At 46.6% G+C, this 57,504-nt stretch overlaps 1 protein-coding gene across 2 annotated transcripts; it reads right to left on the reverse strand.

Moving 5' to 3' along the window:
- Positions 1-695: 695 nt before the first annotated feature.
- Positions 696-45,070, reverse strand: TMEM184B (transmembrane protein 184B). 2 transcript variants are annotated; one of them, XM_030546250.1, is made up of 10 exons: positions 44,903-45,070; positions 23,785-24,044; positions 16,850-17,015; positions 12,360-12,450; positions 11,657-11,732; positions 7,956-8,047; positions 7,422-7,591; positions 6,349-6,543; positions 5,411-5,434; positions 696-4,160 (listed from the first exon to the last, which is right to left on the reverse strand). In XM_030546250.1, the coding sequence occupies exons 2-10, from the start codon at positions 23,983-23,985 to the stop codon at positions 3,919-3,921; spliced, it is 1,257 nt and encodes a 418-aa protein (XP_030402110.1). In that variant the 5' UTR covers positions 23,986-24,044; positions 44,903-45,070; the 3' UTR covers positions 696-3,918. The 2 variants fall into 2 exon arrangements, with proteins under 2 accessions (XP_030402110.1, XP_030402115.1); XM_030546255.1 differs by lacking the exon at positions 5,411-5,434 and having other exon boundaries at positions 44,903-45,061.
- Between the last annotated feature and the right edge of the window lie 12,434 nt (positions 45,071-57,504).

Genomic DNA, 57,504 nt, shown 5'->3' on the forward strand with positions numbered 1-57,504 from the left:
TGGGTGCTCAGGATCTCTGAAAATCAGATTCCATCTGTCTCACATTGGGAACCCAAAATTAGGGTCCATTTCTGTTCCAAACAATTTGCCCAAGGAACCATCAGTCTCAGTGGCAGAACCAGGAATAGAAAGCAGGTCTTCTGCCATCCAGCCCTGCGCTTAGCTTGCTGAGGTACCACTACTCTTCAGTGCTTGTGTTTAGACACATACACATCGCCATCACATCTGAGTGCTGCCAGGAGGAAGCGGAGATGGATGATACAGACAGTAGTGAAGAGCTTTTGTCTTGCAAAGAAGACTGACAGAATACGAACTACTGACTGAGGCCATGTCTACATCAGAGAGCTTACAGCTGTACCGATGCAGCTGCACTGCTGTAAGATCGCTTGTGTAGCCACTCTATGCCGGCGGGAGAGCGCTCTCCTGTCAACATAATAAAACTACCTCCACGAGTGGCGGTAGCTATGTCAGTGGGAGCAGCTCTCCTGTCGCCATAGCGCTGTCCACACCGGTGCGTCTATCAGTGTAACTTATGTCGCTCAGTGTGTGTTTTTTTCACAACCCCAGAGCGACAAGTTATATCAACAAAATCAGTAGCGTAGACATGGCCTGAGGGGCTCGATCTAAGAGAGGTCACAAAATCAGGCCAGGGGATGGGGGGGACCCCATATACCATGAGGCAGAGGCGGTTTAAGTACAATCTATATATTTTTATTTGTCATTGTATTTGCTTGTTTCTGCAGAGTATTATAACATCACAAAGACCAAAATAGAGAGCTGCTTGTTGCTGAGCTCACATCAGTTATACACGATAAGTACAAAACTAGGTGACTCTGTCTTATTTATCATACACTTTTTTCCAGTCATTTATATACAAAGAACTACTCTATATGGAAAATAATAAACAAATTCCATGGGTATGTTACATGGTAAAAAAGGGAAGGGGAGAGAGAGAGCAGGAGAGGGAGAGGATAGCATTGACGGCCTACTGGTGGGACTAGCCTGGGTGCTAGGGTTCTGGGCTACCATTAGCTAGGTACATGTGATCACTGGGCCAATTAGCCTAAACCTCCAGCACTGAGTTTTATTGTTTGTTTCTTATTAGCCAGCCAGTCATCGTCACCTTCCGGCACTTGTCCGTCCTGAAGGAGAGCAGCAAGCTTTGCAGAGAGGTTTTTGTATGGTGCTAAAAACAGGTATATGGCAGCTGGCTGTGACGCAGCTCTAGTGTCTATCATATTTCTTTGTTTTTCCAAAGGCAGCTAAGGCCAAAAGGGTTATACTTTAAACCACTAAGCACAGAAAACTTCAAGAATATCCAGATCCTACACACAGCATATGAAGCATCCGCTTTAAAATAAAACACAACCCATCCTCAAAGCTGGAACATCTCAGGGTCAAGGGCACTGCCCCAGGCCACTCCAAACTTCAGCCATCTCCCTTGACCCAAGGGAGGGACATCAAGAGACTCCCCACAAATAAATTAAAATGGGATGGGGGGTTGGGGACACATGGCAGCTGGAAATACTGGGACTGGACAGCCCCGCAGAAACAGAGATGGGGACATGTGCACCCAGAAAAAAAGAGTTAATATAAAATAAGTAATGAGAGAGAAGAGGGGTGGTTGTGAAATGAAGGTTGGTGGAAGGAAGGCCCATGTGAACTTCAGCCCTGCGTCACAGTAGGATTGCAGGTGGAGAAAGGCCTGATAATTAGTGGGTGTTTTGTTTCAGTTTAGCAACGACCGATTTAAAAAAAAAAAAAAAAGCAGCACGCTATATTGCATGGGACTAGAGGGTGAGGGGAACCCAGTATTTACAGAAGCCCATTTGCTTTTAGACGTCCTGCTCCCATCTCCCACCCCCCATTGTCCCCAGGCCCTTTGGCAGCTTTGAGGTAGGGGAGCAGGTGGTGTTGCACTGAACGGACCCACCTCTTCTCTAGTATATTCTCAATAGCAAAAAGTGAAGTGCAAAACACCCCGCACTGACATCCCAAGGAGAAACGGGCTCACCTCCAGCCCCCATCCATCCTCCCCCACCAGACAGGCCTCTGAATAGGTAATTTCTGAGGGTGCTGCTGGGATCTTTGCTTGTGAAAATTAAGGCACAGACGAGAAAGGGAAGCCACATGCAAAAGAAGTCAAGCCCTAGCTCCTCCCATCAGTCCTCTCCTGCTGAGGGGCTAGACACACTATGACAGAGTGGGTGCTTGCTGACCCCAACTAGCCAAGGGGCCTTAAGCCATAATAGCAGCTTAGAACTGGTCCTAGTGATGGGGGAAGGAATGAACAGACGCCCAACTGGGAGGAAAGCAGCAGCTTAATGTCAGCCTCCTGGTTTCCGTTCCCTTTTGGTGGCACATGTAACCACAGCAGCAGGGAAGTCCAGTAAGATGCATTTCTTGGTTCCTGGCAAGATTTTTGGCTCTTCTGGGAGCTTTTTTATCCTCACTCTGCTGGGCCTCTAAGGCCAGATGCACAGCCCACTGAAGTTAATGGAAAGAATCTCATTGACTTCAGTGTCCTTTGGCTCAAGACTTTACTGCATCAGTTACGACAGGGATTATAGCATGTGCAGTGGCAGCTCCACCCTGGGGGGGATCATGGGACAACCCAGATGCATGACAGACTGGCTGCAATGTGTAAACAACTCCAACCAGCCCAGTCAAGCCCTGAACAATAAAGAGGAAGATGAGGAGGGAGTATTTAACATCCCATCCTAGCAGCAACATGCCTTCAATTCACAAGGCAGATCAATGGACAAGATTGGCAGAAGGCTATCTGTAAGAAGAGTGGGGAAGGTGCATGTTCTGAAATGTAACTGGAAGATACCCCATCTATTCCTTCCAGAGCTGTTTCTAAGAGAGAGACTGTTCAGAGTTAAAATGTCCCCACTGCACAGAAATCCAAGAGGAGGAAATGAAGGGCCAGAATTCTGCAAATTAATATATATTAACTTCTAACCACAAGTATTTAACTTCACTAGTAGGGACAGCCAGACACTCCAAGGAGGAATCCTGCTTCTATAATGCAGGAGAGAGATGGGAAGCTGACCATCCAAGCGATTGTAAAACCCCTTACCCACAAAGAGAAAAAATGGTTCAAATCAGCCCACTCTGCAGGACTTTACTCGATCACCAGTGGAGGTCAGGAGGAAATCTCTCTCTCTCCACCCACACCTCTAAAAGTACAATATTGCATAATCAGGTGCACTAGGGGATAGGAGGGGTTCCCTTCTGAGGCCTCCAACTGTGGCCACAGAAAACAGAGAAGCAGATAGGACTGATGGTCTCATATGGTCATCAGGAATTCGTACAAGTGTGTCTCTATCGCACTGCCCAAAGGGTACAGAGAAATTAATATTGAGGAGCTGGTAGAGAGGGGAACAAAGGGGGCAGACTGTGTCCTCATCAACCACTACAGAAAAATGGAGCACAAAGTAATTTAGTTGTTCAGCTAGAACACAAGCTTTTTTGGCCACTTCTTATTCCAGCCAATCATGTTCCACAAAACTTGCCTGGTGGTGGGAGGATATGACCTCACACCCCTCCCCCCACTCCACAAAAAAGAAAACGAAAACAGCGTCCACACTTTCCCAGGGCTCCGCTTCCCCTTCACCACGTGTGTTTGATGCTTTTTAAACGGTTATTTGTGAAGGGGAAAAAACCTGGTCCAGTTGATCTTTGCTTTAGAAAATGGTTTGAGAAAATGAAATCCCAGCCAACTCCGCCCTCCCCCCCGCCCGAGTCATGACACTCACACCCACAAAAGCTACTTGGAAGTGCCCAATTCTGCACGGAGCACCAGTCAGGAAGTGACATGACTTCTGATTCAATAAATAAAAGGAAGGTTCCAGGCTGTGCTGGGGTTGTTCCAGCCAGTGCCCTCAGGCAGGAACTCTGGGGAGGGGGCCTCTATTAGAACTCGTCGTCGGAGCTCAGCAGAAGGGTCTTCTCATTGTCCCGGGCACCCGAGCAGCTGTGGGAGCGTGAAATGATGTGGCTGCCATTGCGCCAGGGTGGGCCATGCTCCAGCGTTGACTGTTGGGTGTACTGCTGGTAGGCGGGGGAGAAGTTGTGGATAGCGTCTTGGACAATGTCATGAGGGTTCATGGTCTCCTTGAGGCTGCTAGAGATGCTCTTCATGGGGGCGCAGCGACCTGCCAGGCAAGATGGGAGAGCGCACTGAGAAAGACAAAGCCTTAAAAATCAGAGAAGGGAATGTTCACACAGTGACCCACAGCCCTGGACACCCTAGCACCTTTTGCACAGGCTGCCTTCAAGTGTCTTCAAAAGAAGTGCCGTAAAAATGGTACAAGCTTTCAGGGGCACACTCCCAGCAGTTGGAAGAGGATTGGTCACAACTGGCCGAGCAATTGCACTTCAAAACAGCAGACTGGAGACATGCAGTAGGAATGGGCCACAAATAAATTGCTGACAATCCCACCCTGCATCCTCACCCTGGTTAGTAGAGGGGCGTGATCGCAAGGCACAGATTGAGAAGCATTTCTGTAAGGGATTTGGAGAAGGCACAAAAGAGCAAGAGGAAGGTTCTAGGTATTTAGGGAAAATACGGGGCTTGCATTCATTAGGAAGGACAGCGGCTGCAGACAGGACTGAGGGGTTCACCACTGTGATGGGCGGCAGAAAACGTTTACAAAGAGAAGGGAGATGGGAAGCTAGGAAGGGAGGGAGGGAGAAAGCAACAGAAAAGGGCCCTTTGCATGGGGCTAGGGATGTGTGCGTCTCACAGAGCAGCAATGAGGGAAGCTGTAGCTGGGCCAACTCCATATGGGAGTTAGTCAGGCCTGAGGGATGTGGGGAAATTACAGGGTGCCAGACAGAGAGGTACAAAGTTAAGGTGACTGCCTCCTATCTTGGAATGCTACGAATCCCATTCCTCTCTGAACTGCCAGGGGTATCAGTACCCACATGAGCTTCTGAATTTGCTCCCTGCCCCAAAGGATGAACTCCCCAAACCATCAAAGCATGCTGCTTATTTTTGGGGATAAAAGGGGGACTGTCTCACAGGTGAGGCTGATTGCTTCAATATACAGGGCCCCACTCCCACCCTTAGACCTGCGTACAGAGCGCGTGGCATTGTTCACACAGCCCATGGTTTTAGCTAGACCTAAAACAATTAAGTGTTTCAACGCAACTGATAAGACTCTCAACCTGCTAGCCCCATCAAAGGCACTCCAGGCTATGAAGTTATGCCACTGCCCTGTTAGGCGACCTGCGATACAGGAACTCTCAAGAAGCTGCATTGAGGAAGGCAAGTTCCACCCATGGGATGGCAGCAGGAATCTGCCAGCTAGTGCTTCATAGGGAAGGGTTAGGATATTGGTGGAGAGGGGTGGGAAACCAGTTTAAGAGCGACTGAAGAATACACAGAGAACACAGCACCTACCGTATGGCCCATACGATGGAACGGCTGCGTCAGAAACCAGTAGCCAAAGCAAGAGAGACAAAGAGAGAAAGGAGAGAGAGAGAGAGAGAGAGAAAGATGGGAAATAACAGGCTGAACAAGCAAGTTATTCTCAGACCCGCCACCAAAACATCCTCGCAGTGCTGGGTAGCAATTTAACCATCCATTTAACACATGCAGACTCTATGACTGAGAGTGGGCAGGACCCCTCTCATTTCCACCCTAAAGCCCCCTATTGTTGGAGTGACCTGTCCTTCCAGAGCCTCTAAGCTTTCTGGGATGGAGTGGTCATGCCATGACCTTCGCATGCCATCTGTGCATGATGCGGATCCCAGCTCTAAAGGGAAGGAAGCCACACTCCTTTATTTAGGGAAGGAGGGAAAAACACCATGACAAACTGATACAGGGATGGGCACAAGAACATCCTCTCTTCACTGGCCAGCTTCCAAGTCCCTCTTCTGATGCTTTTCCTTTTCCCAAGAGCAGAGTCTCTGACCCCCCTGTCCTCAGAATGCCTCTGCAGGAAGATCCCCCTCCCTCATGCCAAGGGCACACACTTCCATCTCCCTCAGTTTGAGGAAAACAGGAGCTTCCTCAGACCTCTTCCCCGACTCCCTTGTGTCTGATGCCCAATCTGAACATGTGGTGTTCCCCCATAGAGGAGCACAGGAAAGAGGCCATTATGCCATCCTCTGACAGGAGACTAATTCTTACAGGCCTGAAGTCTGTAGCGAGCTGTTCTGGGTGGAGTACTGGGAATTGAAAAGGAAACATTGAAAATCAAACTGTGTTCTGCTCTGTACAAACGTAACTGGAGAGAGAACACGCTTTCCTGAGTATCCAGCTTGGGAGCCTAGGACCCAATAAACCAGCTACACCAAAGCGTACGCATGTCCTCCCATGGAAGCTGGCTCCTTTACCTTGTGCATCAAGATGCTTGTCTGCATAGACCTTATAGGTGAAGGCATGGCGCAGGGCGAGGGCTGCAAAGAACATCTCCACGCAGATGATGAAGTCCTGGTAGCCGGCGGCCACAGTACCTTCGCCCACAGACACGTTGGCCGAATGGATCTTGGGAATGGCACCACACTTCTCAAGAATAGCCAACAGCATCCCTGAGCAGGGCAACAGATTCAAAACACAAGTGAGGGGGGAAAAAAGGCTGGCCTCATAACTCCCACAGAATGAGCATGGCCAATTGTCTGTGCACATGTCCAGGCAAACTCGTTTAACAAAATGACTGCTACAGGAAGTTAGCTGGATGCTCCCATTCATCCTGTTTTGTAGTACAAGGGAAAAGCAGCACCGTGTGAAATTAAATAGCAACAAATTTGAGCACAGATAGCACTTAAATAGGAACATTTTCCTAATCACAATGTATAAATGAATCGCACACGTATTGTGCAAGTACATGAAGTGAGTTTTCTACTCTCTCTGTAGCACGTGACAACGTTGCTAATGCCATAGCAATATAGTGGACTACGCAGACAATTAGTTTGTTCTGATGGAGTAGCTCCTTATTTCTATGTATCTTGCCCTGATCCATTGGGAGTTCTGCAGCTACCTGACACGTGTTTCAGTTGATGTGTCATTTAGTAAAAAGGGTATATGCGCCTGTGACTGAAGATTTGCTGATAATCTTTAAAAGAGACCCATGATTTCAGGTTTGTCACTTTAAACAATACAATTGCAGTATGCAAATAAACTCATGCCAGCTGCATCTTGCCACTGGTGGAGCTGCCCAAGGCCACCATGAAACAAGCAGCTGGTTTGTGAAACAAGCAGCTGGTTTGTGAGGCAGGTGTGTGTCAAAGACAGTGGGGGAGGAACAAAGATGACAAAGGGGGTGAGAGCTTCTCCTGGGACGAACAACCACGTACTAAAGGATCACAAGAGAGAGACTTGGTGGCTACGCAACACTTGTTCCATCAGCTTTTACTTCCCTGGAGCCTCTCCAAGGAGATCTGCAGGTTAGGGAGAGGAGGTGCCGCACCTTGCCAGAAGGACAGGAAGATGACGGACTTGACCATGAAGAACTTGAGAACAGGGCTGTAGGGGCTGAGCAGCTCGCGTGTGGCAAAGTAGAAGAGGAAGAGGGCGTAGAGCGCCAGGCTGACTGAAATATTGTAGATGATCGTCACATAGAGGTAGCCGCGGGTGACACTGAAATGAGAGGAAACACAAACCCTCTGCAGCTCACACATATCCTCCATCCCTCACCTCTTCGAGACAAGGGTACAGTGTTCCTTTCCCCTCTGACACCCCCACTCAACCCCTTCCCCGAGGTAACATGAAACCCATTGGCTCCACTCTCACATGCCTCCTTTCCCCGCCACAACTCCCTCTCTCTTCTCATGGACAGCCCAAGAGCCCCCTTTCTCCATATACCCCCTCTCCTCATCAGGACCCTGTGCAGTGACTCAGATCCCAGGCAGCCAGACCCTTTCCTTCACAAATGCATGGAACATCAGGCCTGTGAGAGGCCTGCCTGCTGGAGAAATCCCATGATGCTAAACAGTTTGCTTACTCGAAATCACCGTCCCGGTACTTGCCAAAGGCCTGGAGGATGACTGTGCTGATTGCCATAAGGGGCTTCACCACACAGAACTGCAGGGTGGCCTAAGGGAAAGAGGGAAAAGGAATGAGATGGAGAAGGAGAGAACAAGTGCCATATACATACACACAGGCTTTGATCCCGAGGCAACCAATACCATGCACCAGTCACCATCAGAGCAGTTCAACAGCATAGTGTGGTTCCAGTCCTAACAATTACACTGGTCCCACTGTTCTTTAACTGCAGTTCTCTGGGAGTAGAGGATGAGAAAGATTCAGATCGTGTGTGTCCATGTGGCTGCCCCTCCTCCATCACGAGAGGCAAAGCCCACTCCTGAGCTGGAGGTGGCAAGAGACTGCTCACTGACAGAGTCGGTTCAGAGGCTGGGTTGCAGTAGAGGTAGGGAGACCACCCATCCTGTATTTCAAGTGAAGGTCTTTAACTGGGGCCTAATGTTCTGTGTCCAAGTCCAGTGAGGAGCTACTGAGAAACGTTTGATCAGATAAAATGCACGTTTCTAGGCAATAACCACACATGATCCTACCCTGGGCCATGGTACACACATAATTCTGTAAACTGAACAAAACGTTATGAAATGGAGTCCTAGGATATGGGCGAGGAGGGGAAGAAAGGACTCTGGTCCATATTTTTCATCACCATATTCTCAGTCTGCTTGCAATGCAGGTGGTCACCTTACATGGGAGAAAAGAGGAAACAACTCCAGACTCTTCTTAGAAAGGGATATCTCGGCAAATGAAACCGTGTAAGCTGGTTTTAGATACCACAGTGACGAGTGCTGTCTAAATGCCTAGCTAGCTTAGAGCTGTTCTGCTTTCACTTGCATGAACTTAGAGTCAGTCTGGAAGGGAGAATTGCCCTGGAGGCTCTCTAGGACTTGAGAACAGTTCTGTCTGCTCCATCAAGTGTCCCAGCACTGAGCATGGCCTCTGAACCTCCACCCCCTCACAATTCCCTCCCACCCCAAACCTCAGCAGTAAGAAACATTTAACTTCCAGGAGAGAGAAGTTGAACTTCATAAAGGTCAGAGGGTGGGGAAGACCTTAAAATTGTCACTGGAGTCTCCCTAAAGCAGATGAAATAAGAGTTTTGCAAGGTGCTGAGGGGGGTAGAACAAAGGTAAAACCAAAGGGAAGGATGCTGTTGGTAAGACACAATTTGCTTGTGGTCATAAGATTTCAAGGAGATAAAAAACCCAACACAAGTCAGTGGGTGAGTCACCAAGATGAGAATTGAATAAGGTCAAGCTAATTGGTAAACAACAACTCTGAGCTTCGTCCCCCTCCAGTCCAGGGATTGTCTAACTATTTCCCTGCAATCCAAACCACACACTTTTGTTTTAGGCACTTCCTGGGGAAGAAAGCATAAGACATATGGGAAATGCACTGAGGGCTCATGACCCAGACATCATGAAGGTCACTGGGCACAAGTCGGGAAAGAACCTCTGCGTAATACCCTGCTGTGGAGATAAGTGCCTGCCCAGGCTTTTAAACCACACCCACCGCTGTGGCCTCTGAGGAGATCTACAATGCAACAGTAAATCCACAGCACCAAGTCTCAGAGGCCAAGTCAATTGACTTAGACTAACAGGACTCAGGCTGCGGCGCTAAAAACTGCAGTGTAGACATTTGGGCTCAGGCTGGAGCCCAGGCTCTGAAACTACACAAGGGGGGTGGGTCTCAGAGCCTGGGCTCCAGCCCAAATGACTACACTGCAGTTTTTAGCCTCACAGCCCAAGCCCCATGAACCCGAGTCAGTCGCATCTGTGCCACGGGTCTTTTATGGCCAATACAGATGGATACAGCAGATGCCTGTCTGAGAACAGCCCAGTTCAAGAGAGGGGAGGGGAAGAACAGTTGCGTGCTTAACAGGTCTTCAGCACTAACAAGGCTGACATGACCCGACAGAGTGACACCACTACCAAACAGGCTCAGAGTGGGGCCAAGAATGGCCAAGGTGTTCCTTTTGGGTTTCCCTCAGTGGGTCATCATGGAGATAAACTGGGCAGTCAGGTGGCCCTGGAAGCTTTCGTGTTCCCCAGTGCTGGAATCCCAAGAAGGTCCCAGAGGCTGGGCTTGGTGTCACTGATTGCCCATTGAACTGCTGTCAGCCCAACTTCCATGGAGTGAGAGGGAAGTGCCTCACATCCCTCTGGCAGGCTAGAAAGCGGTGCCAGCAGTTTGCAAAGTGCAGTCACATCTGGAAGAACTGCTACCACGATGTAGGGAAGCAAGGGAGCCTAGAAAAAAATATCCATCTAAGACAGAATAGCCTCAGCCCGCTTGATTGATTTGTAGAACCTGCACAACATACTGAGAGTTCACAGAATTTCAGCTTTCATTAAACAAAACAAAAAGTTGCTAGTCCTCCTGGTTGAGATGAAAACCTTCCACATATGAACCGAGTGTTACCCATGTAGTGATGTAGGCATAAGTCTGCAGATGGTCTGAAACAATAGCGCTGAGAGGGGTGATCTACCCTATGCCCTATTAATCTCACTGGGGTGTTACTTGAAAGCCAACTGACGATACTTTAAATGTCAACATTAGCTATTTCATTGCTCATAACTGTAATGGGGGGGACTGGAGAATGGGGTAGGAGTGAAGCCCAGGTGAGGAAGGAATTAGGAGTTCCTTAGGGAAGGAAAAAAACAGAGGGAAGAATAGAAATACATTAAGGAGGAAAGGGAGAGAAACAAATGAGGATAAGGAAGGATGAAATAGTCACAGTCCTAAAGGTCACGAGGCTTCCCAGGGAGTAATGCTGAATGCGATAATCAGGCTGTTTTCACTCTTGATCTTAATGCAAACTTTTCATTGAGCTCAGCTGGAGCTCTGGTGCGGAGTAAGGGCAGCAAATGGGCCTAAATTCATAGCAAGACCCAAAGACTATAATTAAAAATGGAATTCGGCTCTTTTTCAGAGAATGAAAGCAACGCCCCAAGCTAACCAAACCTGTTTCGGTCACGATCTACAGAGAGATCCTGCATGTCACTCTCAGCAGCTTAGCAAATCTCTACCTTTACTGCTACCTTGTGGCAGCCAGCAGTGACAGCTTCCTGGACCCCATGACTGAACACATGACGGATTTGTCGTCATTTAGATTTCTCTCTCTTCCTGACATACCCTCTTCATCATGCACACCCCCTGGAGTGAGCAATAGCTGGAGAAGTTCCTCCTGCAAAGTGGTGTGTCATGATGATCAGACTCCATACTCCCACTCCTAACCACACTGGCAAAGCTACACACTTACACAACTACTGGGGGTGTCTGGGACCCAAGAAGGCACCAAGTTCTCATAGGGGATCTGGGACCTGACTATCCTAGGAGGGGAAGAGGAAACAAACATCAGTTCTTAGGGACTCCTGGGGCTTGGAGTAGATCCTGTAGAGAACACATGTCATTTCCCTTGCTAACCACCTTTCTTGGTTTTGGGTGGGCAGAGCAACATAGTATAGCTGCTTCAGCGCTATTACAACATGATAATAACAGATTTATTCTCGCCCACCAAGCTATGTGCCTTTCTCAGCTCAATCTCATAAATCCACTAAACAGAGATTGGTCCAAAGGAGCCCTCATTTCAGAAACTCCATGGGCCAGGCATTACTGCCTCCTCTCCTGCTCCTTGCACACAAACCAGCTTTCTTCAGCTCGTACCTGTTTGCAGAACCTCAGGAATCCAATGGAATACGTCTTCCCCCACAGGCAGCAAGTCCCATACATGCAACTGGACCTGAAAACGCAACACAGCAGGACAGCCAGAGAAAGAGGAGTCAGAGGGTAGAGCTCAGGATATGGCAAGCAGTGAGATGCAGGCCCTTGCCTGCTCATCTTCTCCCAATGAAAATATAAGACTCTTGCTTTCACCAAGCCTAATTAGTCATCACCATAGCGACAGCCTTAGTCTCCTTCAGAGATGGAGACACGAACAGAAGTGCAGTCTTGCACTCCTATCTCTACCCCCCAAAACCAATTTTTGGCAGGGAAGTTGTTGGCTAACATGGTATAGCACTAGAAAGGAGGGCAGGCAGCCACAACCAGCATCGGCTAGGGAAAGGAAACACATACTGGGGGGAGGGGAGAAGAAATTACAGGGGAGCCAGGTGAACATGAAAGCTCTACGCAGGTAGGTTCCGTTCACACGTGATGATCTGAATGGCCTCATCCAGTGTGAGTGGATGCTTGTAAATCCGTTTGAGCCCTGTGTGTAATGAGCTAGGTGGTATCATCCGATCCAGTTCCAGGGTACACTTATTGCATCACACAGTTCCCAGTGGCAGGGGTTAAAACAAATCCTGTGATACAGAAGCCTCCAGGGAAGGATGGGCGAGAGTGCTGTAAATAGACTTGGAGTACTCACTCGATAGATTTCCCTCTGATCTCAGACATGATGGAGCTCTCCCCCCCAAGATACTCATAGCAGAGGCTGAGGAAGTTGTAGATTACAAAGGCTGCAAAGACAGATTAACCAGATCAAAATCATGACACCCACTGAACAGGGACAAGCAGCTGGGGTGCAGAGGAGAAGCAAAACCAGCAGCAATGACAATCTGCGCAGCGCCTCTCATTCTGAGAATCCCAGACTGTTTTTACAGGGTGCACTCCTCCTGCTGCTGCTTCAGCAGTTACATGTCAATCTGCATTGAAACCCAGCCAGGGCACCAAGGCTAATACCCCTACTCTTCCCAAAAGCGCCATGGGACTTTTAGCCACCACCACTTTGGTCAAGGCCTCTGTTTTACATCTCCTCTGTAAGATGCCCTTCCCAGACTCACAGCGCTCCCTAGCACTATTCTGGGGCATTAGCCTAGTACTCACTCACCTGGAAAAGCATCCCTAATGAATCATCCATCTCACTTCTTTCCACACCCTCCATTCACCTTTGAGGTCTCTAAACCAAGGCTATGATTTTGTTACAGAAGTCACGGAAATCATGGAATCCGTGACTTCCAAAGCCCTTCATGACTTCAGCCCCCAGTGGCTGAGGGGATCCCCACAGCTTCCTGCCACCATGGGTGGCAGGGGGACTCTGGAGCTCAGAGCCCCCATAAGTGGTGGGGGCCCCCAGAGATCCCAGCCGGCCTCCACAGCTGCCCAGCGGCTTCCCATTTTGTCATGGATATTTTTTAGTACAAGTCAGGGACAAGTCACAGACTCCCTGAATTTTTTTTTTATTACACGTGACCGATCTGTGATTTTTACTAAAATATCTATGACAAAATCTTAGCCTTACAAATGAGACCCTACCCTGCTTAGCTTAGGACAACTGATGAGCAAACAGTCTCTACTATGTGATCTGACTGCGGGCACTCCCCCCCCCCCCCCGGCTCCTCACAGGGAGAGCCAAAGAAATGGAGGGGTGATCCAGTGACTGAAACTTTGTTTCACAGTTTATGGCAATCCTTACAACCTGCAGCCTGCCTATTATGCTCCATAGAAAATTGTAATATTTTTCACTAACTGGGGAGATGAGTGAGGGCTTTACATCACCCACCAGGATGCATCCCCCATGCAGTGCATTTGCTCCTTCTTCTGGATCACCCCTTACATGAGGAATGCTCTCCCCTCTTCAAGACTCGCCTCCGCTGACACCTATAGTATATTGACAAGTGAATGGCGGGGGCAGTGCCAGACTCTTCCTTGCCATGAGATTCCACCTCTCTCTGTGGCTCCGCCCCTTCTCCTCCCACCCCCCACGGCTCCCTCCCTTCGGCCAGACCAGAAGCCAGAGCTGGGCAGTCTGCGGTGCAGGCTGTTTGCAGGTGGCAAGAGCCTCCCAGGTAGGGGAACCAGCTCTGGGGCTGACAGAGCCCTCTGGCACTTGGGGAGCAGCAACTGTGGGGGGCAGTGCCCCTGGAGCCTGGACCAGTGCAGGTCATGTGCAGGAGGTCAGACTAGAGGATCATAATGGTCCCTTCTGACCTTAAAGTCTATGAGTCTTGGCTGTTGTGGGGAGCTCCAGCCAATCCATCTGCCCTGGGTGGCACCCTTGGCAGGTGGGGACATAGGCTGGGGGCTGCTGTCAGGCACCCCTGCCCCCCTCCCCTGGCTTCATTCTCCTCTGCTGCTAGAGCTGGGTGCCCAGCCAGCAGCCGCCAGTCTCTCTGCTCTGCCTTCAGAGCTGGGCAGCTAGAGAGCAGCAACTGATACGGGGTGGCTACAGGGGGGCTAAGGCAAATGTTGGGGTGGCTATGGCCCCCTCAAGCACCACCCAATGAATGGCTGGTAGGGACTTTCATTTATCATAGATCATGTAATAAATACATTAATAAATGACAAGCATTTAGCAATGCACATAGCTAGCTTATGTTAATCTGTTCTCACTGCCGTTTCCCTGTTACAGCCACTCTTGTACCCTGATTTAAATTAGACTGTGAGCTCCCTGGGGCAGGGTCTGTCCTGCTCTGTTTGTACAGCACCTAACACAACAGGGCCCAGATCCTGATTGTATTACGGTAATATCAACATGCCTTGAGGAAATAATAAACTCAGGGGAGAGACCCCGTACCCAGGGAATTTCAAGATAAGAACAAAACAAAATCAAATGCATAAGGCCAAGAATCTGTCCTCAGCAAGGAGCTGGATACCAGACATCAAAGAGGTTATCCCACTTGAATAAAAGGCATCCATGATCAGACACAGCTCATGGACTTTCGCCTCCTCTGGGCCCTTGTAATCACCCAACTATGCCCTTACACAAAAGGGACACAGATCCCAAGAAGAAACACCTCTCAAAAATCTAACAACAGGATTAGACACAACGTAAGTATTTCCAGACATTTTTAGCACAACAGAACAGTACAGTGCATAAATGGCCATGGTCTACCTGCTTCTATTTATATAATAAGGCAAACTTGTATTCCACCTGTAATCCTGGTTATTGAACAGGTCCATTGACTATATTTCTGTAATGATTTGGCGTACTGGTATCGATGAAATAATTAATTAAAAAGACAACATAGAAAACATTTATTTAAAAAACCGGTGGTAAATTACCTGGTCTGTAAACTTCCTGCATCTCCCTTAACTTTAGGCCTATGAAGGCAAATCTCAGCTGCTGGGGGAGGAGAAGCTTAGCTTCTCATATTGTTCTCCAGTGGGGCCCTCCACTACTCTCCAAAGTGGTCACTGCAACACCAGCTGCTCATCCAAAAGCGTTGGGAAGGAGGTGAAATCAGAGGGAGAAGAATGGGGACATTTGCCCCCACTATCCCTCTACAGTCCCCAAAAGAAACAAGCGCTAATTATTAAAGATGGCGGTGCTAGAACAACAGCGCTTCCCCTCCTAGTCCATATTCATCTTTGTCATCAAAATTACTTATCACCACAAAAGAACACAAACTCTTATGTCACAGACTGAGACCCCACGGTTTCATGTGTGTAGAGGCAGGATAAAAGAGCAGGACCAAAAAAAGTCACCCCACCCACCAAAAGATGCACCACAGAGAACCACCCATGATTGGTACAACATAGATTCCAAGTTTAGTGATGGATTTTTTTATTCGTTACTATTTTTATTGTTTTCAAGTGGAGCTATTCCCCAAGAGTAAAAATCTCCACTGAACACGAGAAAGATATTCCTCCCACCCTCTCCAATCTCCTGCCTTTCCTGAGCATAGTTTTGAAACTGTTCAGAGAATACAGAGGGGCAAGGGAGGCACCTCCACACAGCACAACAGGCGGGACAAGCGGGTGAACTTTAGAACGCAGGCCCACCCCTTGAGCAGATGTTGCGATGTTTGCAAACTCCCTAGGCAAGGCGGAGGGGACAATAGCTGTTGCTAGGAGAGGAGTTTCTCAGAGTAGCAGGCTTCCTGCTAGGCCTTTACACACAAACACAGGGACAGAAAAAATGGCCTCTGGATTGTGTTCATGAGTTTGCCATCTGCTATTGCATCTCAGTGCATTGTCACTGGTCCCTTGAGCAGATTAACTTGTTGACACACGAAGGGGCCTCTTCTTGCAACACAGATCTCACCAACAACAAACCCTACAAACAAGGTGAAATTTAGTCAGGACAGACAGACACACAATAATAGTGGTCCAACAGGATATTCTGCCACAGAGTACAGCCTCTCCCAGGATGCTGGTTGGGGGGGGGGGGTAAGGGGGAGGGCTCCTTTTTTTGAAAGGTGGGAGGGGGTAGATTTTAGAAGAAGTGTTTATTTCAGAGACTGACCATTTCTTTCTCATATGCCTCAAGGGTGAGTTTTCCTTTCCTAGCTGGGTGGGTCACATTCTTAGAAAAGTGCAATAAATAACCAATATTGATCCTCACACCTTTCTGCCCAAAGCACATTACAGCTCTCACACACACACCACTGAACCACAGTGGCTACTGTAGTGGAATGCAGCAGCCATTCTGTGCTGGGGAAACGATGCAAACAGTTACAGGATGGGAAGAGAGTAACAGTGCCAACAGAAACTGTAATGGGGATTTAGGGGCCATGCGAGGAGGGGCAAAATACAATTGCTCAGGTGTTTGGGAGACCTCTGGGATCTTTAACATTGATGGGTGTTCAGACCTTCAGTTTTACACCTCCTCTGAAAGAATGAATACAAGACTGCCATGTGAGAAAATCTCTTCAGAAGCTTTGTGTCTTTCTAAAACGTATCCTAGGGGAATTCCAATATACCCTGCCACTCCTACAGCAGCCAGGAGGACAGAAAACATTGTTCCCCAGTCACTAACCAGGCTTCAAACCATGGTTCTAGTTCGATATCAGTACAAATCATAGCCATAGGACAGAAGTACGCCCCCTCCACTACACTTCTTGTCCACATGCAGGCCCAGTCCCTGCGCTCCAGCCTATAACAGAAAACCCCCATGCTCCGCCATCCCCTCCTTACCTTCATAGCAGTCCCGCACAGTGCCAAAGTAAACATAGTACTGGTCATTGGTGAAGAAAAGGAGGCTGAGCCATGAGTCGAAGGCATAAATGGGCACAATGAAGAGGATCCGGACAATGTAGCGCTGCTCATTGGGGCAGCTGTAACAGCGCAGATGCATGTAGATCTGAATGGGGGAAGATGGAGAACAGGATCAGTGACAATCAAACAGAGGAAAGGGTAGGACTGGATGGCCATGGGGGACCGAGAATGGAACACAGAACTCCTCACTGGAGTAGGTGATCTAACACGGCCTTAAGACGGCAGGGATTAAAAAAAACCTGTTTCTTTCTTATGGCTACTTGCAGTGGCCTGTGTGAAGTGAATTGGGGGCTGCAGTCCAGTTTCTAATGAGATGGGATTAAATTCATTTTTATTATTTTTTGCTCATTATCATCAAGTGTGGCCTCATGTTCTCTTGTTCGTATTTAATTCCCAGATAGTCCGTCCCAAGACCCTGCTATCTCCTTTCAGGCACTTAAGATTTCCAACCCTGCAGCCTCCTCTTTTCCTCAGCCGTATAGGACTGAGCACATCAGGTTGTCACCATGGTTAAAGCCCTCTTTACCTTTGAGCAGTTTTATACACTTCCCCATGACATTTCCATGAAAGAACCCCAGAAAATTCCTTCATATGTTTTACATAGATGGATAAGCCCCAAACCCCACTGCCTGCTGGCAAGAGTCATACTACTGCTTTAACATAAAGCCATAAAATGCCAGCCTCTTGCCCTCCTACCAGAGCAGTACAATTCACAGCTCTGAAATTGGACTCTCTACAGCGCAATAAAGTCATAAAACTTGTGCAGCCTGATAACCAATAGAACTGCAAATTCTCTAGTCACCCAGGAACATGGGTTAAGACAACTATGATGTCAATCCTACCCACTCCCTCCAAAAATCAGGGGGTTCATTAATCCTCAAAATTAAACTGTCACACCCTTAAAAGAATTCTCCCCCAGAATATCCATCTTCTAACAAAGTTCACCTTTGCCAAAAAAATATACACCCAGTATGGCAACACTGAATTTTGTCAAGTTGAAATATACAATCAAACTTCCTTAATGGCCAGGACAAGTAAAGGACTCCAGGCAAAAGCCTGCATAAAGAAAAAGGTCTGAAAGCATGTCCTGATGGTCAGTGGACACAGGTTTGGTTGAACCAGCAGGGAATATGTTCTTCAGAGGCAAAGTCTTTTACACGTAGTTTTAATTTAAACAACAAAAACTAGAACACACACAACCAACTGGTATGATTTTTTCTTCTTACCATCCAATTACACTCCTTCAAATTCCTCTCCTCTCATTCCATATCACACTCTTTCCAACGTGGCTCCCAGCTCTTGCACTCAACTGAAACTGATTTCACCAGTCTTTAAAGACCTCTTCCTAGCCAAAGCTCAAAACCAGTACAGCATTCTCATTCTCCTTGACCTGTCAGGCACCTTCAACAGTCAACCACTCTCTTCTTGAAATTGTGTCCCTTCCTTGCCCCCCCCCAATTCTCCTGCTACCTCTCTAATTGCTCCTTCAGTGTCTCCTCCTCATCCTTCCAGCTTTCTGTGAGGATTCCACAGGACTCTGTCCTTGGTTCTCATATCTTCTCCCTTTACACCTTGTCTATAAGCAATCTCACCTGCAAACTCAAACTGAACGAACACCTTCATGCAGATGATTCATAGTTCTACCTCTCTACTCCAGACCTATCTCCTTCTGTCCAGTCTAGAATCTCAGCTTCCTCTTCGACCTCACCTCATGGATGTCTAACTGCCAGCTCAAACTCAACAGGGCTAAAAGAATTCTTCATCTTCACCCTCAGTCCCTCCTTGCTACCTCCTTTTTGGACGACTACAGACATCACTACCATGCTGCCCATCACTTGGCCCCTTAACTTGGGTGTCCGTCATCTTTGACTCAGACCAACGTCCTCACATCCAGGCTAGGTCTAAATCATGCAGATTCTTTCTGCATAACATCTCAGATACAGCCTTTCTTATCTGTCCACATGGCTAAAACTCCTCCACGTTCTCATCATCATCTCATATCTCAATTACTGCAACATCCTTTCCTCTGGCCTTGACAAGTGCAATCTTCCCCTGTTCATCCATTCAGGATGCTGCTGCAAAGATCGTTTTCCTAGCTCGTCACTTGGACCACGTCACCCCTCTCCCTGAATCCCTCCACTGGCTCCCTCTTTTCTACCATATCAAACATAAGCTATTTGTATTCACTTTCGAGGCTCTTTATGACCTATCCCCCCCATCCCCCATCTCACCTCTCAAAAGGTCAGCTCTCGCCTGCCATCAGCCCATGCCACCAGCCTCCATCCCCCACTTGTTAAATTCTGAAACAAGCACCTTTGTGCACCTCACACTCGGCAGAAGCTGCCTGTGAACATTCACCAAGCTACCTTGTTATCCACCTTCAAATTCTTCCTCAAAACTCTCCTCTGCTAGGATACCTATAAAATACTTGATGGTGAGGCAGCTGGTATGCTAAGACCACAGTCTGTCATACTGACCAACATGGTCTCATTGTTTCTTGTACTACCGTTTCACTTCTTATACTTAGATTGTAAGCTCCTTGGGGCAGGGACCATCTTTTTGCGCTGTGTTTGCCCAGCACCTGGCACAGCGGGGTCCTGGTCCAGGGCTGGGGCTCCTAGGCGCTATGATCATACAAATAATACATAATACCCACCCACCCCCAGGGATACTGAGCATCACAATTCAAGTGACTCCAGGTTTCCCTCTCAGAGTTACAGGGATGTCACTAGAGCCTTTCACTGTGTGCACGATCACAAGAGCATGTCAGGCAGGAAATGCTAAATGTCAGAGGCAGGGGAATGGGTTAAATGTGTCATTGGTCTGTCATATGGCAACAATGGATTCTGAAGAGCAGCGTTTCTTAAACTGGGGTCCCTGAAGGTACCCCAGGGGGTCCACAGGCCTCATTGATCAACTCCTTCCTCTCCCTCCACTCCTCCCCCTCCCTCCCAGCACCTCCTGCATGCTAAAAGTCCGGTGGTGCAACAGGGCTATGGCAGGCTCCCTACCTGCCCCAGCTCTGCAATACTCCTGGAAGCAGCCGGCACATTCCTCCAGGGCAAGGGCTCTCTGCGCACTGCCCCTGCCCCGAGTGCCAACTCTGCAGTTCCCATTGGCCAGGAACTGCAGCCAATGGGAGCCGAGGGGGCTGTGCTTGTGGGCAGGGGCAGTGCATGGAGACCCTATGCCCCCCCACCTACCTAGAAGTCGCTGCCAGAGAGTTGTCCCGGTCTCTTTCAGGAGTTGCCCGAGGTAAGTGCCGCCTCACCCCCCTCACCCCTTTCTCACACCAGAGCCCACACCCAAACTCCTGCCCAGAGCCTGCACCCCGAGCCCCCTCCAGCACCCAAACTTTCTCCCAGAGCCCTCATCCCCCACCCAAACTCCCTCCAGAGCCTGCACCCAAACTCCCTCCTAGAGCCCACACCCCCTCCTGTATCCCAACATGGTGAAAGTGAGTGACGGTAGAGGAGAGCAAGCGAGTGATGGAAGGAGGGGGGGATGGAGTGAGCGAGGGCAGGACCCTGAAGAAGGGGTGGGGTCTCAGGGAAGAGGGCATGGCAAGGGCTGAGTGGGGAGGTGGGGTCCACAAAACTGTTTACATTAAAATGGGGTTCCTCAGGTTGCTAAAAAGTTTGAGAACCGCTGCAGTAGAGAACAGCAGAAAACCCTAGCTGTACCAGGGGAAGAATTTTTCCCTACTCCCAGAAGGTGATCAATGTGCACCCTGAAGCAGGAGGATGATAGCACTTATTGTTACCTAAGCTAGTGGCACTACAGGTGTTACTCTTATTCATCAGTGACTAATCTCTTTTCAAACCTCCCTAGACTATTTGCCTCTACAATACACTGTCATTTTCCAACTCTTACTCAGCTCTCTGGAATCCAACAACACAGAGGTACAGAACACAGGTTGATACATTTCAGAGCATGCATTTCCCACCGTGTTACAGTCCACATGACGACTACATTAGAGAAGAGGATGTTGGATTGGACTTGCGCTGGCACTCAGAGAATACTGGATGAGATACGGTACCTATTGGGTTCCCGGGAAGTGGGTGGACGAGATAGGGTAGCCAGGCGTTGCCCCAGAAAGAAAAGGAGAAAAACCAAAACAAACATTTCCTGCTACTCCTTTCCGTAGTAGAATTCAGCTAGTGGAATTCACTGGCACGGAAGGTCGTCAAGGCAGGCACTGCTGGCTGGATGACTTAAAACAATAAACGGCTGATCATCTAATGAACTAACAGCTGACATAACTACAAAATGGCCAGCTAAGAACAGAGGGTAATTAAGCCTCATAAATCACAGCACAATCTCATCACTTACATATCCTGCCCTGTGATGGGATGTGCACCCCACACTAGCCCTGCAAGAGCTGAGTTGGACCAGATGGGTCTAATCAGCTAATTAGGCAGCAAAGGAGGAGAGAGCTTTAGGCTGGAGGCAGCTAATTAGAGAGATTATCACCTGCAAGAAACAGGCAGGGTTCCTACAAAAAAAGACAGAAAAATGGAGACAAAAGAGGCAGCAGGGAGAAGGCTGCATTCACTCCTTGGGAGATGTCTGAGTAGCTGCAGAGATGAGTTGTTCACAGCTACTCCCTGGGAGGAGGAAGTGAAGAGACTGGCAAACCTAGAGGAGTGCGGAGGGCAAAGAGGTATAGAAGTGGTTCAGGGAACGGACCTTGGCTGCTGGGTAGAGGGTCCCTGGGCAGGAACCTGAAGTAGAGGGTTGGCTGGGGTTCCCTGCCAGCCATTGCATTAGTGGTACTGTGAGGCAGTGAAGCAGAAGACTGCCTAAGCCTGCTGGACAGCAGGAACCGTGATACATTTCCCCTGTGGAGGGGAAACCACAATAGTGACTTGACTGAAGGGCTGAGTCAGGAAGAGGCCAGCTGTGGCTCCTGGGAGTGAGAGAGGAGCTGCAGAGGAGAAATGGATGGGGGGGGGGGGGGTAATTGCTGGAAGAGTGTGACTGAACTAATCTCCAGAGATGCCAGGAGGTGGCACTATGCAGTGGTGAGTAGAGCCCACTTATAGCACTACTCAACAGGCCAACTGTATTACTGAAGGGGATGTGGGTGTTCACATTCTTCTAAAAGAACAGGTGTGATGGATTTGGAGCAGTTCTGTAATAACATATAAAGACCATATGGTGGTCTGGTAATTGGTGTGTTTTCTGTATGATTATATTGGTTTGACACAATAGAGGCTCTCAGGAAAACAGCAGCTCAGGATAAGCCACTTCTCTGCAAACACTTAAGAGGTGTTAAGAGACAATGCCAGGACTACTTGCTTTGAAGATAACCATACAAAACAGGCTTGAACCAGGAGAGGAAAAGGCCTGCAAAACACAAAAGACTGACAGGACTCTGGCAGGTTTAAAAAGGTACACTCTCTCAAGAAAGGGGAAGAGTTTTTCAGGGGAAACAGACTAAGATGCCTGACAAACTGCTGTAGGGGTCTGAAGAAGTTAGGCCTGCCTGGATGGCTCTCAGGTGGTGGCAGGCCAGCAGGTAAGAGATGTATGTAGACTGTTAGTGTTTAAATCCTTGTTCTCTAATTTTGTTAAAATAAACAGTACCTTTCCTTTAAGAAACTAACTGGTCACAGGCTCCCCAAGTGAAGAACTGCAGGTGCCAGAACTCCATCAGACTTGCCAGGCAATAATGGTAGGGAGAACTGGCCTAAAAGTAGGAACAGGGCTGGCTTTAGGATGTGTGGGGCCCAATTTGGAAGACCTGCCGCTGAAATGCTGCCGAAGACAGCGGCAGCGATTGAGCTGTTGCCGAAGATAGCAATGGCAATTCGGCAGCAGCTCAATTAGTTGCTACTGTTTCCGGCGGCACTTTGGCAGAGGGTGTGGGACCCCTCTTCTGGATGCTGCAGGGCCCTCTTAGGTGCCGTGCCTGATTCCTGGGAAGTGGGGGAATCACCCTAAAGCCATACCTGAGTAGGAAAGCTGCAGAATTCCTCCCCAGGAGAAGTAAGGCATGAGGCTTATGACCTGAAGGGGTGCACTCGGAGACCAGAAAGGGGACAGATTTGCAGCTAGCCCAGTAACTGAGACAACAGGTACTAGCTGCTGCTAAAAGCAAGATACCAGGCTGAATGGGCTAATGGCCTTACCTGGTATACCTATCCCCTTGTGGCTCTAATGAGAACCAGGCAGAAAGGTGTTTGATCCTCCACATCCTTTATAATGCCCTCCCTTTCCTCACCTGCCAGTGACCTGGGGCTCCTTGCTAGGCAAAGTTTGATTACTACAAGTCTGAAGACAAAGGGAAAGACGAGACATTGTAAAGGCAGCTACCTGGCCACTACATTCTTAGTTACAGAATGGTGCCATCTGCACCAAGCCTCAGACTCACATGTTTCTCTTCCCCAAACACACACAAACACTGCTCCTCTCCAGGGAGGTGGAGTTCTGTTTCTCTTACTGCTTCATCCCTACATATTAGCATACTCTCAGGGAACAGAGCTGATCATTGAGCAATGCAGAGTAGACATCGCCACAACTCATTTAGCCCTTTTACCAAACCCCTGGATCCACCTGAAGCAAAAGAACCCTTCTCAAACATTCCCTTGGTACAGTTTTGTGCAGTACTGAACACAGTTACCTTTACTGAGTTATAGGTAGGGAATAATTTTCTAGCCTAGTCCTGTCGCCAAGATGCAAGATTAGCTCGCACAGTGACTCCTCAAAGAGTCATAAGCTGAGCTAGTGATAACAGGAGGAATGATTCTAACAAACCCCCACAGCTGGCAGAGACACCCCTCACACCATGTGTATTCACCCAGTTTGGGGGGGCAGACAGTTACAGGGATCAAACACTAAGAGATTCTTACCTGATGGCAGGTGATGAGCAAAGCTGTCCACACAAAGAAACCTGAGATGGCCTGAGCAGCAGTGGTCATTAGGAATATCGGCTGCTCCATAGCAGTGGGGCTGCCGTCATCAGACTTCCAGGAGAAGTTTGGGGCTGCAACTGGGGTGGTGGCAGTGGAACCCAGCTCGGGCGCTGACATGATTCCAGTCACCACTATCATTGTGTCTTTTGGGAAGTGGTTCCACCGGGGTTAATACAGAGCCACCTCCAAGCTGAGCCCTGTCAAACCCAAAGGAGAGATACAAAAAGGTGGAGATTAATCTCAGCTGAATGGATGCAAAGATAAGAACATTCTGCATTTATACCATGCTTTTCACATGAGATCTTAGAATGCTGTCGAAATGGAACTCAATTAAGCATTCATAGCACCCTGTGAGATGGTTAGGTAAGGACATATAAGGATCACTCACACCCACCTCTAGGGTGAAACCCAGCAGCTATTTAACAGCACAACCACCACCACCCTCCTCCTACAAAACAGTTTAAGCAGGAAGTGAAGAATACTGTATCCATCTGGCACTACAGAGGAATTCAGGTAGGCAGAATTTAAATTACCCAGACTGGCATGTGGCCAGGACACCCCAGTAAACATCCCCAACTCTTTAGAGATGTCTGAATCCTCTTACTCAATAGCCAGAGCCTTAGTATAGCTATACTTGCAGCTGTACAGCGCTGGGAGTTACAGCTGTCTTCGTACAGCTGTGTAGGAAAAGTGCTGCAGTGTGGCCACATTTGCAGCGCTGTTGGGAGTGGCTGAACAGGCATTCTGGGATACCTCCGAATACCTCTGGAGGCCAATTACAGCGCTTTTGGTGGCCACACTGGCAGCGCAGCGCTGCATCGGCGCGGCGCTGCAATTGTTATACCCCAGGCAGAGCAGGAGTACACCCAGCGCTGCACCAGGGAGATGCAGCGCTGTATGTGCCTTGCAAGTGTGGACAGTGAGTAAGTTGCAGCGCTGTAAACCCACCACCAGCGCTGCAACTTACATCTTATCTGAAACAGAACCACAAACAGTAATACAGAGAGGAACTTGTTCACCACCAACTCCAAAGGCAAGTATCCTTTAATTATCAATACCCTTGGGGGGGGGGGGTAAACACATGCCAATTGCACATAATCCTAGGGTCACATTGCTAAGGCCACACTGCTTCCAAATCAGCGGCTTGCATGTGTGACCAATAATGTGCCTGATGTTACCTATAGAAATAATTCTACCTGTTTTCTTCTCCCTTTGTAAGGAGAAGGAAAACAAAAAGGTAAATTGGGGGAAATAGCTGGGGGTTCTCTTTAACTAGTTTATTCATGAATATAGGTCACCAATTTGAAGGAACTTAAATTTATTAATCTCTAATGAAATGCACTGAACACTAGCTGAGAAGAAAATGTAGTACGTGGATCTGCAGAAGGACTGGAATTTTTTTCTTCTTCCAGTTGCCGCAGTTTTTCTGAAACATTCTCCTTTCAGGCTGAAATTTTCTCTGTTTGGTCTCTACCCAAGGGTGATTTTTTTTAAAGTTCAGCTATTTTTGAGCATGAGAACACATTTTTCCCATTTATATAAAAAAAATCCTTGTGACTTTTTATTCAAACAACCCTGCAGGAAAAAATGGCTGAAGGTTTGAACACACACTTGGATGGAAGCTGTCCTCATTAAGCAGCAGGACCTTTGCTGATTCTGGAGGAAACTGGTTTTGATTTGAGAGCGATCTAAGCCTTTGACAAGCCCATATTAAGACAAGCAATAGATATTTCTACAAAGCTCATAAGATAGCTATCTAGAAAGGGTTCGTGGCAGCTGCATCCATGGCTAACTCCGTGACAAGTCCTGTCAGCCATGATATTACAAAGCTGTAGGGACAGAGGGGGCTCATAAGAAGTTCTTCCACAGATCTTGTAACATGCAAAGGGGTTGAAAGAGGGCTCCTGCACACCAGTGCAATCTATGCTAAGAAACTTTAATAACCACAAAATTCCCACCCTAGCTAACACTGCAGCTGCACCAGTACTAGCAACACTGGGAATCTTAGTACAGATAGGGTTTTAATTGTGCCCTCCTACCCCCTTTTATTTTGTTAGTCCCATGTCCTCTGCAGGGATCAAGTTTAACCAAAACGGTGCTAAAAACCACATTGGCAGCCTTAACTACATCCATTCTAGGGATTCCAACACCGCTAATGCCGACCCAGCTGAGCTTGTGTTAGCCACAGTGTGGAAGTTCAGACAGATATTCACCTAGTGTAAAAGGACAATTGCAAAATGAATTAGGACCACAATAAGAACCGCTGCCACCCCTGCAGACCTTGTAAGCCATGCAAGTAGCAACGGAGGGTCTGTGGACTTCATTAGCTGCAAAGTAGGGATCCTTGCTCCAATGCGCTTCAGGGACTCTGCAGATGAGGAAGATGCTAAGCACCTTTCCAAACTACAGTGTTCCTAAAGGGCACGGGACTGGCTCTCTATGGCAGAACTTGTGCGGCATGCAGGAACGGGGGCAGGGGTTTCTATTATCTAACCAAACTGTATAAATTCTGTGATCAGCAACATGTCTTACAATTTTTTGCAAGCCAGCAAAATTTCAAAGGCCTAGTAAGTGAAAATTCTCCTTCCCCCTCCCCCCCATAAAGGGGGGGAAGTCTGCCCCCCTCAAATTTCCTATTATAACAGAATATAAAGGCTGTATAGTTAAGCACTCAAATCAGGAAAATGCTCAAGTTGAGGCTGTATGTGCAATCTTAATACTGCCCCCTTGTGATTATACATTACTGCACAGTCTAATTATAGGGTTAGTTACCATTTTTCAAACTGTATTTTGTAATCTTTTCTCCTACAACCTTAAACACATGTAACATTTTGGAGTAGTGTGTTCTTCTGTGTATACCAGAATCCAGAAAAGTCATTTATATGAAAAGTGTGCAGTAAATTTGAGAACTGACTACAGAATAAAAAATAGTGCAGTGTTGCTAACCTATATAGGTCACCAAAATGTGCAGGTAAATTAGCTTCACAGCTAACTTTCTCTGTACTGAAAAGCACCTAAGGAAGGCTGTGCTGCTGGCTGAGAAGAAAACATAGCATATGGCTCTTGCAAAATTAACAGAATACATAATTTAGAGGAAAGAAGTTTACTAAATTAGACAGGATAAAGGTATAGAGCAGGGATAGGCAAACTTTTTGGCCTGAGGGCCACATCAGGTTTTGTAAATTGTATGGAGGGCTGGTTAGGGGAGGGGATCGTGGCCACTCCCCACCCCCGGAACTCCTGCCCATCCAACCCCGCTTCCTGTCTGCCCCTGTACCCCTGCTGCACTATCTAACCCCTCCTCTCATTCCTGATGCCCCCCCCAAGATCCCTGCCCCATCCAATCATACCTTCTCCCTGTCCCCTGACTGCCCTCCTGCCTTCCCATCCAACTCCCCCTCCTTCCTGACTGCCCCCCCCGGGACCCCTGCCCCCATTCAACTCCCTGTTCTTGCCCCAACCCCTATCCACACCCCTGCCCCCTGACCTCCATCCCAAATTCTCCTGCCCTCTATCCAACCCCTCTGCTCCCTTATTGCACTGCCTGGAACACCAGTGGCTGGCGGTGCTGGAGCCGGGCCATGCCGCCACCACCACGCAGCACAGAGACTGGGTCGGGCACTGCCCCAGAAGCTCACAGCCCCACCGCCCAGAGCATTGTGTCTGTGGCGAAGCGAGTGAGCTGAGGCTGCGAGGGAAGGGGAACAGCAGGGGAGGGATGGGGGCTAGCCTCCTGGGCCAGGAGCTCAGGGGTCAGGCAGCACAGTCCCGCGGGCTGTAGTTTTCCTATCTCTGGTATAGAGAATTGTTACAATGACACTAGCGTGAATAGAAAAAAAGAGAGAACCACTATCAGTCCGACAGGTAAATCTTTGCTTGCAGCAAGAATTGTTTATTATATTGTGTTATTTGAGAAATAGGAGGTGATGATGTAATTCAAGACAATTGTAAACTATACACACGAGGGGGCATCTTAACTTTGGAACTATTCCCTAAGTCTGCTCAATCTTCTGCTCCAGTCTTGCCTTCTGCAACTCTCCCTCACTTTGGGGCTAAAGGGGAGCAGATTTGTTCTCTCCAGAATTCTCCCCCCATTTCCTGCTTCCGAGTCACTTCCTCTCTTTAAATCTCACCTTAAAACCTTCTCCATTTTCAATTCACAACTACACTCTCTCCCTGGAAAGGGTCTTTGCAATACAGTGTGTGAATAACACTATAGAAAAACCATGTACATTTCCTGGTGAATGGAAAATCCCATTTCTTTAACAAGAATTCATCGAGGTGGGTGCATAAACCTCTGTCTGAAAGAGATGTACCTAATCTACAATTCCTAACCCTCATACAGGATTCTTCAGACAACTGCTCTGAGTCTCTCTGCCACATAACAGTACCCAGAGGACATCAAAAGCAGCATAAGAGAGAGGGGGAAGGAGTAGGATGTTATCTCCTGGACACCATTGCCCTCTACCCACTAAGTTATTCTTTACAATGGGATAGGAACCACTTCACTTCTCAGGCAATGGTTTAGATACAAACCATATTGGTAGTGGTTGAAGTTATCATCCAACATCCACATGAATTCAGTTTGGGACTATCTGGCTATGCCATCACTACAGAAAAAAGTGGGTTTTCATCAAACACTGTAAAATCCTACTGGAAACAATGCAGTGTAGTTTTACCTGCATGCAGCTAACCAAGGTAAAGTGTGTGTGTGTGTGTAAATATAGGGGTAGAAGGGATCTTGAGAGGTGATCAAATTCAGCTGCCTGTGCTCAGGTGGAACCAAGTAAATCTAGACCATCCCCGTCAGGTGTTTGTCCAACCTGTTCTTAAAAACCTCCAGTAATGGCAATTCCATGACCTCCCTTGGAAGCATGTTCCGAAGCTTACCTGCCTTTATTATAATTTTTTCCTAATATCTAACCTAAAGCTTTCTTGCTGCAGATTAAGCCCATTAATTCTGCCTTCAGTAGGCAGAACAATTTATCCCCATGGTATTTATAATATCCCTATATGTAGTTGAAGACTCATCAGGTGTGTTCCCCTCCACTCTTCTTTTCTCAAGGCTACTCATGCCCAGTTTTGTTTTGCTTGTTTTAATAGGTCTGGTTTTTTAAACCTTTTACCATTTTTGTTGCTCAAGGGTTGACTTTGACTAACAACACTGAGGTAAAACTACCTGTCCCCGACTACACTAGGATTTTACATCACGATAACATGTCAGGGCTTAGGAACATGTACACTTTGCTACTGTCAATCCCATACCATGTCTGGAAACAGGGGGAGCCTTCACTCCAACACCATCAAACTAGCATCTTTCACCAAAAGCAAATTTAGAATTCAAAGCAGTTACACGCAGATACTCCTTTTAGTTATCACACTGCATTCATTACACAAAGCACACTTCCGGTGCAGCAGCCTAGCAAAACAAGTGCAACAGGAAAGGGGAATCTGAGCTCAGACACACGTCACCCAGCAGACTTCCTCAAACCAACCAGGCATGCACAGGGTCCTGCAGAACTTAACTCTGTCCTCCTATGTCCCATTTGCCCTGCTCTGAACTGGACCCAGTTTGTACCAAGAGTAGCTGGAGTCTGATCACCATAGAGAGCTAGCTTTGCCCCGAAGTCATTAGGAAAAAGAGAACAGGGAATTACATGTGGCTCTTTGCCATCTGCAAATGCAATCTGTGTTTTTAAAATACATCGTCTCAGCTGAGGTTAAAGCATTTCCCCTCAAAGAGCTGAGGAAGCAAAGAGAGAGACTCCAAGCTAGCCTGAGAAGGGAATCGTACCAGCTAAGCCTCCTTCCGGCAAGTGAAACTTGATTTAACAAGATATTCCCACCCCATCAATATTATTATCCTGTAAACCTCATATGGGATTCCTTGTGGGTCATATTCCATACTTCAATCTTGCCCATATTATAAATTTGGGCATGTCTGCATATATGCACACAGGGTGATGCCCATGGGACAAACAGAACCTCTCATGCACTTATCGCCTGTTCTCTGCCCACTAATCCATCTCCACTGCATTCCAAACTTCTAAGCAGCTTCAAACCATCATCACATTTAATTTGTTTAAATTAACTAGCCACAAAAAAGTTTTCTTCTCTCTCTCCTTCCCCTGCTAGTGGCATTTCTCCCTAAAATTACCCTTGTCAGAGGCTCAGTAGAGACAATACTTGGTCGTCCACCACCAACCAGTCTAAGGTCTGAATTCTTGCAATTAGAAAGCTCTCAGTTTTAGGCTATCACTGGAAAAGGGCACTTTACAGCTTCCCAGTGGGCAGGATGGATTGATTTACATCAGGGTGATTTAAATCACTGACTTAAAAATTACTAAGTGGAAAGCCTTGACTTAAATCATCAACTTTAATCAACTTTTCCATTTGTACTTCATTACTTTAAAAGGTGCATTCTTATTAGTTGATATAACCATTAAAGCATGTTGATTTACAGTTAAATACAGCTTTTACCTAAGAGATAGTACACCTTTCTGCTAGGAGGATACATTAATTATATACATTTTGAGCAATTATATAGCTTAATATTTTCAGATTCTTAATTGCACATTTTAGTATGTTAGAAAATGGTGAATGATACATTGCTTATTTACTAGATCATTTTTGCTCGTGATTTGTGTCAAGGTGCATTAGGAAGGTAGCTAGAATTTAAACACAACAGCATACAAAAAAATTTATTAAACAAAATGAGCCCTTAATACATAGCTTGACCTACTGTGCCAAATTTATAAAGCTTGACCTCAAAAGTTAGTTGCATCCCTCCCCCAATTCCTTCTTTATACAGAAAAACAGCCTTTACCTCAGTTTTTGATGAAGGCTTATGGATTCAACATTTTTTTTATTTAAATGTTTCAAGAGATTAAGTTTAGCCTTAATGTATTTTATATTAAATTCAGATTTCATTTAAAAAAATACAATTAAAATTTTTTTTATCTATCCTGCCAGTGGATCACACAAATCCATTTTTACCTCTGGATGATCCTCTGAATTTGGACTTTAAAAAGATTTTTATATATATAAAACTTCTAAAAGTTACCTAAAATAGTTATTTTCATTATAGCAGTGCCTAGAGTTGCCCACTAGTATCAGGGCCTCATTGTGCTACGTATTGTACAAATATATAGTAAATAGCTGTTTGGGCCAAAGGCTGCTTACACTTTAAAAAGATATAAGAACGGCCGTATTGGGTCAGACCAAAGGTCCATCTAGCCCAGTATCCTGTCTACCAATGCCAGGTGCCTCAGAGGGAGTGAACCTAATAGGCAATGATCAAGTGATCTCTCTCCTGCCATCCATCTCCATCATTCTGACAAACAGAGGCTAGGGACATCATTCCTTACCCCTTCTGGCTAATAGCCACCTATGGACTTAACCACCATGAATTTATCCAGTTCTCTTTTAAACGCTGTTATAGTCCTAGCCTTCACAACCTCTTCAGGTAAGGAGTTCCACAAGTTGACTGTGCGCTGCGTGGGCAATAATATATTCAGTCTTATTCTCTATCCCCTTTTTAATGATTCTTAACATCCTGTTTGCTTTTTTGACCGCCTCTGCACACTGCGTGGAAATCTTCAGAGAACTAGTCACGATGACTCCAAGATCGTTTTCCTTACTTGTTGTAGCTAAATTAGCCCCCATCGTATTGTATGTATAGTTGGGTTTTTTTTTTCCAATGTGCATTACAAGACAAATCAGTGGATCACACAAACGAGCAGACCAGAACAAGGGAGGACAATGTAACAACAAGAGGATGTTTTAATACAAATTAGCTGTGTACATTTCATAGACGGAGGCCTTGTCTACATGGCAAGTTCTTGTGTTGCTAGCCAAGGTGTGAGTATACCTGCTGGCCACGCAGTAACATCCGGGACTTTCACTGTGCTGTAGCGGTGTCCACATGGGATGTTTACTGCAAGGCAAGCTGGTGCATTATAGATTCACCCTCGTAGATTTCAAGGTCAGAAGGGACCATCATGATCATCTAGTCCAGTGGTTTTCAAGAACTTTTTTTACTGGTGCCCCTTTTCACATAGCAAGCCTTTGAGTGTAACCCCCCCTTAGATATATAAAAAAGTGTTTTAAAAACTTATAACACCATTATAAATGCTGGAGGCAAAACGGGGTTTAGGGTGGAGGTTGATAGCTCACAACCCTCCATGTAAGAACCTTGCGACCCCCAGTTTGAGAACACCCTGATCTAGTCTGACCTCCTGTATGTTGCAGGCCATAGAACTGCACCCTCCCACTCCTGTAATAGACCTAGGCTGACCAGTTGTCCCATATAGACAAGCCCAGAGTCAGCCAAATAGGTAGCAGCAATCAAAGAAATCAAGAGAGTTTTAAACTTATTACTAGTTTTGATTTTTCTCCCTCCGAGTCCTGTACATTTGGACTCACAAAGGCACCAGGTTTTACAAGTGGTGAGATAAGACAGTCTCAATAATGTTATTTAAAACTCTCTAAAACAGTGTCAGTTAAATATATGGTCTATGCAGACTACCTGATCGCATGGTACAAAAGTTTGATTGGGATGATCCATGTAACTCACTCACTGATTAACCACTCACAAGAAATAAAGCCATCCTAACCTCTTAGCCAATAAGAGAGAGTCATACCACATCTATTTCACATACTTAGGAATTCACAAGTGTCCGAACATTCACACATATTGAACTCCATCCAAGCAGATGTACTTAAATACATAACTTGCATAAACATAAGAACTCTGTGGTTCCTAACTGCATAATAAATAAATAGCTGTCCAAATGTGCTTTTTACATTGTTATCCCTCTGGAGGACTGAACAGTCTGAATTCTCATGAGATTCTGTCCATTCATCATTTCCTTTCTAAACAGCTATCAGTACATGCAGTAAAACAAAAGACAGAAAAAACATGGTTGGAACAGTACCATTTTTTCCTGTAAGGGTGAGACAAATGAGCAAAACAACCTTAGCAGAGAGAACATACAACCATTCAGTCTAAGTACACATTCAGAGGATGATCCCATGACTATGCACATAAACAGAGTTCATTGTACACAAACAATTTAATCTTCCACAGAGTGACAATTTTTCCTGATTTCAATTAATCAAACTCAGAACAAGCAAATCCTACCTCCCTTCACCTAACACATCAAAGTCCTCTCCCCTTTGCCCATCCTATTGGTCGTACCTCAATTATTCTTTCTTACTAATCAAATACACAAAGTCATGCTGAAAAAAGAACTCCCACTACCCCCACCTCAGAAACTCAGGATCGACAATAAATCCCTTTTATCCGAAGCCGCACTCTCATTCTCCCACGGAGTTTTTTCTGCTCTATTAATTTCTGTTGTCTCTCTCATGCCTTTCTTTTTTTGGTGGACTGACCCACATTATAATAGGTCAGCATCCCACAACCAGTCCCTTTTTTGGAAGGAGACAGGAAACAAGAGGAGGAGGAGGAGGAGGGGATATCTCCCCAGCCTTCCAGTCCCTTTCCAAACGGGATAAAAACCACATTTGTGTGGTGGGGATATCCTCCCAACCCACATATACACTCCAGTCCTCTGTCCCCCCTCCACACACAAGAAGACAACAAAGTAGAGGTTCCATGATGGCAGGTGGGAAGACAGAATTTGAGAGGGTTGTGTTTGAAATGAGTATTTACAAAATATCACAGGAGGTTTCTATTCAAATTTTCCAAATTCTCACAAACAAAAGATGTGACAGGAACTTAATCCAGATCCCCTTTCACTTGTATCATATCCCCTTCCACATTGCTCCCATTCATTTCTGAGAAAGTAGATGAAGGGACTGTGGAGAGGGTTGAATAAAACGGTCAACAGCATTTAAACAGGCTAGTATGCTATCAAAAGTGAAACCGTTCAGTAGCATGCAACTAGTGGCAGCCACACATCAAGTTGCACAAGGCAGTAACTTCTTCATACTGGAGCAGGTGTTTACTCCAATTGCCACACTGGATCTGCTGTAGGAGATCCAGCCGTCATTTTATCAAACAGCTTCCAATGCCTCAGAACAAGCTAGACACCTCATTATGCACCTAGTCAACTGTGTAGTGATGTACATGAAGGAGAGCAGGGGCAGGAACACCCCTTCTGACTTCTGTGGCATGAGATTCCCTGATGCAAAGGCGCTCAGATACTACAGTGATATGCGCTATAAACATCCCTACAAATGAATTCAAATGCCCTTTTCTTAGCGCACACAGCTACAAACGTTATTACTAATCATAAAATCATCTTGCTCTTGTTATTTTTAATGCAGCATTTGAGGTAGTTATTCTTGAGGACTTTAGGACAATAGGGCTCAGAGTACATGCCCTCGGTAATTCCTGGGAACACTAGGCTCCACCAATTTCTTCAGTCCTGTCTCTTCTCCCCCCACCCCCCGTCTCTCCCTCACTTGATCAAGAACAATGAAAAAGATCAAACTGTATTATAATTGACGTTCGTTTCTAATAGCAAAATAAGGACCCCTTGGGCTCTTGGACGGGAAATTCTTTCCCCATAGAGATGAACAAGACTAGATGTGTCCCACTTTAAAAGATAAGCCAGTGGCCCGTCACTGTAGGATGTCATCCTTTAAATACTTAAGTTTAGACATTCAAAAACAGAAAGCAACTCTTGAAAGCAGAAACTATTCTCTTAGCTCAACAAGGATAACAGAGAAAGACAACACCAGTGGGCCAATCACAGCCAAACATCCAACAAAAAGTCCTAGGCCCAACCCCTTGTTCTTCCCAGGGCAATTTGCACTGAGTGGCTAGAAGCAATTTAATCTTTCCTGCCAGCCACAGCACAGCAGACTAGAGAGGTTGCAGATCTGTGAAAAAGACAAAGATATTATTTCTCAAGCTGACAGACACCAATAGATATAGTGATATATTCCAAAGCAATTCTACATCCCCCACTATGCCAGACGTAAGCAATAATAATCCATTTGTTAGCCTCAGAAACTATATGCTGGGAAAGTGGGGGGAGTGGGAGATATTTTTTTTTAAAAATTAAGTTCAACATTTTCAAACATGGGTGCTTGATCAGACCCCCTTTGATGTAGGCACCTAAACAGGAATTTAAGTGACTAACTTTAGGCAGTCAAATTTGAAAATTCCATATAAAGTTATTGCCATTTATAGTCTGAGCAAATGTAGCAGGGCAGGTGGCCACAAGTCTAAACAACTCTCACAATTAGCATTAAGTGATACCCTTGTTGACAAAGGCATATAGAGTCAACAAGGACTGGATAAGCCATGGAGTCAAACACCTGCCTCATCTGTCATTGGAGATGGTTCATCCAGAGCCACTTGAGATACACTGGCTGAGGGCAACATGAGTGCAGCTTACATTATCCACAGCACAGGCAGCAGTAAACAGACAACTGCTACTGTAGATGCTTCCACCCCACCATCAACCTCAGCCTGGACCAATCTACACAGGAGGTCCACTTTCTTGTCACCACGGTGCAAATAAGTGATGGTCACATTAACACCACCCTATATCGAAAACCTACTGACCGCTATGCCTACCTTCATGCCTCCAGCTTCCATCCCGGACACATCACACGATCCATTGTCTACAGCCAAGCACTGAGGTACAACCGCATCTGCTCTAACCTCTCAGACAGAGACCAACACCTACAAAATCTCCACCAAGCATTCTCAAAACTACAATACCCGCACGAGGAAATAAGGAAACAGATCAACAGAGCTAGACGTGTACCCAGAAGCCTCCTACTACAAGACAAACCCAAGAAAGAAACCAACAGAACTCCACTGGCCATCACATACAGCCCCAGCTAAAACCCCTCCAAAGCATCATCAAGGATCTACAACCCATCCTGGACAATGATCCCACACTTTCACAGGCCTTGGGTGGCAGGCCAGTCCTTGCCCACAGACAACCTGCCAACCTGAAACATATTCTCACCAGTAACTGCACACAGCACCATAATAACTCTAGCTCAGGAACCAATCCATGCAACAAACCTCGATGCCAACTCTGCCCACATATCTACACCAGCGACACCATCACAGGACCTAACCAGATCAGCCACACCATCACTGGTTCATTCACCTGCACATCCACCAATGTAATATACGCCATCATATGCCAGCAATGCCCCTCTGCTATGTACATCGGCCAAACTGGACAGTCTCTAAGGAAAAGGATAAATGGACACAAATCAGACAGTAGGAATGGCAATATACAAAAACCTGTAGGAGAGCACTTCAACCTCCCTGGCCACACTATAGCAGACCTTAAGGTGGCCATCCTGCAGCAAAACAATTTCAGGACCAGACTTCAAAGAGAAACGGCTGAGCTTCAGTTCATCTGCAAATTTGACACCATCAGCTCAGGATTGAACAAAGACTGTGAATGGCTTGCCAACTACAGAACCAGTTCCTCCTCTCTTGGTTTTCACACCTCAACTGCTAGAACAGGGCCTCATCCTCCATGATTGAACTGACCTCATTATCTCTAGCTTGCTTGCTAGCATATATATACCTGCCCCTGGAAATTTCCACTACATGCATCTGAGGAAGTGGGTATTCACCCACGAAAGCTCATGCTCCAAAACATCTGTTAGTCTATAAGGTGCCACAGGATTCTTTGCTGCTTTTAGAGATCCAGACTGACACGACTACCCCTCTGATGTAGACTCTTGAGCAATCAACTCAGCAGCTTCCAATAGTACTAATTTCATGTTTTTAAAACCCCACAAGTGGCGTGGGGGGCATCAGCCCTTAGGATGCTGGTCGGCCCCTTCTCCTTCTTAAGGCTTTACTGCAACTCTAGACAACACACTGCAATTATTCATTCATTCCTAAACTGTGGAGACTGCCCTTTGCCACCAAATCCAGGTGGGGATGCTAGAATCACAACATCCGCAGAAGGAGGTGAGTCTCTTTAGGTTGGAATCAGGAAGGCGAGACAATGACACCATCACTCCCTGCTCTTGGTCACCCTCTATTATACAGCAGTTCCTACTGGCTGATCATAGAAAGGGACCCTGAGAGGTCATCTACTCCACTTCCCCCCATCTCACTACCCCATGCTGAGGCAGGACCAAGTAAATCTAGATCAGGGGTCAGCAACCTTTCAGAAGTGCTGTGCCGCATCTTCGTTTATTCACTCTGATTTAAGGTTTCATATGCCAGTAATACATATTAACATTTTTAGAAGGTCTCTTTCTATAAGTCTGTAATATGTAACTAAACTATTGTTGTATGTAAAGTAAATAAGGTTTTTTGAATGTTTAAGAAGCTTCATTTAAAATTAAATTAAAATGCACAGCCCCTCGGACCAGTGGCCAGGATCCAGGCAGTTCGAGTGCCACTGAAAATCAGCTCACGTGCCGTCTTCGGCACACGTGCCATAGGTTGCCTACCCCTGACCTAGACCATCCCTGACAGGTGTTCGTCTAACCTGTTCTTAAACCTCCCGTGACGAAGATTCCACAACCTCCCTTGGTAACCTCTTCCAGTACTTACCTATCCTTACAGTTGGAAACTTTTTCCTAATATTTAACCTACCTCTCCCTTATTGCCATGGTGGATTGATTTAAATCACCAAGAGGCAAGCCTCAAGTTAAAGTCAATTCTAATAAACATTTCCATTTGTACTAATTTTCTAAGAAAGGTGCATTTTCACTGGTTGATATAGCCATTAAAACGTTTGATTTACACTAAATAGAGCCTTTTAACTAGATTTTGTAGATCTGTTTGCTATCTCAAAGGGTTAATTATATATAATTGCTTAAATAAATGTGTAGCTTAATATTTTCAGATTCTTAATGGTACATTTTAGTGTGTTAGAAAATAGTGAATGATATTGCTTATTTACTAGATAACTTTTTGCTCATGATTTGTGTCAAGCTGCATTAGGAAGGTAACTGGAATTTAAATATTATATGTTACAGTATTTAATTTGTTTATTAAATGAAACAACCTTAAATGTTTTGGATACATACACTTCTCTTATCAAAACATGTTCCACATTTACAAATAAATGATTTATTAAAAGGAAGAGAGGGATTAACTGTAGTCTGTGAATTAAACTGATTATTCCAGGTCATCATGGGAGAATTGTCATAGAAACTGACTGGAGTTTAAGTTCCTACTTGCCTACGTCTCTTGAAAATGAGACAGTCTCCTAAATTACCTAGGCTATTCTTCAAACTTTTAAAACTAATAGATCTCATTCACTCTCTCCTCATTTTTATTCATTTTAAACAGGTCTACTTTTAAAACAGAAAAAAATATAATTTAAACAATAAAAAAATCTGATTTAAATAAAAAGATTGATTTTCATCCATTCTGATGAATATTAAGCCAATTGCTTCTAGTAATACCTTCTGTGGATATGAAGAACAGCTTATCCTGTCCTCTTTATAACAGCTCTTAACATATTTGAAGATTTATCAGATCCCCCCCTTCTTTTCAAGACTAAATGTGTCCATTTTTTTAAACCTTTCCTCATAGGTCAGGTTTTCTAAACCTTTTATCATTTTTGTTGCTCTCCTCTGGATTCTCTGCAATTTGCTCACATCTTTCCTAAAGTGTGGTGTTCAGAACTGGGCACAGTACTCCACTGAGGCCTCACCAGTGCCAAGCAGAGTGGGACAACTACCTCCCATGTCTTACATACCACACTCCTGATCCCTCAGTTATTGCGGCTGTCACTGTTCAGTGACAACCTTGAGTGGGAGGATGGGAGGGAAGAAGGGGGAATAAAAATCCAACACCACCCATTGTGTGGTTTAAAGAATATTTGATGCTGCAGGCAGAATGTGTTAGCTATTTCCCCTTTCAAGTTTCCTGTAAATTATGCACCTCAGGGGTTATAAAGGCATTGTCATGCCCAGCTGCAGTGAGGTTCTCAGGGACTTGTCCGCACAATGCATCATCCCTGGATACAGGTTGCTCCGTTGCCTACTCAGCCACTTCACTTGTATTATAACAACAAACAAAAACACCCTGTTTTTCAAATCGTGAGAGACCAAACAAGATCTTCTGCTTGAGCCTCATTCCAATTGATACTGGTGGGTGTTCTGAAACACTACTCACTTTTCAGAAGTCCCACTATCATCGCTTAAACTGACTGAGTTCATGTTGCAATGACCATCAGGGGGCTGAACATACAGCATCTAGATATGGGCCTCAATCTCCCCCTCCCAATTTTTAGACTATATCTGGGAAAGCTTTATTAAGTGATGGTTTTTAGTCACAACTGCTGTTATGTTTTAATGGCTATTTTAGCTAAATATTTGGTTTAAACTATGTTATGACTATAATCTGTTTCAGATTACTTTAATCAAGTCCCAAGTGCTTTGGCAGGAAGCTGCTCTTCTAGCACAGGGGTCATGAGAGAAGAAAGAGGGATGAGATGTGGCACCTAAAATCAACAGAAAAGGTAAAACTGATAGGTGGGCAAAACAGCAGAACACTGTTCCCTAGAACACCCAGACCATCAAGAGGCTGATATCAGAGTGCAGTCACTGTAGCCATCAAAAGGCAAAGAGGCTTTAGTTTCTAAACCTCTATGTACAATTACACACAGAAGCTTTTTTACAGTGGTGTTCATATGCACGAGGAAAGTTCTATAGCAGGAGTGGCCAAACTGTGGCTCCCAAGACACATGTGACTCTTTTACTGTTAAAGTGAAGTTCACGGAGCACCCCATGTCCCTCACATTCTCCACCTACCAGATGGGGGAGGGGGAGCTTGGGACCTCTGCCTTGCAGCAGGATGGTGAGCAGGGGCCTTTGCCCACCAGGGAGGGGGGTTTCAGGGCTTCCGCCCCATAGGGTGCACCTGCCAGGGATCAGGGCTTCAGCAGGAGCAGGGCTGAAGCCCGGAGTCCTATCAAGCGCCTCCCACGAGGCTGAAGCTCCAAGCCCCAGCAGACGCACCCTGGGTTTCAAACTTCTGAAGACTGTTGCATGCAGCTCGAAGGCTCAGTAAGTTTGGCCACTCCTATTCTAAAGCACAGCAGCAAAGCACAATTACTCAGTGAGGTGATGCTATACAATCCATGCTTGCACAGACCAACCTGAAGCTTCAGACAAGATAAATATGTAGTGCTTCATAGCCTCAGGTTCCTCAATGCTACGAAACATTCATAGCACAGTCAGAAAAGAGGTGAAGGATGGCGGGAATGGAAAAGCAGCATTCACATTTCACTTTTTTTAAAGGTCATCTTCTTCATGCCGCTTTTCCTGGTGAGGGTCATGGCAACAGCATGGAGAGTAGGAAGGAACAGACCTCCCTTACATCCACATAGGTTCCAGCTCCTCCTGGGGGATTCCCAAGCGTTCCCAGGCCAGCTGGGAGATATAATCCCTCTAGCGTGTCCTGGGTCAGCCTTGGAGCCTTCTCCCAGTGGGACATGCCCTGTAGATTTCCAAAAGAAGCCTCCTTATCAGATGCCTGAACCACCTCAGTTGGCTCCTCTCAATTTGGAGGAGTACCAGCTCTACTCCAGGCTTTCCCGAATAGCTGAGCCCCTCATCCTGTCTCCGAGAATAAGCCCAGCCACCCTGTGAAGAAACCTCATTTCCACTGTTTGTACCTGTAATCTCATCCTTTTGGTCATTACCCAAAGTTCATGACCACAGGTGAGGATGGGGACATAGACTGGCCTGTAAACAGAGAGCTTTGTCCGAGAGCTCCCACTTCACCACCACAGATCGGTACAGCGCCTGCATCACTGCTGCCACCACACCAATCCACCAGCCAATCTCCCGCTCCCTCGTGAACGATACACCTAGATACTTGAACTCTTCCACTAAGGGCACCTGCTCCCCACTCACTTGGAGAGAACAGTGCACTTTCTTACAGGAGAGGATCAAGACCTCTGACTTGGAGGTACTGATTCTCATTCCAGCAGCTTCACACTCAGCAGTTAAATGTCCTAACTTTAAGTGAAACAGATTCCTTAAAAATCACAGGAAAAGGCCTATTGTCAGTAGGCCACGTTTTACGCCCCCACGCACAACACACATACCTAATTGTTCTGTGCAGCACATTCTCTAGTGCTCAGTCTAGTCTTAATGACTTAGACATTTGAGAAGCAGCCACAGTAGATTCCTGCATGATTGACACGTGATAACACTCGTCTTATCTGACTTCAATATATAACCATTACTAGGATAGGGTTGTGGGTTAAGGCACTGACCAGGGACTTGGGACACCCGAGTTTAATTCTCTGCTCTGCCACAGACTCTCTGTGTGATCCTGGGCAAGTCACTTAGGGCTTCTCTATACAAAGAATTAGTGCGCAGCAAGCTGGGGTATAAATCTACCTCACACTAATCTGTGTGGACCTTGCCACACCATGCACTAAAAGCTCTGGAGTACGCTTTGCTCAACGCCACTTTGAAACGTGCACAGGCAGAGGGTGGCTACGGCTAGAGGAGGCTCAGCCCTCCACAATCAATCTCTGCCTTGTGATTTTCTGAGCCACCCAGGTTGGCTGACTAAGTCCCACATCTGGTGATGCCAGAGCCAGGAAGGGGGCAGAGTGGGATGGAGCAGTGGTTCTCAACTAGGTGTCCGGGGCCCCCTGGGGGGCTGCAAGCAGGGTTCAGGGGGCCCATCAAGAAGGGTCAGCATCATACTCACTGGGGCTCCAGGGGAGAAAGCCGAAGCCCCACCGCATGGAGCTAAAGCCCGAGGCCCTGAGCCCTACCACCTGGGACTGAAGACAAAGCACGAGCAGCTTAGCTTCCTGGGGCTCCCTGTGGTATGGGACCCCAAGCAATCTCCCTGTTTGCTACCCCCTAACATCTGCCCTAGCTTTTATATACAGAAATTAATTGTTGTGACACAGGTGGGCCATGGAGGTTTTATAGCATGCTGGGGGAGGAGGGGCTCAGAAAGAAAAAGATTGAGAACCCCTGGGATGGAGCACTGCGAAGGGAGGGCCCTGCCTGTGGGCTGGATTGCCAGCAGGTGCAGCTAGATACCTCAGTCCCAACAGGCGGTATTGGCTCCTGGCTCTCAGGAGCACTTCCCTGGAAGGCTGAAGTTTCAAAAGTGCCATTTGCAGAAGGCTCTGCCAGGCAGGGAGGCTCAGGAGCAATGTCTGAAGCAGACCATGGGGAAGAGGAACTGTGGTGTCTAGGAAGCAGCAGCAGGTGAGCCAGAGAGACCTGTCCAATGGGGCGGGCGGGCGGGCTGGTGGGGGGGGGGCAGAGGGTTCCAAAGAAGAGGAATTGGGGTTGGCATGGAGTAGAGTCTCCTTGTTGAGGATTGGGATGAGGTTTGCTGGGACAAGGCAAGAGTCCCAGGGGAAATCTGAGGCCCTGCATTAACTGACACCAAGATCAGGAAGGGAGCGGGGGGGGGGATTGGTCCTGCCCACATGCAAATTGCATGTCAAGTGACACTGTGTTATGCTCTTTCAAAACTTGCAAGCAGTGAGAGCCAATGGTTTGAAACAGGGAGCTGGACCCGGCCCTGTGGGACAGGAGTTGCTAAGGTGGATGAGTGCAGACAGGAAGCCTCCCCCAAAAAATATTTTCACAGCTGCCTTTGGAAACTGGAGTAGATCAAAGCGAACTAGAGAACTTTTAGCGTTCAGCAGCAGGGTTCATACAGTCAGTCAGTGCATGGCAGGCCAGCATGAGATAGATTTACACCCCAGCTTGCCATGCACTAACTGTTCATATAGACAAGTCCTTACCCTGCTGTATGTTAATTCCCCATCTGTAAAATGGGGATACTCACTCTCACCAGTCTTGTTTATTTAGACTGTATTCTCTTCTGGGCAGGGACCCTCTTTCTCTTGCTATGTGTTTGCGCAGCACCTAGCACAGTGGGATCCTGAACTAAGCTAGTGCTAAATAGCAATAAAAATGCTAAATAAAATTCATTTCTCCTACCAGCGATTTCTGTAACTAGCAAGAACTTTGTGACTTCCTTTGAACTGCGGGAAATAGAAACAGACTACTAAGAGGAGCATGCAGGTAAAGAAAGGGGCCCATCTCCATATTCATCAGTGTAAATATAAACTATTTAAAATGAGGACATGAAATGAAAGAATAAGACCCCAATCACAGAACTCAAAAGGCCATTGGTTTAAGATGAGCATAGCTAGTAAAGTGCTTTACTAAACCAACAACAAAGAACTGGGTAGAGAAAGGTAATTCCATTTCACAGAGGATTGGTATCTTGAAATTTGATTTCATTCTGATTAGGAACCAAAAATTTCAAAATTATCTGCAAAAGGGAAAGAAGTCCCAGCCTTGCAGCAGTCTGTGTGACAGGCAGCTCCAGCGCCACAGACCCTGGAAAGCCCAGGCTCCCCACACTCCTAGGCAAGTTGCGGAGAAGCTGGACAGGCCGACTGGCAGAAAATTTGGTGAAACTGAACCGTCTCCACAGAGTGTTTTGATTTTTCCAGCCGGCTCCACACACACATCATTTGCATTGCTCCTCTCTGAGCCCCTTCTGTTTTTACTGTGTCCTTTTGTTAGTATTCCATATGATTACATATATGGATTTATACCAGCACTACATTTTCAATGTTTTTCTTAGTTATCCCAGCTCCCCTTCTTCCCACACCTGTTTTGCTGCATACAGACTAGAAGTTTTTATGAAGCTGTCCGCAATGCTCAGGTCCTTTTCCTGAGTTACAGTTAACCCATGAGTTTTTCAAATTATTCCTTCCAAAGTACATCACCTTGCATCTGCCATCACTGAATTTCATCTTACATAGCAACCGAAGTCCTCTAAGAACACAGTAGTGCTCCACTAGATTGGTTAATTTAAACAGGCAATATGAGTACCATTACCATAGGTCCATACTACTGTTTCTCTGGCTGCATGCTATACATCAGATAGCACACATACAATGCATTCTACAGTGTCTGTCACATCGTATATCACTCCCATATGTCACAAGCACACATCACACTGTTACATACATACTGCACATACACAGCCCTCTTATTGTTCTAAATACACACCTTCTAAATCTACAACTCATAGATAAACATAGACCTGACTAATAATACAGTTTACATCGTGTTCCACACACCACTCAGCATCATCATGCCATGCTGCCCTGTACCTCTATATACCACTCAGTGCAATTCAGAACCAAGCTGTGCCAGACAGCACCATGCTATGTAATTCAGTGTCACCCCGCCACGGGTCACCTGACCCCATGAGCCAACCGCTACCACTCAGGGCCAACCCAGTACCACACACTGTGCCAGCCAGCCAGCATCCGTATATCCAGCATCACATTTTGCAACTCAGCACCCTGCGCTATACCAATCAGTACCACACTGTACCCCCCAGCACCACATCACACCGCCAAGCCCCTTAGTGTCCAGCATCACATCATGCCACACAGCACATCACACATACCATTCTGTACCAGGCCATCCTGCACCGTGCTATCGAGCATCACATCATGCCACCCAGCACCAAGCCAGTCAGTACTATACAGCACACCATGCTATGCCACCCAGCACCACTGCACTGTGCCAATCAGTGCCCACTGTACTACCCAGCAGCTTACAAGCCAGTACCATATTGTGCCACTCAACACTGTGCCAATAACTACCATGCCACAGAACCCAGCACCACACCGTGCCATCCAGCACCACACCAATCAGTACTATACTATACCGTGTAGCGCCATGCCACAGCGTAGCGCCCAGCCAGCACTATGCTATCCAGTGCCATACCGTGCCAGCCAGCACCACCATGCACTGGGCTGTTCAGTGCCAGCCAGCACCACTGCACTGTGCTAACCACTACCATCGCTCTGTGGCAGCCAGCACCAGCGTGCCATACCAGTGCCACACCAGCTAGTGCCATCGTGCTGTGCCAGCACCTGTGCCATCCCAGCCAGCACCATGCTATCCAGTGCCATATCGTGCCAGCCAGCACCACTGCGCCGTACCAACCACTACCACTGCTCTGTGCCAGCCATCATCGCCGTGCCATACCAGCCAGCGCCTCCGCTCCGTGCCCGCCCGCCCGCGCCGCGTCCCGCCCGCAGCGCTGTCTCACCGTGCGGCGGGGCCGGGCTCCCCCCGGGGCCGCTCTGTCCCGCTTGCTCAGGGGAGGGGAGGGGCGGGGCCCTCACGAGCCCATGCCGCGGCCGCGCGCCCCCGGTGGGTCCCCGGCTGCTCCCGGCGCTGCCCGTGTCTGTGTCTGCGCCGCGATCCGCTGATGGTAAGAGCCGGGTCTCCCGGGGAGTCAATGCGGCGCAAGCGCAGAGAGAACGCGAGGCCCCGCCCAGCCGGGGAGGAGGAGCGAAAGGATGACATAACCACTGCGCTCTTAAAGGGGCAGCGCCTCTTTCCCTCGCTCTCTTTCCCCCCGCCCTACCCCGGAGCTCTTAAAGGGGTAGCGCCCCCTTTCCCTGCACTACCCTGAGGGTGGTGAAACGGAGGCAGGAAGGGTTTGTATTCACATTCACAGGACTCCACCGTTATTTATTGCAGCGTTCAAGCCCGACCCATGCGCAGCTAGGCCAGGTCACCCCTAGCCTGCCACCCAGGGGAGCCTCACCATGCTTTGCTGCTGTCGCTCCCACCAGGGCTCCTCACAAACAGGCTGCAGATCACTCCCTGAGCCTCCAGATAGCCACAGCCTGGTCCAGCTACGGCTGCCAACTTTCTAATTCCAGAAAACCAAACACCTTTGCCCTGCCCACTGCCCCACCCCTTCCCTGAGGCCCCCCCCCCCGAATTCCCTCTCCCCCTGTTGCTTGCTCTCCCCCACCTTCTAGCAGGTGCTCATTTTCACCAAGGGATATTTATTGTGTTAACAGATGATGTATTAAACTAAGTTTAGGTTTGATTTGTTACAGGATGCCAGAGCTGTCAGCAAAATAGTCAAAAAGGGTCCTTTAAAAAAATAAATTTTCACAAAGGTTTTTATGATTTGTTCCCTCCCCTCTTCCCATTTTTCATAACCAGCGCCGTGGGTTTTGTTCACTAAAGTTATTGTAATTTTGTGTGTGGAATTAGGACTACACATTATCACATCTGCCATGGGTCTATAAAAGACCCACGGCCAAAGCCCAAATACAAACCTACAGAGCACAGCTACAGCAACGCACACTTGTTCACATACCTCTCAAAATAAAGCTGTAGAACTGACTCCCACAGCTACATGCAGATACACACATGTATTCATGTGTATGCATCTAGCATGCACTAACACAGATACTTCCACATTCTTTATTATTACAGTTATTGTTTAGTTTAGTGCCTAGAGACCCTAACTAAGATCAAGGCTCCACATCAAAGGAGAGAGTTTGTAACAAAGAGTTTATAATGTGGCTAGACAAAGGTGGGGAGAAATGTAGGCTACATTGGCTCTTCTGCAATTACTAGTCAGCAACATTCACTTTAAGAAATAATACATTTCTTTTAGAGTTCCCTACTCTTTAAAAAAGTTGTTATGAAAGGAACACACACATTTTATGTCATCCATTTTTTGTGTGCAAGCCAGCAAAAGGAATAAAAGTCAGCGTTAGGCTGCAAATTTTATTCACACAGGTATACACACATACACCTCCCTACACAAAGTCTCTTACCAGGGCCGTCCCTAGCCATTTGGGTGCCCTATGCAGCCCCAGGCCTCCCCCCACCCCCACCCCCAGTCTGGGAGACAGGAGCTGGGGGGGGGGAGGCAGTTTTGGGGCCCCACAGGCCCAGAGGATTAGCAGGGATCCAGGAGCAGCCCGCTCTGCTTCCCTCACCCCAGGTCCAGCCATGTCACTCCAGGGAGGGGGTTTGGGGGAAGGAATCCCCCACACTCACCGGCAGTGGCGGGAAGCGGAGCAGCCTGGCCCCAGCCTGCTCTACTCCATCAGCTCCCAGCCGTGGCGCTCCGCTTCCCGCCGCCAGTCCTTTCCCCAACCCGAGCGACATGGCTGGGGCCGGGGCAAGGGAAATGGAGCAGACTGGGGCTGCGTCTCTCCGCTTCCTGCCAGCGGTGAATGTGGGGAGCGAGTCTTTCCCCGCACTCACCGGCGGAGGGAAGTGGCGCTCCGGGGCTGGGAGCTGGCAGAGTAGAGTGGGCTGGGGCGGGGTTGCGCCGCTTCCCGCCGCTGCTGGTGAGGGCGGGGTCACTGGGGACGAGCCGGAATTGGGGCGGGCCAAGGGCAGGGCAGGGTGGAAGGCAGAGCCGTAGCAACAAAGAACGTGGCCCCCTCCGAACATATGTCCGGGGCCCCTTACAATGCAGAAACTGGAATGCGGTATTTATTTTATACAATATATTTGGTTCATATTATGTATACATAGGCCTACAGTGTACATGTATTCCGTATTTACGCAAAGAGCTTCTTTCGAGCCTTGTTCTCCGCAAATTGGTTAATCAATGCGTCATAGTCCAGAGATCTGGCAATCTTGTTTTCGACTGAGATAACTGCAAGCGCAGAAAGCCTGTCATCTGTCATGGTTGAGCGCAGGATATTCTTGATCAGTTTCATTCTGCTGAAGCTCCTTTCAGCACCAGCGACAGTAACTGGTGTGGTCAGAAGAATTCTGATGCAAATGCAAAGATTCGGATATATCTCCTGAAGGCTGTTCTTGTATAAGTACGTTAAAAAATTGTTTGCCGTGACAAGTCCTCTCTCTTTCTCGATTACATAAATAAAACAATTCAATTCCATTATGAGTTCGTTGGCATCAATGTCTCCCATTTTTCTTTCAAAATTGTTGCTGTGATTCTCCAGTTCATAGAATCATAGATTATTAGGGTTGGAAGGGACCTCAAGAGATCATCTAATCCAACCCCCTGCTCAAAGCAGGACCAATCCCCTAAATGACTCCCTCAAGGATTGAACTCACAACCCTGGGTTCATTTTCTCTGTGACACTGCTTCAGGCTGTTAGCGTTGTACAGAAATGCAAACAACTTTACCACTCCACGAGTTGGTCAAATCGCGATGAAACAGAAGATATGGCCTGATCAGTGAGAACAAGAAAGAACTGCAATTTGAATTTTTCTTCAGCAGAAAGAAGACTCGAATCATCAGCACATTCGTAATCAAACATTCTCTTCTTATTCGAAGGATCACCGAGCTTTTCATTACTTCCTCGAAATGCCAAGTTTCTTTTGGACAAGAAAATAACCACATCAACCATGCATTTGACAACATTTCTCCAGAAATCTTTCTTTCAGAAAAGCCTGCAATTCGAGTTGGTCAATAGATGTACGGTTTACTATGCCTGACCGAAGGTCAAACCATTTCACCATACAGTCTTGATGACCTTTGCTTGTTTCATGCTGCTGAAGTCTTTTTGACAGTGCTTTCCAAGCAGATGTTCCATGATGTAGTGGTATGTCGCCAGTGCCAAATAATTTACAACAAAAACAAAAAATGGCATCTTTCTGAACTGAGTACATTAACCACGAACGTCTTATTTTCTCGCCATTTGCCATGGTTCGATAGAAATGAGTACTTGTGAACCTCCGTCTTTCCTCGTTAAATGGAAATTCGTAACTTTCATACTGCTGCGGTGGGCCACGTGCAACAATGTCACACACTTGCCTGTCCGATATTATAGACGGCCAATCTCCTGGATCATCAGTCAGTGGTTCAGATTCAGATACTTCTTTCCTGGCAGCAGCTGGAATATCTGTCACAGTTTGTTTGGTAGAACAACTGGCTTCACCTTCGACCTCACTTGAAGCACTTCTGGATACGATTCGTCGCTGCTAGCGCTGTCTGTTTCATGTGCCTGTACCTGTACGTTGGATTGCAGCGCAAAACACGTTGACAACTTTGGAATTCTCAAGTTCCTTCTCGGCATCTTTTGCTGCCTTTCGTTTACTAGCTCCGCTCTTATACATTCTCTTAGACATCCTCTTAGACATCACAAAGCACGCTTCTGCGTTGGAAATGATAAAAAACTAACCAGCTAAATTAATAACATTTATCCGCCGACCGCCATTATGAACGCAAATACACATTCTTTGAATGGGTCCAACTAAAATTCAAAACTGACCGACAGACAACTGATGTAGCCAATAGCATTATGATGTATCATAATGACTTCACGGTTTTGTCAGTAAAACCGACATGGATTGTGCAATAGCGTCAATGTCACTTACCTAGTTATACCTTACTTTTTTTTGCCACTTTTAGGGGCCCCCTTCCTTGCAGGGCCCCCTCTGGTCGGAGGGTATGGAGGGTGCTCACTACACCTCTGGTGGAAGAGGAAGATGCAGAGCTGAGGGAGTTGTCCAGGGACCCACCCCCAACTAGGGTTTGCGGGGCGGGGGGCCGAGGGGTAGGGCTGGTCACCGGGGCTGGTGCTGTTGCGTATGCAGCACGCAACTGCCTAGGGCACCATGAAATTTGGGGCAATTTGGTGCCCCAAATTTCATGGCGCCCTAGGCAGCTGCGTATGTTGCATATGCCTAAGGATGGCCCTATCTCTTACACACATACATGTATGCACACACTTGCCTGCACACATTTTTTCATACACTTTTTCAAGGGGCTGCCTACATCACCCAGCCAGGAAGGGAGAAGAGGTGGGCTGGAGGGGAGAGGATGGGGAGGAAGAGAAGCTAAGGACAAGAGCAGGGTGAGGGTGTGGGGAGTAAATGAGGATGCTGGGGGATGCAAAAGGCTACAGGTGCATGAGGATGTGGGTTGGCACAGGAGTGTATAGGGACATAATGGGAGTGCAGCAGTGTATGGAGGTGAATGGGGTGCAGAGGATGTGTGGGGGAGTGCTGTAAGGTGTGGGGGGCAGGATGGGATGGATACAATGATGGGGGATGGAAGGGCAGGGGGTGGGACAGCAAGGGATGCAATGACAGGAGGGATGGGAGTGCATGGGGGGTTTGGGACAGGGAGGGATGCAGTGAGGGGGATGGGGTGCAGCCCCATTACCAGCACTCAGACAGACAGGGATACACATACTTCCAACTCCTGGGTGCTGGCGATGGGGCAACAGACTGCGGTTCACAGCAGGGTGCGCCCCGCCGCTCGAGCCCAGCCCCACGAGGAGCATGAGGAGAAGAGGGCTGGGCAGCAGTGGGAGATGCACATTCCACACGACCTCTCAATAGTGCTCACAAGTGGCGCTAGTTCCTCCCTTGCCCTGACCCAGACAATGGGAGCTGCGTCTGAGGGCAAGGCAGCATGCGGGCCCCCCGGCAGTCCCTAAGGCTAGGAGCCAGACATGCTAGCTGCTTCCGGACCTGGGAGCCATGGCACAGCAGTAGTAGGGAGCCTGCCAGTCCTGTTGTGGCACCACAAATTGGACATTCAATGGCCTGGTCAGCAGTGCTGATCAGAGTAGTCAGGATTCCTTTTCAACGGGGTGTTCTAGTCCAACACCAGACACCTGGTCACCCTAGGGCCAGCAGCCCTGATCCCAGCAGCCTATCTGCAAACCACCAGTCACATACAGGTTTCCAGCCACCTTGGTTGCAGGGTTATTTCAACATACTCCCACTACTGGATTTTCCCCAGCCCTCTCCTGGACAGTCTGGATATATTAGATCTGTTACCCCTAACGGAGTCAATATACAACAGTCTGCTACCCTAAATGGAGTTACCCACACAGTTCACAACACTGGATTAATTTTGATTAAAGACTAAAACACGTATATTTATCTACAAAGAAATAGATTTTAAGTGAATACAAATATAAGGAATTAAAGAGAAAAAGAGTTAAGTGCTAAAAACTTAAACTAGACTTTTTCAAGATAAAATTCCTGCCACAGATTTCCAGCAATATTACTGATCAAGTTTCGACTCCCATAGCCCATACTCTTCTTAGGTAAAGGAAAGAGAGAGATAGCTAGGGAGACATAACTGGGGGTGTTTTACCTCTCATTTAACTTCAGTCACCCTTTGAAATGCATTTTTCTGAGGGTTACCCCTAGATAAAGTTCATTCTTGCTGTGGGGCTAGAGATCAGGAGTCAGGCGATGAAAGATTCCACGCTGCTGTTTGCAAAGATGCAGATGTTTGTTGCTGCCCCCCTTCCTTGCCAATGACTGACCATTTGATAGGTGATTGCACATCAGTTTCAATGACAGCTGGCTAGAGGCACCAGCTTGTCATTTGTCTCTGCAAAACAGGTTTACCCCCTCCCCAGACTTGTCTGGTAAACTGAAATCACGACTGAAGTGTGTTTATATCCATAACTTTACATACAGTGCTGCCACATACATTTCACCTTGATATTATTAACCAGCAAGTTATTAGTCTTCAGATACCTCTCACAGCATATTTTCTACAACCATTACAATGGTGTATAGAGAGTGTGAATATAGGGGTGAATTGGCCCACATTTAAGAAAATAATGAGTGTAAGAGGTGGTCTGGGCTGTTTTTTCCTGGAGCACCTGTGGACATTCCCCCAGAATGTGCCGTAGGACCCCTCACTCCATGCCAGAGGGGCTGAGCCTTTGACAGCTTCCTTCCCTCACGCTGTTAGTTACTACCATTAAATGAGTTTCTAATAAATATATTAGAGAGAGAGGGAGATCTCCTGGTAATGCTCCACACATAACAGCAAAGTGGCCTACCTCAGCCATTGCATGCCCAGCTGCACAGGATGCAGAGAGAGGAAACATTAGAACTGAGAATCCATTTACCATACCTTGTCTTTCTTTGCTGCTACTCATTGGATGCCTCCATCAACAGATACTGCTGCCTACTTATTATTTACAATGTCACTTGAAAGTGAGAACACGCGTTCACATGGCATTGTTGTACCCAGCATCACAAGACATTTACATGACACATGCACTAAAGAGTCATGTGTCCCTTCATGCTTCAATCACCATTCCAGAGGACGCTGACAACGGTCCAAAGCAGTGCAGACCGATGCATGTTCATTTTCATCATCTGAGTCAGATGCCATCAGCAGAAGGTTGGTTTAGGTTTTTGGTGGTCTGGGTTCTGTAATGTCCATATCTGAGTGTTGTTCTGTTAAGACTTCGGAAAGCATGTCCCATACCTAGTCCCTCTCAGATTTTGGACAGCACTTCAGATTCTTAAACCTTGGGTGGAGTGCTGTAGCTATTTTTAGATGTCTCATATTGGTACCTTCTTTGTGTTTTGTCAAATCTGTAGTGAAAGTGTTCTTAAAACGAACAACGTGTGCTGGGTCATCATCCAAGATTGCTAGAACATTAAATATCTGGCAGAATGTGGGTAAAACAGAGCAGGAGACATACAATTCTCCTCCAAGAAGTTCAGTCACAAATTTAATTCATGCGTTATTTTTTTAATGAGTATCATCAGCATGAAAGAGTGTCCTTTGGAATGGTGGCTGAAGCATGAAGGGGCATACAAATGTTTAGCATATCTGGCACATAAATACCTTGAAATGCCAGCTACAAAAGTGCCATGCAAACGCCTGTTCTCACTTTCAGGTGACATTGTAAACAAGAAGCAGGCAGCATTATCTCCTGCAGATGTAAACAAACTTGTTTGAGTGATTGGCTGAACAAGAAGTAGGACTGAGTGGACTTGTAGGCTCTAAAGTTTTACATTGTTTTGGTTTTGAGTGCAGTTATTTTTTGTACATAATTCTACATTTGTAAATTCAAACTTTCATGACAGAGATTGCACTACAGTACTTGTATTAGGTGAATTAAAAATACTCTCTTTTGGGTTTTTTATAGTGCAAATATTTGTAATAAAAATAAAAGTGAGCACTGTATACTTTGCATTCTGTGTTGTAACTGAAATTGATACATTTGAAAACGTAGAAAACATCCAAAAATATTTAAATAAATGGCATTCTATTATTGTTTAAACAGGACGATTAATTGAGATTAATTTTTAAAAATTGCTTGACAGCCCTAATTTAGATACACGTTAATACAAAAATGCCAAGAATTTCAAGCAGTCTAAGATTCCCTACCTCTCATCATAGCTGTTTTAACTCCTAAAATATCACTGCACTACTTCTGTCAAGTTAATCGTCCAGCCTAACCAGGTCCTGAATTTCTAATATAAAACAAGCAATCGATAAATTAAAAACCCTTCTAATGTCAATATTTCATAAAGTACAAGCCCAACTTTTTGTATGTTTTATCTTTAAAGAGGCAGTGTCCCCTCATGCCCTGGGTATCCAGATGACCACCACTGCTGCTTAAGAGGGACATCCCCCTAATTACCCCCTTGCATCCAGATGTCACCGGTGGCTTCACTATAAAAGGAAGTTACCCCAATAACACTCTCTCCCCAGAACCAACCAAGCTATTATTTTACTACACCTTGGTACCTTTCTCCCTGCAAAAGCAGGCAAGCACTACTTAGAGAGACAGTTCACCACTTCCTATTTTAAAAGGTACACTTCATAATCCATTCAGCAGTAAACAGGCACTTCTAAGAAGAATACCATACCCTTCCCTAGAGCTATTTTGTCCAAACTTGTCCAGATATAGCCACCATACTCCACCTGCTGAAAACGTTTGGTCCCTTGTCTATTTCTGTTCATCTCTCTCCCCCTTTGACAAAGTATTTTGAGATACTCGAACTCCTTATGATTTTTATATATATAAAAAACAGCTGTTTCTCAAGAGACAATAGGTTCCCCACTAACCAAATACTCCCCCCAATCCATGCACATATAACTAGCTGATCTTTAAGATGACAATGCGCACACCTATATATATAATTTTTTCATATTCACCAACCAGAGAAGGAATGTACAAGGAATACCTAAGAGAAACTCAGTCATGCTGAACACAAGAGCAAGAATGCAGCAGTCTCCCAAACACTACAGGATCACAGGCAGAGGGGACAAGCAGAGCACAAGATGCTAGGCCTGCAGATTTTGGGAGAGGAATATTTAGCTTCATGGTCTGAAATCAGCATTAGTTATAGCATGTGCAACTGAATGAAGCATCACCTAGATGACGGATTATTTTGAGATGTGTGTGTTTTAATGTCTAGGAAGTGTGTTAAGTGTTTTGGGATTCTGCAAAGAGACTGGATTTCCAATACCTCATGCCCAAGCTCTTAGCATATAGATCCTCCCTTTTCCCTTCCCACCCTGTCTGATAAAGATTTACTTCCAGAACAATCCAGCTGGATTACTGGGATAGCACAGGCATCAAAATACACAAACAGGAAGGATGTGACTGTGTATATAATTTCTATAAAGGATGGAAATGGTGTGTGGAGGTGTGTGTGTGCGCGCGCGCACATGCACACACACACACACACACACACACACACACACCAGATGCTCATCATCAAGTAATAGAATTACTTCATGGAACTTCTTAGTAGCCTATAATAAACCTGTGGAACTCACCACCACATGAAATTATTGAAGTAAGATTCTAACAAGGATTAGTTGTTTCTTTGACTAAGAATAGCATTGGCAATGATACGTGCCAGGATGGCAATTACACAGGCTATTAATCCACCCATTCCATGACATACACTGATGAGCATTTGATGTCAAGAAGACACTCACCTCCTTCACTTCAGCAATATAACACTGCCCTTTTAGGTGTGATGAAACTGGAAGTAATTTTCCTCTGAAGCAGTCTGCATTGTCATAGTCAGAGACAGGCCAGTGGACTAGAAAGATCATTGGTTTGGTCTCATGTGGTGTTCCCTACGTTCCTAATAAATTTAAAAATGTATTAAAGCTAATGTTTAAAATCAAATTAACACAAGTTAAGAAGGAAGGTACTATATATCTGGGGTGAGGCATGAGCTATAAGAGATTACAAGTATAGGTTACAAGGTTCACAAGATACATACATAGTATATAACCAGTATAGACCCAGCTTGGGAGTGCTGGAGTTTTTTTGCTACACAAATTGGAGACAATTTGCCTGTCTCGCCATCTTAGCCTTCCTCTGCCACCTTCAATTGTTTTTACCCTTTATTCTTTTTCTTTATTATGTATTAAGGCTGCCTCACCACTCAGCCTCGCTCCCCCTGATTTCCCTGCACACGTGAATTTATAGTTAGAAATAGCAGGTCTTCCCTTCTTGTTTGCTGGAGGACCTTGGGGATATTATTGGGAGGACTTAGATTGTGAGGAGGCTGCAATGCGAACCACAGCTCTCTCGCACTACAACCAGAGACTCACCATGCACTCTGCCCTCAGCTAGGAGAGTGGCAGCTCCACTCCAGGGGCCAACCACTATTCTCGTCCTCCAAGGATCTGACCAAGGTCCTTCCAGCAAAGAGGGATACAAGAACCGCACTGCGGAATACCACATCTTTACAGAAACAGTAAGAGGAAACATTTCTTTGCACTTCACCTTTAACACTGTCAGCAAGTTCCACTAAAAGAGAGAACCAAACCCAGCCCAGCTGTTCCCTTCCACCAAAGGGCAGGACAAAAGCCAAAGCTGATTAGCTGTGCTTTATTGCTGGTGAGAGCAAACAAACCCATTTCCAACCTATTCCTCTAACAAGGATGATAGATCCCTAAGCAAATATTGTGGCTGCATTTATTTGTGATTTGAAATTGGTACCCAATTCAGGGCAGCAGCTGGCCTGCAGATCCTTACTGTCACAGAGCGCTCTCAGCTCTTTTGCACAGTGGGTGAATACTATGGACATCTAGGTAATTTTAATTAAACATCTGTAAAATGTACTAGCACTTATTACACTGCTCTAAACTTCAGTTACATTAAAACCTGCAACATCCGAGTGAGACATTTCCATTTGTGTCAGATTAATTCCTCCCATGAGCAGCTGGGAGTGGGCAAATCTGAAAGACAAAGTTACAGAAGAACAGTAGAAAAAGAGGATCCTCTGCCCAAGCGATAAAGTATAAACAGATTTTGATCCATCCTTGTGGGGACAAAAAAAAAAAAACAAAAAACAAAAAACAAAAAACAAAAAAAAACCAAAAAAAATCAAATGTTGCTGAGCCACAGGAATGGACTAGCAAGAGGTGCTCCATGTCAGGACAGAGGTGCAGTGACAGTGCTTTCTGCTGTTGATGCTGCTTTTAGAGACTGGTCCTTGTCACCAGCAAGGAAGAGGTGAACTTTACAGATATAGTCTTATTATCCAAATAATTATGTGACAATTGGAAGTGCCCCCCAGAATGGGAATTGTGATTATCCAAGCTGTGGCACTGCCCTCTGAGCCATTCAGACAAGATGTACCACCACAAGTCTAGATAATTCTTTTCATCCGTAGATCAAGGGACTTCACTGAGGGAGGCAAGTATCTTTATCCCCACACATCCTGAGTTTACAGGAATAGAGAACATGCAGAAAGGCAGCAGTGAGGGGCTAAATTACCTCTGAGCCCCCACCGGGCCTTCCACAGGAAACAAACGTTAGAAAAGGAAGGAGTCAAGTTTCACTCCATTACCTTAAAAAGCACAGGGAGGGGCGCTACGGAGGTTCCAAAACACACCTGTGAGTCTCCTGATTTTGGGGATGGTTTCTAATGCTCCATGGCTACCACGCACAGAGGCTGTCAGAGCGAGCTACTAAAATGGTCCAACAAATCATAGGCTTTTAAGTTGAAGGTGCAGCTGCAGGAGCGGTGCCAGGGTTTTTGGCGCCCTAGGCAGGGGTCCTTCCGCACTCCCAGTCGGCGGCGGCAATTCTGCGGCAGGGGGGTCCTTCCACACTCCTGGTTTTCGGGGCACTTCAGCGGCGGGTCCCGGAGCGTGGAAGGACCCCCCGCCGCAGAATTGCCGCCGAGAGCCACAAAATGCTGCCCTCCCAAATCCTGGCACCCTAGGCGACTGCCTAGGTCGCCTAAATGGAAGCGCCGTCCCTGTGCAGCTGTCTTCACATGGCTAACAGATGAAGCTGGAAGGATTCATGAGCTGACAGTCATTTAGTCCCAGGTTTTTGTTTTTAAATCGATTTTAAAAGTTTGATGACTATCAGGAAATTGAACTCTCATCCAGTTGTTTATTCAGAATGGTGTAACTGTAGGATTCAGTACTTAGAAATAAAATATTTCAAAATTAAAATTGACTCCCGGGCAGACGAGACAGCAAGATCGCCACAGGGACCAGATGCAGACTTGGAAGAATGAACTTCAAGAGCAGTTAGTTCCACTTACACCAGGTCCGAATTTGGATCTCAGTTGTCTGGAATTAAAACATGGTCTTTCCCCTTCCCCGTACAGTACATTTATATTCATGACAACATTTTTCAGGCTAGAGGGAGAAACTGAAATTATCTATAGCAGGATTTGATTTTGATCGATCAAAGCCTTGACAGAGACAAATCATGTTTAACAGGGGACAACAGTGTGTACATAAATTCACAAGGTGGAAACCTCACTATCATTCTTTCCTGGAAAATCTCTCTCTCTCTTTCTCTCTCTCTCACACACACAGACACACACAAAAAACTTCTCCAGTCCAGGTATCAAAAGACTCCTGAATCATATTTCTCACAGCTTTCCCCACACCAAGGCCACAGAGCTGGCTGCACCATGACTCTGAAGACCAGATGAGCTTTATTTTTAGATGCTCTGGCCATGTGCTTTTTTTCCAGTAATTCTACTCAAACATGTTCCTGGAACTTGGGAACATAACCAGCAGCAAGATGACACCTCCTGCCCGTATATCACATCACCAGAACAGCGGTGGGGAGGAGAGAAGAAAGGACAGATACTTGTGTCACTTTATCATTTTCTACTTTATTACTTCAAATTAACAACCAC

Source organism: Gopherus evgoodei, chromosome 1, assembly GCF_007399415.2.
Source record: "Gopherus evgoodei ecotype Sinaloan lineage chromosome 1, rGopEvg1_v1.p, whole genome shotgun sequence".
Classification (NCBI taxonomy): domain Eukaryota; kingdom Metazoa; phylum Chordata; order Testudines; family Testudinidae; genus Gopherus; species Gopherus evgoodei.

What these genes read in the sequence shown, in the direction of transcription:
- TMEM184B (XM_030546250.1), bottom strand. Translation starts at nt 23,985, where the DNA reads ATGATAGTGGTGACTGGAATCATGTCAGCGCCCGAGCTGGGTTCCACT. An exon ending in TGCTCATCACCTGCCATCAG is followed by an intron (nt 17,016 to 23,784) that starts GTAAGAATCTCT and finishes TCCCCCATTCAG; the next exon opens with ATCTACATGCATCTGCGCTG. An exon ending in CTTCCTGTCCTTCTGGCAAG is followed by an intron (nt 6,544 to 7,421) that starts GTGCGGCACCTC and finishes TGCCCTGCTCAG; the next exon opens with GGATGCTGTTGGCTATTCTT.